The sequence below is a fragment of the Cibotium barometz genome, chromosome 2, assembly GCF_041138505.1.
Source record: "Cibotium barometz isolate CiBa-2024 chromosome 2, ASM4113850v1, whole genome shotgun sequence".
Lineage (NCBI taxonomy): Eukaryota > Viridiplantae > Streptophyta > Polypodiopsida > Cyatheales > Cibotiaceae > Cibotium > Cibotium barometz.
The window spans coordinates 70,342,221-70,414,309 of record NC_141047.1 but is presented as its reverse complement, the minus strand read 5'-3'; the positions used below and the strand labels follow the sequence as shown (position 1 = coordinate 70,414,309).

Genomic DNA, 72,089 nt, shown 5'->3' with positions numbered 1-72,089 from the left:
TTGAACTGCCAACAAGTAGAAGGAACGGGCGTTCTAGATTTGGCATGGGCATTCCTTGATGAGCGAATGGGAATTCCTTGATGAGCGAATGGGCATGCACTTCTCAGAGCTGCCTGGTAGAATGCAAATTCGCCTGGGATCTTCTTCAATCAATTTAAGCTGATTTAGGCACCTTCCTAGGGTTTTTTGATGTTTTTACTTTTACAAGGAGCTAGAGCTAGTCTCTAGCTCTAGCTAATGAATGGATGGTTTAAGCTAATGAATTGAGATTAATTAGATGATTAAACAAAAATGCAAACATGAAGAAAAGACAAAGAAAACACAAAATTGAAACTTGTATGAATCTCAAGGACGAAATTGGGACACTCGTTTGCTTCTCCCCACTCTCGGTGAAGATTCAAATGCTTTGATGTGCTCGATCAACAATCCAAACTCTAGGTAATCTCCGACAAAACACAAAACAAAAGAATGTTAATCAACCTACTACCGGTGGATTTGCACTCCAACCGAGCTAGATCAGAGACTCTAGCTAATGCACCAGGTGAAGGAACCTAAGCTAAATGCCATCCCTAACAGCAGTGCCAAAAATATTAATGGATAACATACTTCCTCATACACATGAGAGAAAGAAGAAGAGAAAGGTGCATGCAAGGGTTGAATCCAGTGAATGGCACTTAGCCAACCCTATGAGGGTTAACTCCCCGATGTGAGGCCACTAGGGCCTAACTTTACACTCTCCTTGTGTCACCCAAAGAGAGATCCAAGGCTAGGTAATAAGCAAGAGTGAAAGAGCTATGGAGAGCTCAATCTCTACCTCATGCCAATTGTATGAAAATGGTACATGGTAGTGCTATGAGAAGGTAGAAGAGAAGAGAATGGAGAGCACTACCATTCCTACTCACATACACAACAATCTAAGCAAGCAAGCCACAACACAAGCAAGTAAGCAACCATCAACTCAAATGAGAGAGAGAGAGAGAGAGAGAGAGAGAGAGAGAGAGAGAGAGAAGGCAAAACTCAATTGACAAAAATGGGATTGTCCCTTTTCATATTTCATCAAATGTCTTATATACATGAGCTCATATTTACAATGTCCGGCCGCCCAATTACAAGTGGGGGCCCAAAACTAGCCTCCATAGTTTTACTAGCTCTATGTACGTCAAATCCTCATGAGATTGGCATTACACATGCCATAAGCTTGGTCATCCCATGTATCATTTACAATTAGCGCATTGCGTAGTTACAAAAAAGATGAGTTACAAAAGGCGTAGTAGCCATGAGAAGGTTGTGTTAACTGGGGTGGTTAACTCCTATGGGTTCAAGTTTTCTTCTAGGGAGATGAAGGGATCATCCTCATTAATGAACCCAGAATCAAGAGTGCAAGACTGAGCAATCATTTCTAGTTCATAATCCTCCTTCAAGTTTAATATGCATTGTATATCATACAAAAGGACATACTCCACATTTCCAATCTTGAATGTTGGGAGCAGAGGGACAACATGATTGCAATTATCAATATCTAGGGCTTGAACATCCTCTAGTGACTTTCATGTCTATGCCCTTAAAGTAATAAGGTCCAGAGTAGCAACCTCCAACTTCTCCTTCTCAAAGTTGATGTCCTCCTTTACATCATGCTCCTCGGACTCTTGATCTTGACCCTTTTCTACATATGCCTCTCGTGCTTCTTTCACTTCCTCCAGATGTTCCTCCTCTTCTGACTGCTCTAAGGGCTCTTGAGCTACACCTTGAAGATAGCAAAGGTAGATTGCAAAAGATAGACTCTCCTCAAGAAGCCTACACTTTCTTTGGTGAATGGTGCACCTTGCCTTGGCAGTCTCTGGCAAGTGTTCATACCTTTTATTCTCACCGAGTTCTTGTATCCTTAATCAATTATTATATCCTTAATACGTATGTAAGCTTTCTCCTCAATACACATCCTCCCTTGCCCTGTCAAAACTTGAAACAATTTGAACTCCTCAGCTAAAAAGTCCTTGTGTTGATGAACTATTGACGTATAGTCCAGTTCCTTGTTAAAGACCTCATGGAATATGTGGAAGTCTTCATGGGCCTTGCTTCTTTATAGGAACTTAATGTCACATAATTTTTTTCATGGAAGAAACTCATCCCTGTCTTTGAGAAGGAAAACAACCAGCAAGGAACAAGACAATAGCTAAGACATGACAAGATTTATTTTCTTCTAATTTGGTGCCCTCAAGTGTCTTGAACAACCTAGGACAAAAAGGTCCCTTGTCCTTCACCTTTCCTTTTCCCTTGATCTTTTGTCTTTTTTCTACAACATTTTCAAATCTACCTAAGATACCATGCTTAAGAATTATAACAATGTAATTGCAAACAGAGAGAATCAGAGTTACTTGAAGTAGCTTTCTCCTTGAGGGCCTCACCAGCAAAACTCACAGACTTTTTGGCAGGTCTTCTGTCTCTCTAGGATCTGGCACAACAAACAAATTCATTGCCAAGACCAAGCTTATGCAAATTGACAAGGTTAATCTACAACCATAAAGAAACACTCAATTTCACAATGTAGCCTTAAAACACGATTTGAGGCCTTCAAAGTTTCCCAACCCACAATATCGCGTTCTAAGGCTTCAACTAGGAAAAAAGCCTCACAAAGCGATTTGGCCCCTTGCAAGTGCCTCAACACATAATATTGCGTTATTAGGCTAAAAATACACATTTGTGAAATCAAAGTTGTATACCTTTTCCCTGCTTCTCCATCCCAGGCTGTATTGCTTGTTGAGGCTTTGGCTGAAAGTCCTTTTGGCTTGTCTATGGTGCACACAGACCCTGGCTTCAAGTCCCTTCTGGCTAGATGATAGAGTGTGTGCTTGATGGGAATAGGTAGATGGTGGGGTGTAGGCTAAGGGTGACAGTAGCAAGAGGAAGGGAAGAGGGGAAAAAACACTAACAACACAAATGGACACTTTTCCCAAGAAAAATAGCTAAAAGGCATTTATATCCTCCACACGTGGCACCTTGATTTTCCCACCACAAATCGCACTGATTTCATCACTTCGTGCCTTTTCCTAGAAATCCCTTATATCATGCATGCATGTAGTTGCCTTTGTCACTTATTCCTTGTCCCCTAGCATCCCCCTGTGTAGACACAATAACACACTTGACACACACCACCAAGCTGCAGCAGCTACCTCCTAGCATGCCAAGAAGATCATGTGACTGTACATGTGGATCCACCCTCCACCCATCTCCCATAGTCAACTTTCCATAGTGTGCCATGTTGAAATTGTATGCTCATGTTAGAGATAAGGTGTGTGTGTGTAGCAAACCATCTCATGTTAGAGATAAGGTTTGTGTGTATCAAACCCTAGCCTCGAAACTATGAAGGGATCAACTCTCTCTCCATATTGTGTGAGAGGAGTGGGTGTTCTTATAAACCTTGGTTTTAACTAAAGTAATGCAATAAGCTTTTTGCTACATCGCTTTCTCTCTCCACCTTAGCCTTTACCTTGCTTTCGTTGCATTCATCCACTTCTCCTAACTAAAGTATCAGAGCCAGTTCGCATCAAAGGGGCTCCCCTCCTTCGAGCTCTCGTTTGCCTTCAACCTGCCCTTGGCCTCCACTGCTAAACGGACCTTTCAGCAGCCTGTGCGGATGTGCCTTTGTGTGTCAAGTGGGGCTAGCAAAGAGCCCTTGTCTGTGTGCACTGCACTATAGCTCAAGTCGCGTGTGTGTAAGTGGGGCTAGCAAAGAGCCCTTGTCTGTGAGCACTGCACTATAGCCCAAGTCTGTGTGCACTGTTTTGGAGTTGGCAGGCAGGCTTTCGCCCCCCCCTTGCACTGCTCATTGGGCGCCCCTTAGCATGGTCGCCTCCTCTTACTAAACGACGGCTTCATGGTTGGCCAAGCTCAACTAGCCCCTTTCAGCACTTACCAGTGTTTGTTCGAGCTCTGACGATGCCCTCTCTGCTACACGGTCATCATCTTGTATAGCCGGCAAGGCATTGCCAGGTCCCAAGTGACTCACACAGTAGCAGGCTATCCTTTTAACCATTAAGGGTAATGTTTTTCCAAGAAAATCATTAAAGACCTTTTTTCACATGCCAATGCCTTGATTGGATTTAAGGCCTTATTCACATGCAACTCTGTATTGTGCTTTGCCATAAGTAATTGATTTAAGGCCTTATTCACATGCAACTCTGTATTGTGCTTTGCCATAAGTAATTGTTTTGCAATTATTAAGCTTGTTCTTTTTTCCTCTCTTATGTTGGGACAACCGATTTTGTAAAGGAGCTAGACACTGCTCTTGCCATTCTATAAGGCAAGTAGTAAGACCTCTCCTACCTCCCCATCATCATCATGTCAAAAGATACATATATCATTGACAAGTTCAATGAAGAATGGTTTCACACTTGGCAAGTCCAAGTGCAGTATGCTCTCATGGGCAAGGGTTTGTGGCCTGTGCTGAAAGGCATGAAGGTGGTGGATTTTGATGATTCCGAAGTTGTGGAAGATGATGAATGAGATCAGTCCATTATAGCTCTAAATATGGAGAAAACGATTATCCATCATGTGGCCAACATGAAGATTGTGAAGGAACTGTGGGATGAGATGGGAAAGTTATATGGGGCAAAGGGCAAGCACTCTCGTATCTCTCTCAAGGTCAATTTTTTTTTCCCTTGAAATGAAGAGTGGAGAGCCTCATAAGCAACATGAAGAGCATAATGGGACAACTTCAAGCATTGATGTAAGAATCAAAGAGGAGGACACCGTGGTGGTTCTTCTCAAGGCGATGCCTGATGAGTTCTCCAACCTCGTCACCACCCTAAAGCACCTTCCCAATGCTACCTTCAAACGCATCGAGGTAGATCTCTTTGAAGAAGATCAATGAATATGGGTGAAGAATGGAGGACCTATATCGAATTCTCCTACTACATCAAATGAGGCTCTTGTCATGAAGCATAACCTTAAATGCTCTTATTGTAACAAAAAGGGGCATACGGCCGATCAATGTTTCAAATTCCCCATAAGCTCAAATGTAGTAAGTGTGGAGAGCAAGGGCACACTACTTCAAGGTGTCCACAACATGCTTCTAAATAAGAGGCGGGGAACTTTGTATCCAATAACTCTACTCTAATGATGGACCCCTATGCTAAAGGAGTGTTGTAATAAGCATACATTGTAACTCATAAGCCAATTCTTGTACAAGTCTATGTTATAAAGTCTTTCCCCCTTGTTTTTGGTGTATGAGTCTGTCCAATGCCTTACCATGTCCCATGGTTAGCATTGGGGACGGGGGGCGGAGGGGGGGGTGAAATTGTATGCTCATGTTAGAGATAAGGTGTGTGTGTGTGTGTGTGTGTAGCAAACCATCTGATGTTAGAGATAAGGTTTGTGTGTATCAAACCCTAGCCTAGAAGCTATAAAGGAATCAACTCTCTCTCTTAATATTGTGTGAAAGGAGTAAAGTGTTCTTGTAAACCTTGGTTTTAGCTAAAGCAATGCAATAAGCTTTTTGCTATATCGCTTTCTCTCTCCACCTTATCCTTATCTTGCTTCCATTGTGCTCATCCACTTTTCCTAGCATGCCAAAGCAAGCATCCTTTGTAGGTAAGCTCCTGTTGCACCATGGTGATGCCATGAGTTATGGTCTTTGACAAGGCTTGCATGAGGTTTGTGCATGTCAACATGGTCTTCCATGTATCTTTCCAAGATGTTTACATAGGGTTTCACAGTGTCTACAAGACCTTGCGAGGGTTGTAGCCTTAAAAAGTGATTTGGGCTGTTGAACATTCTCCAAATCCTGAAATTTCTAGTTTAAGCCTCACAAAGAGATTTGGCCACTTGGACTACCCTCCAACCCTCCATATTGCATTGTATGGCTACAAATTCTAAGTTTATCACTTTTGTTTTCCTAGAAGGAAAAAAGTACTTTTTGAGCAATGGCAAGGACAAAGCAGATTGCTAGGAAACAAGGATAGGGTCCCCATATTGCCAGAGTTTTCCTAGGGAGGACACTAGCAGCATCTACAACCAAACCTCCCCATCAACAAGCACCCACATCTAGGGCTCAACAAGCATCTATAGCAAGTGGTACTCCACAGGTTTCTACAGCCAAGGCTACCGGGTCAAGCAAGAGCAACCCATCCCAGGAAAGGAAAGTCCATGCATATCCTTCATCAAGAAAAGACAAGGAGGTTCACATAGAAGGTGACAATGTTGAGGGAAATTAGAAGGAACAGAAGGCCATTCGGTTTTCTGTTCCCAAAGCACCCTTCCAAAGAGTTGTGAAAGAGGGGTGTGATAACTGGTCATTGGGAAAGAGGTGGCGGAGGTCTGCTATATACACACTGCAGGAAGCTACTGATGAGGACTTCCTGATTGAGTTCTTTTAGGACACCATGCTAGTTTCTTCCCATGCACATAGGGTTATAGTCATGTTCAAAGACATGGAGACCTTGAAGAGGGTACGTTCGAGATACGACACGGTGCTTCATCTTGCTGAGTGGGTTGATGTGAAGATGAGAGACATTTTGATGGTACCACCAGCAAGGAAGCCAAAAGATGGGGGCATCAAGATCCAAGAAGTTACTCATGGCAGGGACATAAGGGCCAAGGCAGTCTTGAAGAGCTAGAAGGAGTCTTCATCCAAAGCTTTGTCACATGAGACTTCCCTTCAAGATATCAAGAACCTACAAAGATTAATAGATCTAGGATCTAACATTATAATTAAACTGCTAGATTGGCCTCCTCCACTTGTGTATGATTGTTGCTATGAATCATTGGACTGTTGTCTAGAATTCTGATTTCCTTGTCGGCCACCACCTTGGCCTCGACCACGGCCTCTACCTATGCCTCTACCTGAATTAGAGTAGAAGGCCTATTCTCCGATGTGTTCTTGCTTTGTGAAGAAGAATCCTCACCTAAAGCCTTTTCTTCTATGATCAGCATAGATATCAAGTCCTGAAAGTTGGGAATATTCTCCCTAACTCTGCAAAATGGAGGTCTTGAATGGCTTGTACTCTTTGTCAAGCCCATTCAGACAGACACTCACCAAATCATCATCCTCCACTAATACATTGATAGACCCAAGGGATTCAAAAATGCCCTTGATCTTTAAGGCATATTCATTGATGGACATGATTTTCTTTTCCACAGTATGCAACTCTTGCATTAACTGCAACTTCCTTGCCTTTGTGTTAGTGTGGAACATCTGAACCAGATTCTGTCATGCAATTGCTGGAGTGTTTGCATCCTATATGTGTCCTATCATAGTGTCTATGACACTAATTGAAAGCCAGTACATGACTTTTCTTGCACCCTAATTCCAATCCTTGAATGCCTTTATATCTGCAGGAGTGGCATTCTCCTTAGATAATGCTGGAGGCTCCTCATTGTCTCCTTCTACATAATCCCAAAATCCTTTACCCATTAGGAAATTGGTCATTCTGAAATTCCAGGCATGGAAGTTATTCTTATCCAGCTTCTCGCTCACAATGTGATTAATTTCGTCAAACATGTTTTCTTACAGCAATCAAATAACCTACAAGCAGACAACTTCTGTATGCAACCTGCAATACAACAATATCTCCTATAACTACTACAGTAGTGGTACTTCAGCACAGCGCCTGTGTGTCACCAAATGTGACCAGAGTACATGTACATACACCCAATATCAATAATACATGTACATACACCCAGAGTACATGTACATACACCCAGTATCAATAATACATGTGCAAACCCTGTCTCCACTTCCAAAATACACTTCTACACTGCAATAACCAAATTTCGAGCAAAAATAGTTCTCTAGCATAACTTCTAGAAAATTGTTGAAAATACCCTGCAGTGACGAAACGGGGGGCCCGTAACGCGCTTGAAATGTGAATCTGGCTGAAAAAACTTGGTGTTGTAAGATATAATACCTACCATGTAGCTCTTCTCCCGTGAAGACAGCTCCTGTAGCTCCCAAAGGTACTGAGGGGGTGTTGTACCTAAACCAATAAGGGGAAAGAGATGGTGCTCTTACCCGTGTAGTACCGCTTCCTTGCTTGTTCTTTCCTCTTGCTTGCCTCCTTAGACCTCACATGAACCAAGCTCTGATACCATAAAGAGAATGTGGGGGAGAGGGAGAGCTTCAAACCCTAGCAAACACACACACACACACACACACACACACACACGAGAGAGTAAGACACAAGAGAGAGATGGATAGCTGAATTTTCTTCTATCTTCTTCTTCTCTACTCAACCAACATAACATAAAGATAAGAGTACACACTATATGGGTTAGTACTCAACTACTACAACATACAAGGGTCGGTCCATAATGTGAACCCGACTAAATGAGCTAGCGCTATAACTATGCCAATCTCTAGTAATCCAAAATGGCTGTCACACAACCTGTCATCCCATTGGTCGCATATCACCCATAATCTCACCAACCATGCTAGTGGTGTAGATGCGAAAGCTATCACCCAGGCGGGTCATCAATGTCCGCCCGTAGCACTAGTTGAGCTCGATATCTCAACAATGCAAAGTACATGTTTGATACTTATTTTGACATTGTTAGACCAGAAGTGGTAATTCCAAAAGCCAATTCATTCACAGCAGTAATAATGTACAAAAATGAATATGAGATTAAAAAAACAACCGAGTCTTTGTTAATTTTTGTTACAGATTACAAAACAGAGCTACAATGATGAATTTGTGGAGAGATTTAGAGCTCGTACAATAACTTCTCTCCTTGATAATGCTCATAGAGCACCAAGAGAATAGAAGCCTATTGTAAAAATAGGAGAGGCCTCAGGAGAGCACTCCAAGGGGAAGGAAGAGAAGGCTATGGCATCTGAACAAAACATTTAGGAGGTTGCTACTAAAGAGGCGGTTGATGCATCACAAGATGAGCCCATGGAAGAGAAGCATGTTTGCAAAAGAGGAGCCCATGGAAGAGGAGCCTGATCTATAAAGAAAATCCCATGGAGGAGGAGCTTGTTATAGAAGAAAAGCCCATGGAAGAGGAGCCTGCTACAAAGGAGCCCATGGAAGAAGAGACTGTGCAAGAGGAGAAGCCTCTAAAGGATCATCCTATGCCACATGATTAGCTTGTCCCAGAGGATCAGCCCCTCCCATCACCTGGCACAAGAAGATACACAAGTTGATTGAGTTGCAAACACTTGTAATTTTATTTTTGATGATGCCCACCTATTATCTGAATTACTTTTGTAAAGATATGTTACTATACCTGTAACCATTGATCAGGGATGTCTTTGCATTGTATCTTAGTTTCCCTTCTTTGTAGTATCTTTTGTATTGTTATGTTAGCGACTTGTATGACAAACTCATTATTCAATAAGATAAAGTTGTTTGATTTACCTTTTTGTTGTTGAGAATAAATGAAAAGCTCCTTGATACATTACCCTTTGTCTCCATTAGAAGATCATGATGCAATTGTGTTAGTGTACAACAGTGCCTAAGTAATATAATAACCAACAACAATCCCTCCTCATAAACCTTTATATCAAGTGATTTATTTTCATCACCAAAAGAGTTCAAATCTTAATCCATTGGAATCAATTGATCTCCAATAAGCCTGGTGCATTTGTAATAGAAGGAGAATATAAAATTATGAGATGCACTCATATACTTAATGGATGTTGAGTTTGACACCACTTCACATTTGGACTTTGTTAGTAGTCTTTTTGTCCCAGCCATCATCTAGAAATTCAAGACTGTCTTTAGCACCATTGGCTTTGTAGGTGAGCACTGTTTTGTAGACCTTCACAAGATACTTGCTGAACAAGTCCACAAAACTGTTATGGCCATGCAAATATTTACTTTCACAATTCGTGTTGCAATTCCTGGCCGCACAAGGAACACTTTCCATAAGATCTAGATAGCGTTTTCCACAAGCTTGTTGATGGTTTCCAGTTGCCATTTTTGAGAATGTGCAATAGCAAAAGATGATAGAGTGTAAAAATTTGAAGAAGAAAGTGGAAGACGTTACACAAGTGGGAAAACTTGTTTGGGAGGGAACCTTTTTTTCTCCCTTTGATTTGTTCAAAGATGACGTAATTGCACTCACAATAAAATAATCATGTGTGCCAATCAAACAAGATCCCTTCATTGAATGTGCACGGTCATATCTTCAATAAAATATCATTTTAGTTTCTTCTTTTTGTGAATTACACTTTGTTTTCACAATTTCTCCAACATTCATTTTGACCAAAAGGCCCCAAAATGAGCTCCATTTTTTCCTAATGCCTCTTAACCACACCATTTTGTTGAGGTGTGTAAGGCATCATGCATTGATTTTTTATGCCTCTTTCATATATGCATAAAATGCCTTTCAATATGTACAAAGGGTGCCAACTTTACATGTCGCATTTTCAACCATATCTAAAGCATGTAAAAACCTCTAACTTTACCTTTAACGGATACACCCAGGTGTGCGAGGAGTAGTCATTAATAAAGTTCATAAAGTAGAGATATCCCCCTATCAATGGTGTCCTCATAGGACCACATACATATACATCACTATGTATAAGCTATAATTTCTTGACAACCCTTACTAATCCATATTTTAGGAATGATGGCCATTGTGTCTTGTCCAAAATACACCTCTCACATACACATTTGATAGGGGCCTCAAGCTATGGTAACTCTGACACCATCTCTTGCCTTTTAAGCCATAACAAGCTGCCAAAATTTGAGTGACCAATGCGGGCATGGCATAGGTCTATGCCATTCATAGCATGTGTGGCAATAACTAAACATGCATTATGTGCTAATCTCTCATACATGTCCAACCTATAAATCTCACAGACTACACTGATGTCTCCATCACTGTGGTCATGAATTGTACACCTATCACATTGACAAATATGACCACTAAACCACTCTAGTAATGGTAGAAACTTCTTTTTGATGCCACATATAAATAAGATATTTGAGACAGTGATTGTCCCACTATTTACAACAATGAAGACAACCTCTGTAACTCCTTTCATTGAATATGAGGAGTTCTTTGCACATGTGCATGTGCTTCCTTAAGACAGTGATTATCCTCCCACTATTTACAACAATGAAGACAACCTCTGTAACTCCTTTCATTGAATATGAGGAGTTCTTTGCACAAGTGCATGTGCCTCCTTGAGGAGCAGGAAGGACAACAAACCACGCCAAGAAGTATTGTGCTTACTAATGTTGAGACATCAAGCTCAACTACTGTTGGGTGGTATGCCACAGGATGACATCTCCTGATAGCTCCACACTTATGCCACTGACATGATTGGTGAGATTATGGATTATATGCCACCCATTGTTTTACATTCAGTGGGATAACCACTTTAGTGTACTAGAGTTATGGCATAGATATAGTGCCATCTCATGTAGTTGGGTTCACACTCTCGGCAACCTTGTATGTTATAGTAGCAGAGTATTTTCCCTTATAGTGCATAGACTTGTCTTATGCTATGGTTATAGAGAAGAGAAGAGAAGAGAAGAAAACTCAACCATCCATATCTCTTATGTGCTTGATTCTATTCTTCTGTTTGTGTGTGTTTTCTTGTAGAAGGTGAAGCTCAACGTCTCCATGTATTCTTCTCATGGTATTAGAGCATCAGTTTGTGTGAAGAACTCAATTTGTTATAAACTCAATGAGAATTTGGGCATACCAAAGTGATCTCGGAACAATGTGAGCATCTACAAAAGATAGTCCCTTATAATACATACATACATACATACATATATATATAGAAAAGTGTCATCAAAGACACTTAGCATAGAACCACAATCTAAGGATGTTGTTATCGACGGCTTCCTCCTTCTCTTCGAACCTCTCTTCGTCTTTCTTCCACGAAATTGAAGTTGGTGGCACGTTCTTGCTTCAAGGTTTGTACCTCTTGTTCCAAGGCTCATATCTGTGGCATTTCGGTACTTCTTGCGCTCTTGTTTCAAGGCATGTGTCACAAGCTTTGGTATATATGTATGTATGTATGTATATGTATGTATGTATGTATGTATGTATATATAATATATACATACATACATATGTACATACATACATACATACATACATACATACATACATACATACATATATATATATATATATATATATATTTGTACATATTTAATTACATAAAAAATTAATACTAGAGCATTATGTGTCATAAAAATTAGGTTGTCTTCTATCACTCACTTCCTAATGGGAGGACGAAAGTTTTGTGTATCATAAAGGATTAGCCAAGATTAGTATAACGCGATAAGCATTGGAGAAATCTCACCGACATCTCTAGTCGGGTTGTAGTAATTTGATGAAATATTAGTGAGAAAATGAAATTGTAAGGAAAAATGTGCCAAAATCATTACAACACGATACGTGTGGGAGAATTCCCAAGGAGCCCTCTCTTCATGTCATAGTGATTTGATGCAATATTTCAAAGGCAATGACAATTGTAAGAAAAATCACTACAAGAAGGACAGTAGGACAAATCACTATAATGCGATATGGGTGGGAGAGTTCTCACCAACTCCCCTCTTTGCACTTTAGTAATTTGATCAATTATTTGTAAGGAAAAAATTAATTTCTTAAAAATCTAAACGATGAAATCTTTGAAAAAGTAAAAAAAGAACGACAGTAGGACAAATCACTATAATGCGATATGCTTGAGAGAGTTTGCACCAAGACCTCTTCTGGCGTTGTAGTGCTTTCAAGAAATCTATGCAAGCAAATTACCATTGTGGGCAAAATCACTATAACGCGATATGGGTACGTTAGTTCTCACCGAGATCCCTCTTCGCGTTGTAGTGATTTGATGAAATATTTGGGAGAAATAAATTAAATTCTTAAAAATCTAAAAGCAGCAATCTTTGATGGAATATTTATAAAACAATTATACAACTTCGACCAAATTGAAACATGTAAATATTCAAAAACATACCGCAAAATTCACTCTAGGAGAGCAAGAAGAAGCAACCAACGAAGTTGACTGTAGGAGAGCAAGAAGCAGGGTGAAGATGATGACTGCGAGAAAAATTGCACGAGATGACTGCAAGAAAAATTGCATGAGAGCAAGAAGCAACGAATAATGAATGTTGGTCACATTTATCCATGGAAACTAATGGTCGGTACACGTGGCAGACATGCATGATGGCACACCACGTGCTCTACGCACATATGATGACACGTGTCAAAATTTGATTGATCATAATCATCATGAGTACAGCCCCACGTCCTCCTTGGCACGTGTGGACATGCTCTTTCGCACTTGTGTCATGCTTGTCCTCGGTAAATGTGGTACTCGTCCTCGGTAAATGTCAAGTGTCCTTGTCTTTTGCCGTCGTTTTGTTCTGCCTCCTTCAACTGTGTGTATTCCTGCGTCGTACCTCATCTACGCCATCTCTGTGATTTATCAAAGCAAGCATCCATCACTTCAACATTTTCCCTACGTAATTCTTTGGTAAGTTATTAAGCAATCACTCCTGGTCTTAAATGTTATATTCAATCATAACACGAAGAATGAATTATGATTTTTTTTGATGTAGCCATATCACATTATAGTGTTTTGGACATACTCTTTGTCCTATACATTGTTCTGTGTCGTGTATGTTATCTATTACTTATTTCCATGACCTACTTTGTGAAATGAAACGCTCTATGCAAGAAATCACTACAGCGCGTTGAGGGTATGACGATTAGGTCTGATATGCCTCTATCGCGATGTAGTGATTTGGACTTATTTTATCGTCATAGGTGTTGTTAGGTTATATTGGGTCAAACAAAAGACAATGTCTTAAATGTTATATTCAATCGTATATATCATGTTTTACCTACGTTCATTAGATATTGGGTCAAATGAAAGGCAATGTCTGACAAGTCACCCCATGACACGAAGAATGAATTACGATTTTTTCTGATGTAGCCATATCGCATTATAGTGTTTTGGACATACTTTCTTGTCCTATACATTGTTCTGTGTCGTGTATGTTATATATTACTTATTTCCATGACCTACTTTGTGAAATGAAACGCTCTGTGCAAGAAATCACTACAACGCGTCGAGGGTATGACGATTAGGTCTGATATGCCTCTATCGCGATGTAGTGATTTGGACCTATTTTATCGTCATAGGTGTTGTTAGGTTATATTGGGTCAAACGAAAGGCAATGTCTTAAATGTTATATTTAATCATATATATCATGTTTTACCTACGTTCATTAGATATGATTGATGTAACTATATGCTATCAAAAATACATTTATCTCCATTTATCTCTATGTGATGGTCGTTTGCACCACGAAAACTTGCTTCCTTGTAATGTCTTTACATTGAATGGTCCTTTCTTTTCTCCTTGGTACCTATTTCCAAAAATCAAAGTAATGTATATAAGTAATAATGATTATGGCATAGTTTTGGAATAAATACTTTTTCGAGGTTAGATTGAATAACATACCTTATGGCCATTGCACTTGAACACATAATCATCAGGCACTTGTAGGTCATCCTCATTTGCCAAGTCTGTTCTGACCTTATATTGAGTACTGTCACAAGAGCTCATGTTCAAACCATACCTCTAAATAACATCAATGGATTTTCAATGTCATCCTCCAAGTCCTGATCAATTGCTACAAGTTTTCCATTGACATAATGGCATCTCATATAATGAAAGGCCAAAATAAAATTCTGGGAGCCAATCATATATTTACAGACAATAGATTTCCTATGGATTTTGCAAGTAACCCCATTTAATTCTTTCACATCCCAATTTTGACCTAAGAGATCCAAACATTTCTCTGATTTACAGATTAACATTGACAATGTTTTTTTGACCTTCTCATAAAAGAAGTGGACAAAAACATGCAATGGCATAAAGACAACGATTTTCACCTGATGATTTGCTACATTTGGTCTTATACACCTTTGCACGTCTTGGTATATCTTTAATCTAAAGCACTCACTTGTTTCTGCTGTTGGTATGGGCCATTCTGGACTATCGAATGAAGGCAGTGGTAATGCTTTCAAAGATCCATAACCTGTAACACTATGAGGTGCCGTGTAAAATTCATTATAAAAGAAAACTCCTCTCTCTGCCAAAGACCTGCTGGATGTTTCTTTGTATAGCTGCTTACCAATAGATGCATGAAAAACATCGAAGATTCCCACAATACTATCTATAGGCTACCAGTCAACCAAGTTTGAAGGATATATATCTATACAAACGAATACAAGAGAAGCATAAGTATAGAAATGAAACACATTACATAAACATAATGTAAAAACATTTACTTACAGTTTGGCCTATGGAGTGGGATTCCATCAGATAAGCTGAATAAGGAAAAAATTTAGATTGAAAACCATTCATTAAATGAGTTGACAACACTCTATTTTTCATATATATTAAAGAAATGACATTATAAAGTGTGATCAAATGCATTTCGTATTTATATTCATATAAAGAATATATGAAAAACGTCTAATTATCAAAAGTTTCGTTACGGTGGCTCTCTTCCTATTGGTCAAAAGCCTTTCTCTCTCTAGAGAAAAAAGGGCCAAAGTTGAGTCCAAAATTCACCTAATGATTGGTACTATAATGCAGCCTGCCACTCCATGGTCTATCAACAGAACCATTGGATGAGGACTCTCCTGGTCGACTCAATGACTATGATTGCTAACTTGCATTCTGTGCAACCACATTTCCAATTACATCAGCCCCAATAGCATCTTTTTCAGCAACATACCAACTACTCATCTCATCAAATACAACATCCCTGCTTACCCTTAATTCACGTGCAGTAGGATTATAACATTTGTATCTTTTTTTCTCATGGAAATACCCAATAAACACTCATTTTTTAACCTTTGGATCCATCTTGGTACATAACTCATATGGTACATGCACATATGCAATACATCCAAAAACTTTCAAGTGAGACGAATCAGGTTTCCTGCCAGTAAACATCTCCTCTGGCGTTACATCATGTATGGTTAGTAGGAGTCCTATTCATGATATAAACTGTTGTAGACACAGCCTCATCCCAATAGCTATGCGACATATTCTTCTCTGCCACCATCAATGCTCGTGTTATCTTTGCAATGTGCCTATTTTTTTACTCAACAATCCCATTTGTTGTGGAGTGTATCTACATGTAAATTGTCTCTGAATGCCATTCTTTCGCAAGAATTCAGAGAACTCATTAGAGAAGTATTCTCCCCCTCCATTTGACCTTAGGCACTTCACATGCTTTCTTGTCTATTTTTCAGCCTCATAACTCTGAAATTTTAGAAATGAGTGAACACTCTTCTCCTTCATGAAATACACCCACACTCTCCGTATGTGGTCATCAATGAATGTTACATAGTACCTGCAGCCACCCATAGACATAGTCTTTGAAGGACCCCATACATCTAAATCCACAACATCTAGCACATTCCTGCTCACATTTCTATCATGTGGAAATACATGTTTTGTTTGCTTTTCAAATTGACATGCTTCACAAACTTTCTGCATACCTTAAACTTTAAACTTAAGTAGCCCTGTATCTGCAACAACTCCTGAAACATTTGCAAACATTGCAGCACTCATTTTTTCAGGTATATTTACATTCAATGTAAACATTATGCCCACTGTTGAGTTTTGCAACCAACCTACACTTATCTTTAAAGTCTTCTACAGGAACAGCCACCATCAAGGTTAAACCGGACCTGTAAACCTTGCTCAATCGTTTGGCCAACAGAAACTAGATTCTTTGTAATGTTCAGAACATGAAGTACATCTGCAAGGTACTTCACTTTACCATCCTGCATAGACAATGGCACATCTCTAACATGGACAATCGGATGAGCAATGTCATCCCCTGTTTTAACAAAACCTGGTCCTTCAAGACTCTTCATTTCCTTGAACCACTCACACCATGACTTGTCATGTGGTTCGAAGCACTTGAATCAACATACTATACGTCATCCTTACATGCTGCACATCATTTCCAGACACAGCATTAAGCACATGTTGCGTAACAAACAACCTCTCATTATCCTCATTATTTCTACTAGAGGATGCATAGTTGTTTTGTTGCACTTTTCCATTTTGCATGTCGCTCTGCTTCTTATAGTAGCAATCTTCTTGCACATGCCCAAGCCTACCACAGTAAAAATAGCCTCGTGTATCATTATGCTACCTTTGCCAATTACCACGACCTCTTTGGCTCCCCCTGCCTCTAAACTAGTGTCTTCCACCTGTATGTTGTTGTTGTGAATCCTGGGATTGTTGCTACTGCTGACCATAATTCTGATTACGTGTTCGGCCACCACAGCCTTGGCCACATCCACCATAGACTTTGATGAAATGAATGCTCGGTATGCATCAAAGGATGGAAATGTTGGGGCTAATTTGGACGATGGCATAGCTATTCATCAAGCCACCCAAAGCATAGGTACATTGACATGTTCATGATGTGTCATGAGAGTTAGTGTGAACACTAGTGACATGTCTAGTGGCTCCAATCAATATTTAGACATGTCCATTTACGCACTAGGTGTAAGGAAGATGAGGGCCACTCACAGTCCATAGAGTGATCAAATAGATATGAGGAGATCTTCAAGAGTGAGATATCCTTGATGCATTACATATGATGATCTTGGAGCCATGCACTATGCATACTTGACTTATACATGATGTTGAGCCTACTTGTGTAGAGGAGGACATGGGATATAAGTGTTGGTTCTAATAATACATGGGATCTTTGTACATTACCAGAGGACAAGAAAGAAGGTGAAACACAATTCAAATGGTACTATTAGCAAGTATAAGGCAAGACTAGTTGTTGCCAAAGGGTTTGCTTAATCAAATATGGAGAAAAACCTTTAGCCCCATTTCCAAGATGGTAACTGTAAGATGTGTGCTTGCATTAAGAGGTTGGATTGTTCACCAAATGGATGTGACGATATTATTTTTAATGGTGACTTAGAGGAAGAAGTGTATATCATGCAACAACCACTTGCTTTTATGAGAACCCACATCTAGATTATGTGAGAAACCGCAGTACCTAGATTATGTGTGCAGGCGTAAGAAAACCTTGTACGGCTTGAAACATGAACCATGAGCATGGATTAAAAAAGATAAGTAATTATCTTATCCCTATTAGTTTTGAGATTTCCAATGCAAATGATGTTGGAATTAGGGTTGCAGGAATGCACACACAACTTCAAGAAGATGAGGAAGCTTGAGCACAACACAGTAGTGTATTATGAGTGCCAAAAATGAAAGATTACAAGCCCTAGAAGATAATGGGCGTATATACAATGCACGGGGGAAAAAACCTCCTAGTGAGGGAAAAAGTGCCCCGGCGGTCCTAAGTGTGTTCACACACATCACTACTATAATATGGTAACAAATCCCCCCTGGAGTGATGCGGTGAACAAGAGCTAGCACTCATGTATAGGGAAGTGTCTAGCTATGTGGACGAATCCACAAAAGGGAGTAAGCCCAAAGCTTTGCGAAAAGCTTCGAACTTCTCACGAGGCAGAGCCTTTGTGAAAAGGTCTGCAAGGTTATCCTGTGTTGGCACATAAGCCAAACTGATCTCTCCTGCAGAGAGTCTCTCCCTGACATAATGGTAGTGCACCTCAATGTGCTTCGTACGAGCATGGAACACTGGGTTCCGCGCAACTGCCAATGCGCTCTGACTGTCAGTGAAGATGGTGGTGGCAGATGGCTGCCCAACACCCAAATCAGCCATAAGGCGTCTGAGCCACACACACTCAACCGTAGCTGTGAAAGCTGCCCTGTACTCAGCTTCACAACTAGAAGTGGCCACAGTAGGCTGCTTCTTGCTCAACCATGATATGCATGAGCTTCCAAGCATGAAGCAAAAACCACTCGTGGACACGCGTGTGTCATAACAACCAGCCCAGTCAGAATCTGAAAAAGCATGTAAATCTGGCGGCAATGATCCCCCCTTGGGATAAAACAACCCAAGATGCCGAGTACCACTCAAATAGCGAAAGATACGCTTCACTGCCTGCCAATGCTTAATGCCTGGGCTATGCATAAATCTGCTCACCTGTGAGACTGCAAACTGAATGTCTGGCCTCGTAATGCATACATAAATGAGGCAACCAACAGCTGTCTGATAGAGTGTGACATCAAAGTGATCTTCAGCATCATGAAGACTCAACTTCAAACCTGTCTCCATTGGAGTAGCAATAGGCTTGCAGTCTTCAAGGCCAAATCTCCGCAACAATGTTTCAATATACTTTGTCTGACACAAAGCAATACCTCCATCACACTGCTTAAATTGTATCCTCAAATAATGATGCAAATGCCCCAAATCTGACATCTCAAAAGAGGCATTCAAATCAGCCTTAAAATCAGCAATATGACTCTCATTTGGTCCTGTGAGCAGCATGTCATCGACATAGAGAGCAATGATTAGATGTACACCATCCACACGTTTAACATACAAAGTGCTTTCTGTTGGACTATTCTGAAACCCATGTGCAGTCAAATATGCATGTATTTTTTCATACCAAGCTCGTGGAGCTTGCTTTAAACCATATAAAGCCTTTTTTAACCTGCACACTTTGTTTTCCTGCCCTCTTTGAACAAAACCACGAGGCTGCGATACATACACCTCCTCATGCAAATCTCCATTTAAGAACGCAGTCTTTATGTCCAGCTGATGTACATTCCAACCATTATGAGCTGCTAATGCACAGATGCTACGAACAGTGGTCATACGACATGTGGGAGCAAAAGTCTCATCAAAATCAATGCCCTTCTCTTGAGCATAACCTTTTGCAACAAGCCTAGCCTTATGGCGATCCACTGTGCCATCAGGCTTACGCTTCAATTTGTATACCCACTTAGTGCCAATGTCATCCAATTTTCTGCGATGTTGCACAGGCACTAATGCATATGCCAGGCAACCAAAAACACGTAAATGTCCAACAGATGGCTTGCGGCTATGCCAAGCCTCATATGGAGTGACAACCTGTAATGCTTTGGTGGGACACGTGTTTAGTACATAAGTGGCACACATGACAGCCTCAAGCCAAAAACCATGTGGTAGACTTTGACTCTTAACCATACATCTTGCCATTTCCATGAGAGACCTGTTTTTTCTCTCAGCCACACCATTTTGCTGTGGTGTATACGGCACTGTACATTGGTGTTTTATCCCACGCTCAGCCAGAAATGCATTAAATTCTGAAGACATATACTCCCCCCCTCGATCTGAACGGAGGGTGCCCATCTTACTTTCTGACACATTTTCAGCCATAACCAAAAACTGTTTGAAGCGCAAAAACACTTCGGACTTTGCCTTCAAAGGATATACCCATGCATGCCTGGTAAAATCATCAATGAAAGTCATGAAGTAAAGGTAGTTTCCAAATGATGGAGTTTGCATGGGACCACAAACATCACTGTGAACAAGCTGCAATCTGCGTTCAGCTCTCACTGATCCATCTTTGGGAAAGGAAGCACGCTGCATTTTACCCAATATGCAGCCCTCACAAACATGCTTGACAGGTGCCTCAAGCTTAGGCAAAGAAGACACCATTTCAGATTTCTGCAGGCGCAGCAAACTTGCAAAATTCAGATGACCAAAACGTGCATGCCACAGTTTTGCATTTGAAATAGCCTGCGTATCCATAATAGCACATGCTGAATCCTCTACACATTTGCCATCCATATTGAGCTTATACAGCCCTCGACATAGTGAACCAGATGCTACAATGATGTCACCACAAGAGAGATCATGAACAGTACATCTGTCATCCACAAATTTTACAACCAAACCTGTTTTGGCAAATGCGGAGACTGACAACAGATTCTTTTTGATCCCTGGCACATACAATGCATCAAAAAGTGTAAAGGTGTTGCAATTTGCAACATTCAGCACAATCTGTCCAACTCCTTTAACGGGATAAGAGGAGTTATTGGCACAAGTGACAGTATTCCCTGTGGGAGCAGACTCAAGGAAAGTGAATAAACTGCGCTGCGAGGTGATATGCTTAGTGGCACCACTGTCAAAGTACCATACATCTGAATCTACTGCAGACATACATGTGTCATGCAAAGATGGGTCATAACTGCACTGCGCATTGAATGCCCATTCTGTATCTTGCACAACATTAGCAGATTCATTGTTAGAAGGAGAGGCATCTGCAACAGCCATACCAGCCTCTTTCTTCTTAGCCTCTTTCGCAGCCAGCTTAGGACAAGCTTTGATGACATGATCATTTCCCTTACAGTACTTGCAAAATGTCTTCTGTTTGTCACCCTTCTTCTCATCTTTGTCTTCCTTCTTTGGTTGCGTAGCATTTGCAGATTTCTGCTTACTAGAAGAAAAGCCAGCTTTACCTTTCCCGCTTCTCTGACTAGCAACGAAAGCTTGATCTGCGACACGCATAATATTCCTGTTTTGCCTTGACTAGTCTTCTTGCAGCAAAACAGAAACTAACTCCTCAAATGATAAGGCATTGGGATTGCCTTTCATCATCAAGCGAAGAGTGGAAGCAAAACCCTGATAAGAATCTGGTAGACCATTCAAAACAGTCTGCACAAGTGAACTGTCTGACAGGATTTCATCTGCAGAAATGAGCTGCTCTTTGAAATCCTTGATCTTTGTCAAAAAGCTATCCATAGAATCACCTTCGTTCATATGCTCACTCTCCAACTGTTTTCGGAGATAAGCAACACGAGCCTCATTTCTTGCCTGATACAATGTGGCAAGTACATCCCAAGCATCCTTAGAAGTCCTGCAGGAGCGAATATGTGGGATAATGGTACGTTTGACAGACAGCGCAATCAAGGCATGAGCCTGCGCATCTCTACCATCCCAACGAATCTGCTCTGCTGAAAGTGGTGGTTCTCGAACAGCTGCTACAGCACTTGTGCCTGCACCATCATCAACAGTACCTGTTTCTGATGTGTTTGCAGCATTCCCAGCCACAATAGGACGTGCATCAATACCCTGCACAATGTTCCATAACCCCTTTGCTACCAATACATGTCGCATCATATATGCCCACAATGGATAGTTGGTGCCATCCAACTTATCCTCAGCAGCCAACATGCGGAATACATCATTGTTGTCAGCCATGGCCAATGACTGTACTACTAGATGTAAATGCTGTCTGTAAGAGGTAAACCTGTATAAAATCGACCTGTGCTATGTAGCACAGCCCAAAACAGACGAATGGGCACCTGTCCTGCAGATTTTAATCTTGACAGAAAATCTGCACAGTAGGACGATTTTGCCTGCGCAGTACTTGGAATGCAAAAACGGAGGGCAAAATGACTTCAGATCAAAATTCTGAAACGAACGAGCCCTACGGGCTCGCCCACGGCATATACTAACCTGCAGACGCTCGTGAAACCTCGTTGCAATCGGAGGAGATGAAGCGGCAGGTGCCGGTGATGCTGCCCGGGAGGAGGAAGCCTGCTCTGATACCAATTGTTGGAATTAGGGTTGCAGGAATGCACACACAACTTCAAGAAGATGAGGAAGCTTGAGCACAACACAGTAGTGTATTATGAGTGCCAAAAATGAAAGATTACAAGCCCTAGAAGATAATGGGCGTATATACAATGCACGGGGGAAAAAACCTCCTAGTGAGGGAAAAAGTGCCCCGGCGGTCCTAAGTGTGTTCACACACATCACTACTATAATATGGTAACAAATGATTCCCTCTAGAGTTTAGGATCATTGTGATTTGATCTCATAGGTGATAGTAGCAATGAGGTTGCTCATGCGAAGAAGATTTTGAGATGAAGGATTTGGGAAAGTTGATACTTTCTTCCCATCGAGGTCTTAAGCACCAAGCTTGGCTTATACAGAGTTAGAATGGTTTTTGGACATGTTGTCCAACTATGGCGGCACAACATGATGCAAGACAATTAATACACCTTTAGAGTAAAATGTGAAGCTCAATATGTGAGCTTCTTTTAGGATCACCTTGATTTATCTCATAGGTGACAGACCAATGATGAGGTTGCTCATGTGAAGAAGATTTTGATGAGAAAATTTGAGATGAAGGATTTGGGCAAGTTGAGATACTTTCTTAGCATAGAGATCTTAAGGACCAAGCTTGGTATTTGGCTTATGCAGAGGTAGTATGGTTTTTGGACATGTTGTCCAACTATGGCATGGCACGATGCAATCCAATTGATACAACTTTAGAGCAAAATGTGAAGCTCAATATGTGAGCTTCTTTAGAATCACCTTAATTTTATCTCATAGGTGATAGGACAACGATGCGGTTGCTCATGTGAAGAAGATTTAGATGAGAAAATTTGAGATGAAGGATTAGGGCAAGTTGAGATACTTTCTTAGCATAGAGGTCTTAAGGACCAAGCTTGGTATTAGCTTATGTAGAGGTAGTATGGTTTTTGGACATGTTGTCCAACTATGGTATGACATGATGTAAGACCTTAGAGCAGAATGTGAAGCTCAAGATGTGAGCTTCTTGAATATCCTACCATGTATAGGAAGATGGTAGAAAGCTTGATTTACACGACCATAACAAGGTTTGACCTCAATTATGTAGTAGGTTTTGTGCTCATTTTGTGAGCCAATTTTTTACACAAGTACCATGCAAGCCTCACTTGGATGTAATGAAATTCATTATTAGATATGTAAAAGTCATCTTACATTATGGGAGGTTGGGAAGGAGGTAGATGTGCATGGATTTGCACATGTAGACTGGGTTAGCATTTCATAAGAAACGAGATCTACTAGTGGCTATGTGTTTAGCCTTAGGAGTGAAAAATTTTGTTGGAGTTCAAAGAAGCAACCCACCAAGTTTCTTTATCTAGCACCAAGACAGAGTACAGGGGTGCTACTATGACTATATATGAGGCATCTTAGCTTCATAAGATACTTGATGATTTAGATTAGCCCATGGGAGAGAATATAGTTCATTGTGACAATATGAGCAACATAAAGCTTGCCGGCAATCCATTTTCTTATATGAGGACAAAACATATAGAGGTGCATTACCATTATATTAGGGAGAAGGTTCTAATAGGTGAGATAGACTTGCTTTATGTTGGCATAGGTGAGTAGGTGGTTGAAATTTTCATAACATCGTTGGGTGTTGAAAAGTTCCGTCATTTCGAAAAGGAACTTAGAGCACATGAGATGGACTTGAGCTTGAGGGGGGGAGTGTTGGAATAGAAATCTTAAGTAGTAACACCAAATATATCATAAGGCTGAAATATAAGCTTCTTTTTAAAAGAAATTTATCCCTTACTCATTCCTTACAACACTCTAGACATGAACCTAGTGGAAACTAAAGTGCAACTCTATATTTTATTATAAAAGCATGGAATTATTTTATATTGCTAGCCTTTTAACAACATTGTATAGTAGTTGTTCTTACAAAGTGTTAACATCATTAAATTCCTATTCACATATACTAAAGAACATCAAGAATAAGCCTTGTTACACTATAGAGTGATGTAGAGAAACAAGGAAGAATGTCAAACTTTCAAAAGTAGCTCCCTTATAAGATCTAGAAGTGACTTTAATACACAAATTGAATTTGGTTTTATTTTGAAGTTGCAAATAGTTCTTGTAAGTTTCAAGTATTACCACATTCAGGAAGCATGGACGATCATTAAATATACATTTAGTTAGTTCTCTCTCAAGCTATGAGATCCATAAGTAATTCTCTCTTTTAAAAATAGTTCTAGAAGTAGTCAGTTCTCTCTTAAGTTACCAAAGTTAGAAGTACTTAGTTCTCTAGTTCCCTTATAAGAGTTAGAAGTGACTTTAATAAACAAATTGAATTTGGTATTATTTTGAAGTTGCAAATAGTTTCTTGTAAGTTTCAAGTATTATCACATTCAAGAAGCATGAATGATCATTAAATATACATTTAGTTAGTTCTCTCTTAAGTTACCAAATCTAGAATAAAATGTAATTAAGAAAGGATGTGATAATTTTCATTTAGCACATTTTTACCATCCTTCAGAGAGCTTGTTCTTGTTCTTTACGCATGCAAACCATGAGGTGTGAGTTTTGTAATCTACATGATGCAAATGAATATAAAGTGGATCTACATCTTAATGACCTCACGTGACTCTCTCTCTCTCTCTCTCTCTCTCTCTCTCTCTCTCTCTCTCTCTCTCCCCCCCCCCCCCCCCCTTTAGATGTGTTTAAGCTTGCACCACAGATGCACACTCACACTAGTAGCATAGATGTATGACTTTAAGGGACTTCATCATTTATCATGTTGGAGCCCACTCCAAAGGTGATTCTTCAATGAAACTTTTTGAGTGGCAATGTTTTTGTACCCAACTTAGAAAAGCTTCAAGACTTCAAAATTTAGATGGTGGTGGTGGTGTTGATGATTATGAGAGAGAAGTAGAAGACTTCGTAGTGAAGGTTGTGTAAATGATGCAAGTGGGTGGCCCCAACAATCAAGAAAGAGAATGGATATAAAGGCAAGGGGGCAAAATAAAATGATATATTCCAAAGATGATGTGACCTGTTTATAATGTAAAGGTCTTTATGCGATTGTGTAAAGTTGGAATTTTGATTTAAGAGTCGATCCTTGAATAACAAAGCCAAAGGATAGACCCACACATAATCTATATGTCTCAATTGTGTGGCATTTCATATGTAACATGTTACAATGGTGTAGGGTTAAGGGCATAAAAGCGACACACATTACTTAAGGTGGTGTGATTCTAGTGTCAAGGGCTTAAAAGGGAAACATTTTTATATGGGACTTATCGATATGTAGATGGTTGTTGTTTCATTATGCATATGGTCCCTTGCACTGTACTTTTTCAAGGGAACGTATTAATTAACTAGGATTTGCGATACATTTTTCACTATGCTTTCTAATATTTGGAACCTTAATCTTGAAACTTATGTTAGAAATTTTCATTTATTAAAGAACGAAATCACATGAATTTTTAGTGGATGCATAAGAAAGTGTCTCATCATGGCTTATCTTTGTCTCTCTGGCGGCTAGCAATCCTCCTCTATCTCTTAGTGAGCACGAATCTCTATGCACTTGTGTCTGCATGTGTGCGTTTATTGGAGACGTGCTAGACATGATACTGGTTTGAAAACATTATTCGAAAGTAGGAGAGGCACACTGTGAAAGGACATTAGATCTTTGAAGCCTACATGAAGAAAATCGTCTCTCTCTCTCTCTCTCTCTCTCTCTCTCTCTCTCTCTCTTTCTCTCATGCTCATAGATGTTATTTCTGGCATTTGCAAACAAGAGGATAGGTTGTGGAGGATAAGGACCATCGGAGGAGGGAGGGGGTCCTAAGGGTGGTATGGAGGAGGAGGAGGAGGGTGACAGTTTAGTTGGTATGGGAGAGATGGTCCATAAGCTACCTTAGGGCATTAGTTTGTACGTTCCGAGTTAAATTTGCCATCATCCATTACTTAATAAGGTACCTTAGGGCATTAAGTTTATGCATGTTTGAAAGTTCCGGGTGAAATTTTCCATCATCCATTACATAAGGTACCTTAGGGCATCAGGGTGAAATTTGCCATGAGTTAGGAAGTTCCATCACAAGGGTTTTGAAGGGCTAAATCGACAAACGTTGGGTTCACGTCATATTATCACATTAGTCACGAGGTTAGAGTACCGACTAGTACTAAGACCACCATGGCATGCCGCAGTGCACGCAGCACAACATTATGAGAAATGAAAGGACATAGGAGCTCAATGATAAGAAGGACGTGAGCGTCCACGTGCGCGCAGTTCACAACGAAACCAATGCGCACGTTACCTCTTGGAGGCGGGGGCATGGAACATTGTGTTTGATCAAAATATGATATGATGATGAACAGAGAGGGAGCGATTATAACCACGAGGATACAATACCCTGTAGATACGCGAGGGGGCGTGGAGTATTCATGACGGGATGCGGGGCGTGCCAGGCTGGTAAAGCGCCGTGCCACATGGAAGGCAGGAACGCGTATACGAATACGGTGTCAGGCGAGTACATACGGTGGAGGGAGCGCTCGTGCGGGTTGCGGGCGGAGATAAGGTTGCGCCCATGTGGGGTCCATTTACACCGGGTGTGACAATCTATACTCTGGGAGCGGTGATAATTCGGCCAACTGAACAGTAAGAAGCTTTTCTTCTCTCTCTTAAAAAAAAAAAAAATCCATTGAAGAGAGGTGGTGGGGTTCTCTCTTTGCAGAGCCATAGCCTCTCTAGCTTTGACTCTTTCACCCAGCCTCATCCTTTGCACTAATCTCGCTTAATTTTTAATTTTAATCCCTTTAATTTGACGCTCTACTTTGCCTGCTTGCACTCTCTGACCCCTCGTGTCGTGCCCCGCATAGCCAAATAACGTGGGTCGTGTGCTCCGTTACAAAATAGCAAATAACACCACTGTCACCTGGAGCCACAATGTGTGCATAAATAAGCTAGTCGTCGTCGTCATCAAACCTGCCCTGTGTCTTTTGTATTCAAGTAAATATTATTCAGCTCTAGCCAGCTTGCCGGCCTGTTAGAAAAAGCTACTGCACTTTTAGGCCAATTTGCCTGGCCCCGATCCTTACACTTCTCAAGGACACACACACACACACACACACACACACAAACACACAAAAAAAAAAACCGCCCACTGCTTCTGCCCTCCGCAAGGCCCCCTCCAAGTTCGAACTGATCAACATCTCTCTGTCTCTCTCTCTCTCTCTCTCTCTCTCTCTCTCCTTGGCCAAAACGATTCCTATCTCCACCTTTCTCTACATAAATCTCAGCATCTTGACCTTCAGCTCCCCTTCTTCTGCAACTTGCTTTGCGTGTGGTGGATGACCATACTTTCAACACCAGCATGTGGACGTCTACATGGGCCTCGCCCTCAGGCAGGCTCATCCAACTGTATGATTTGTTTAGGTGATGCGTTTCTTATGCATATTTCTACGTATATTGCCTGTAAAAGCTTGGTGCATATCTCGATAGTGGCTTGGGGTCAGCCACCTCTTCTTCCGTGCCTGTACTTCAAATTGGCTTGCCCTTTCGTTCCTGTCCCTTGCTACTGCTCATCTCCCCATGCCTGGTTCATCCTGAATGCGGATCTCACACCTGCACCGAATTGCAGCTATCATCTCGCTGGCACTGTAGGATGGACTCAGAAGACCATGGCCAGCCCAAATCGAAAAGAGAAGGAAGCCCAGCGAAGAATGTGCCCTTGCAGCTTGTGCAGTATAATCAGGGTGAAACAAGGAGTACCAGTGCCATTGGTTATGCACTTCAGCAACATCAGCAACACCATCATCTCTTTGGAGGAGCTACCATAGCCCAAGCTATGGCTGCCATGGCTGGAGCTGGTGCAGGCTCCCAAGTAGATGCATCCCTAGCTATGTCTGTTGCAACCAGTATAGGGCAAACGCATATACCTGAAGGGCAGCCTATCAGTGGTTTGGGGGCTCTATCATCACAACTTGGTGCATCAAGACCACACCCGCAGTCACAAGAGCTTGCCACCTCAGGACCTTCATCAGAAGCAGGCCCTCTTTCGTCTAAGAAGCCTCCTGCCAAGCGATCTTCTTCGAAAGACCGACACACCAAAGTCGATGGGCGAGGAAGGCGAATCCGGATGCCAGCTGCATGCGCGGCCCGCATTTTTCAGCTGACCCGCGAGCTGGGGCATAAATCAGATGGGGAGACAGTTGAGTGGCTCCTCCACCATGCTGAACCAGCTGTCGTTGCAGCAACAGGCACAGGTACCATTCCTGCATCTTTCCAAACCTCAGGAGGTTCAATGCGTTCCACATCATCTAGCATATCTGCATCCTTACATAAGCAGCCCCCTTTCCACGGTGCCCTCGGATTGTCAGCATTGGGCCAAAGGGATAACGTGGAGTCACTCAATGCTGCAAGACTTGAGCAAGCAAGAAGGGCTGAATGGGACCGCTCGGTTGATGACCAAGATAACAGACACATGGTGCTGTGCATAGGCCAGAGTGCACTGGGACATCAGAGAGGAGACATAGCACTAGGGCATGATGTCATGCCAGGTTTTCACCACCACGACAGCCTCATCAGGGAGCCGTCAGATGTCGGTGACAGAATGGGAGGTGCCGATTCCATGGATTCCAGTGGCAGTATGAGGAAAAGGTATAGAGGATCATCTCTAAGCCATCTCAAAGATGAACAACCGGAAATCACAAGGCCTTTGCTCTCTGTCATGAGACCTTCCTCTCTTGGAGAAGGACCCTCTCTAAGCGCATCTTCAAACCTGATGCCAATGTGGGCAGTGGCACCTCCGCCTGGTATGACGAGCAACAGTGCTTTGCCAGGAGCTTTCTGGATGCTTCCCATGACTGGAAGTTCTTCAAATTCTGGGGTTGTGGCAGCTGGGCATTCACAGGAACAGATATGGACCTTCCCATCTGCGGGTCCCAGTGCAGGGATGTACAGGATGGCTGCTGCCCCAGCAGGTGCCTCAATGCATTTCGGGTCAAGTGGAGGGGCAACACAGGCATTGGCAACAGGAGGATCTGGTGGGGCTACTTCTCCAACTTCCACTATGATGCCCTTGACTTCATCTATGCTTCCAGCAACTGCAGTGACATTCATGCATAGATTTGGAGGGATGGGCATTGATCTACAGGGAGGCCAATATGGGCATATGCCAGTTGGATCAATGTTGCTTCAGCAAGGCTCACAACAATTACCTGCTGGGGCTGGATTGGGCCTGGGAGCTGGAGACCATCACCTAGGTATGCTTGCTGCTTTCAATGCGGCCTATTCTAACAGGTCAATGCAGCAAGATCAGCAATCTCTGGGCTCGGGTCATCAGCAGGGTGAGAGTGGAGAGGATCCAGCCAGTTCTCAATAACAGTGGCTTTGTTTTGATGGAGAAAGACTTCACCTAACAGTGGGTTTACCGTGTACAAGCGGCAGTCACTGTGGCTATTGGTTTTTGCCTTCAAAGAGTGCGCCCTTGGGTGACTTCTCGGTCGTGCCAGAGTGTGTTTTCTCGTTTGTTGATTATTTGTAATGATAGTATGACAGGTACAGAAGCACGTCATTAGAAGTAAGAGGAGGTAGTGAGGCTATGGCAGTCACTGTATGCAGAGATGGGCCTTTCAACGGACTTTTTAATGGCGCACTTTTATCTTTCTCATCTATGGGATTGTGAAAGATACAATAAGGTTTGCTGCATATCATCATGGGTTCAACAGTGTGAGACGTATTTGTACAACCACCCCCAAGCAGTATCATGCATGACAAGGTGATCCATGGGCTGGCCAAGCGTAACCATTTCTGGTGAAGGACTGTTTCTCTTGTTATTTGGATATCTCCTTTGTTGGTATCGGGTTTTAGGCTTTTATCATTTCTTGACCCAAAGGGTACAATATTACCCCAAAATGTATAGGTATGTGTCTCATGAGTAGAGAGAAGGGGAGAGAGAGAGAAGGCTCAGAATTCATTTGTCAAGCTCTTATTCTTGTTGCGTTTTTGAGTGCAAAACAGAGGCAGAATTTCTGCCAGTCTTTTGGTCATGCATTTTGTTAGCCCTCATCTATGCTTAAGCGTACACATTATTAGTCCCTAGCGGGGGAGGGGGGCTCAGTCTGCTGACTTGAGCTTTTTCTTTAAAAATTGTGGGTACTTAAAATTGAAACATATATATGATGCGCTGTGGGCGCTTTGGAGAATCGATTGTATATGGTTATTAAAAGTGCTTATACGTAACATCAGCATGCTGTAGCTCTAGGCCTGCACCAGCGTTCTCAACTTTACAGGCAGACTCACGACTCACGAGTCATGATTTCTCCTAAAACTTTGAAGCAGCCGGGTCCCAGGTGTCGGCAGAGAATGTGTTCTTTTGAGCCAAAAAGCTTCATGAGCGTTATATTAGTTTAAATTTTCAGTAGCACTCGAAGGAGTCAGAGTCGAAAGGCGGGGGGGCGGGGGAGGGGACTGTTGGGAATCGGGATTAAGGCCAATAAAGCGGTTTTCTGGGGGACAGGGGTTAGTTACAAGTTTTGCGAAGTGCGAGGACGATGCCAGACCGCACGGCTGTCATTAGCATAGGCTCAAATCTTGAAGGTACCCTTCATGGGAGAGAGTCCCTCTCTAAGAAGATTAACGTGAACGGTGAATGACAAATTTTGGAAATCCCTAGAAAATAAAAAACACAAGGTTTCTACTTGATTGGGGATATAAAGTTCGTTGATAGGTAAGGAAAAAAATAAAATTTTGGTATTGAAAAAGGTGTAAGAGATATCTCGATTTTATTTAATATATTTGCATTTTTTGATACTAGGAGACATATATATATGTACATACATTATGCATAGATACTTACATACATACATATAACGATGTATAACTCAAAGTCTTAAGACTTACTTAAGGTTCCACTTGGCACTAGCTATTCATCTAATCACCAGTGTGGTAGTGTGCACTAGTGTTCAATACCAAGGCCCCAAATGGCCACTTTGATTAGTAGTATTTGCATGATCATGTTCAAAAAATAAAAGTGATAGTAATACGGCAGTCAAAGAATTTAAGTTCATGAAAGGAAAGAGGACAAAGGGCCACTATCTATCCCTATGTCTTCTTGGTGAGGACCATGGTCAACATCTAATATAAGCAAGCTTAATGAAAACAACCATAACTTGCTTTGGTCGTGGCGAACCTAACCTACACGGTAAAATGAAACCCTAACTTACTATGGCCATGGCAGACCTTCTCAGCTATCTGTTCTCTTGCACATATTAGTATTTCAAATTTCTGTTGAACGTTTGATTTTAAATATTAAAAAATTTTAAAGGCATAGTTTTCTTTTTCTTTTTTCTTTTAGTGGAAATAGAGAGTAGCTTTAATATTATTAAAAATAATACAAGAGTAAGAGATAGAAGGAGGGGGCGATCTACTAAAACTTCAAGATCATGATATATACAATGTTACTGTGTAGAAGCAAAAGATAGGCGTGGAGTGGAATAGTTTTTCTAAAGTTTTTTTAAAAAAAACTTAATATGTGGGAAGGAAATTTGAAACTTAAAAAATTGTGGGAAAATTTGAAATCTTCCTTGTAAAAGATTTTTGTATTTTTGGTGAGGACCATGGTCAACATCTAATATAAGCATGCTTAATGAAAACAACCATAACTTGCTTTGGTCGTGGCGAACCCTAACCTACACGGTAAAATGAAACCCTAACTTACTATGGCCATGGTAGACCTTCTCAGCTATCTGTTCTCTTGCACATATTAGTATTTCAAATTTCTGTTGAATGATTGATTTTAAATATTAAAAAATTTTAAAGGCATAGTTTTCTTTTTCTTTTTTCTTTTAGTGGAAATAGAGAGTAGCTTTAATATTATTAAAAATAATACAAGAGTAAGAGATAGAAGGAGGGGGCGATCAACTAAAACTTCAAGATCATGATATATACAATGTTACTGTGTAGAAGCAAAAGATAGGCGTGGAGTGGAATAGTTTTTCTAAAGTTTTTTTTAAAAAAACTTAATATGTGGGAAGGAAATTTGAAACTTAAAAAATTGTGGGAAAATTTGAAATCTTCCTTGTAAAAGGTTTTTGTATTTGATGTAAAAAATGTTTCTTGTGACATTGCCTCTAACACTGAACTTGGGCCTTGAAGCTAGCTTGTAGCAATTGTTCCCTTCCCTGAAGTGGATAGTGGAGGAGGGGAGGGGAGGGGTGATTCGAACTTGCAACCCAATTCCCATGGATAGTGGAGGAGGGGAGGGGAGGGGTGATTCGAACTTGCAACCCAATTCCCATGGATAGTGGAGGAGGGGAGGAGAGGGGTGATTCGAACTTGCAACCCAATTCCCATGGATGTTAATTGTAATGTATTTGTGCACCTATTGAAACTTTTTAAAAAACATCTAAAATTTGATTTTGTCTTCAAGAAAACTTATAGGGTAGGGACATGGCGATGGGGATTCAGGACGAAAAGTTGTGGAGATAGAAAAAGTTTGGGAGCAAAGGATGAGGTCTTGCTAGATTCGTCATAATGCTCATACAAATCACTTATACAGCTCGCAATATATGTTGCAATATCCATCTCAATATACACCGCAAATTGTGGACCGTTTTTGTAGCATATATTGTGAGGACTATTCTAGCATATATTGTGAGGACTATTGTAGCTCTATGCAACTTTTGAAATTGCTACAAAAATTGCACACAGTAAAAGGTCATTGAATCTAGTTTAAAATAATATGACACATGTCCCTAAGAGAGTGCCCCTTTGTAAGAGAAAGCCCTTGAGAGAACATTTATATTTCATATCGGTTTTCATTTTTGCTAACAAAGAAATTGTAAAGAACTCCTTTACTAAATGACATCACTAAGTGTTTCTTGTGCAAAAGTTGAGAACTTTGGAAGACAAAATGTCATCAAGATGTCACATTAATCTATGGGATGAACATATTTTGCATCTTGTGCCAGATCGAGGAGGCTCATAATGTTTATCTCAAGCTCTATACCAATAGATAGACTCAGAGTAGATGCAGTAGAAGCTAGCCTCATTTGAGTTTCATCATACAGTCCATCCTCAAAAACATATTCTAAATCTTGGTTATCCACTTCTAATGTAGGTTGTTGAATACCCTCCAAAGCTTCATCTTCATTATTAACATTGACATGGTCCACGTTAAGGTCCTCGCCATTTGTGGCATCTTCACCACACTCTCCTCTATGTCCTCCGCTTCTCATCTTCTAATTCTTGGAATATCCATTTACTCCTCATAGTAACATTCATACCACCACTTTGAACATTAGCGTGGGCCCGATAGAAAACAACCTAATTTTTATGACATATAATGCTCTTGTATTAATTTTTTATGTAATTAAATATGTACAAATATATATATATATATGTATGTATGTATGTATGTATGTATGTATGTATGTATGTATGTATGTATATATATATTATATATACATACATACATACATACATACATACATATACATACATACATACATATATACCAAAGCTTGTGACACATGCCTTGAAACAAGAGCACAAGAAGTACCGAAATGCCACAGATATGAGCCTTGGAACAAGAGGTACAAAGCTTGAAGCAAGAACGTGCCACCAACCTCAATTTCGTGGAAGGAAGACGAAGAGAGGTTCGAAGAGAAGGAGGAAGCCGTCGATAACAGCATCCTTAGATTGTGGTTCTATGCTAAGTGTCTTTGATGGCACTTTTCTATGTATGTATGTATGTATGTATGTATGTATGTATTATAAGGGACTATCTTTTGTAGATGCTCACATTGTTCCGAGATCACCTTGGTATGCCCAAATTCTCATTGAGTTTATTACAAATTGAGTTCTTCACACAAACTGATGCTCTAATACCATGAGAAGAATACATGGAGACGTTGAGCTTCACCTTCTGCAAGAAAACACACACAAACAAAAGAATAGAATCAAGCACATAAGAGATATGGATGGTTGAGTTTTCTTCTATTCTCTTATCTTCTCTATAACCATAGCATAAGACAAGTCTATGCACTATAAGGAAAAATACTCTCCTACTATAACATACAAAGGTTGTCGAGAGTGTGAACCCAACTACATGAGATGGCACTATATCTATGCCATAACTCTAGTACACCAAAGTGGTTATCCCACTGAATGTAAAACAATGGTTGGTATATAATCCATAATCTCACCAATCATGTCAGTGGCATAAGTGTGGAGCTATCAGGAGATGTCATCCTGTGGCATACCACCCATATCCACACTAGCTGAGCTTGATGTCTCAACATTAGTAAGCACAATACTTCTTGGCGTGGTTTGTTGTCCTTCCTGCTCCTCAAGGAAGCACATGCACATGTGCAAAGAACTCCTCATATTCAATGAAAGGAGTTACAGAGGTTGTCTTCATTGTTGTAAATAGTAGGATAATCACTGTCTCAAGGAAGCACATGCACATGTGCAAAGAACTCCTCATATTCAATGAAAGGAGTTACAGAGGTTGTCTTCATTGTTGTAAATAGTGGAATAATCACTGTCTCAGATATCTTTTTTATATGTGGCATCAAAAAGAAAATTCTACCATTACTAGAGTGGCTTTAGTGGTCATATTTGTCAATGATAGGTGTACAATTCATGACCACAGTGATGGAGACATCAGTGTAGTATGTGAGATTTATAGGTTGGACATGTATGAGAGATTAGCACATAATGCATGTTTAGTTATTGCCACACATGCTATGAATGACATAGACCTATGCCGTGCCCGCATTGGTCACTTAAATTTTGGCAGCTTGTTATGGCTTAAAAGGCAAGAGAGCCATCATTCCTAAAATATGGATTAGTAAGGGTTGTCAAGAAATTATAGCTTATACATAGTGATGTATATGTATGTGGTCCTATGAGGACACCATTGATAGGGGGATATCTCTACTTTATGAACTTTATTAATGACTACTCCTCGCACACCTAGGTGTATCCATTAAAGGTAAAGTTAGAGGTTTTTACATGCTTTAGATAATTTGTGTTTCTATGGTTGAAAATGCTTCGTACATATCGAAAGGCATTTTATGCATATACGAAAGAGGCATAAAAAATCAATGCATGATGCCTTACACACCTCAACAAAATGGTGTGGTTAAGAGGCATTAGGAAAAAATGGAGCTCATTTTGGGGCCTTTTGGTCAAAATGAAAAATCCCTCTCCACCTACAATTAGAGAAGGGCCAACATAATGTTGGAGAAATTGTGAAAACAAAGTGTGATTCACAAAAAGAAGAAACTAAAATGATATTTTATTGAAGATATGACCGTGCACATTCAATGAAGGGATCTTGTTTGATTGGCACACATGATTATTTTATTGTGAGTGCAATTACGTCATCTTTGAACAAATCAAAGAGAGAAAAAAAGGTTCCCTCCCAAACAAGTTTTCCCACTTGTGTAACGTCTTCCACTTGCTTCTTCAAATTTTTACGCTCTATCATCTTTTGCTATTGCACATTCTCAGAAATGGCAAGTGGAAACCATCAACAAGCTTGTGGAAAACGCTGTCTAGATCTTATGGAAAGCGTTCCTTGTGTGGCCAGGAATTGCAACACGAATTGTGAAAGTAAATATTTGCATGGCCATAATAGTTTTGTGGACCTGTTCAGCAAGTATCTTGTGAAGGTCTACAAAACAATGCTCACCTACAAAGGAAATGGTGCTAAAGACAGTCTTGAATTTCTAGATGATGGCTGGGACAAAAAGACTACTAACAAAGTCCAAATGTGAAGTGGTGTCAAACTCAACATCCATTAAGTATATGAGTGCATCTCATAATTTTTTATTCTCCTTCTATTACAAATGCACCAGGCTTATTGGAGATCAATTGGTTCCAATGGATTAAGATTTGAACTCTTTTGGTGATGAAAATAAATCACTTGATATAAAGGTTTATGAGGAGGAATTGTTGTTGGTTATTATATTGCTTAGGCACTGTTGTACACTAACACAATTGCATCATGATCTTCTAATGGAGACAAAGAATAATGTATCAAGGAGCTTTTCATTTATTCTCAACAACTAAAAGGTAAATCAAACAACTTTATCTTATTGAATAATGAGTTTGTCATACAAGTCGCTAACATAACAATACAAAAGATACTACAAAGAAGGGAAACTAAGATACAATGCAAAGACATCCCCGATCAATGATTACAGGTATAGTAACATATCTTTACAAAAGTAATTCAGATGACAGGTGGGTCATCATCAAAAATAAAATTACAAGTGTTTGCAACTCAATCAACTTGTGTATCTTCTTGTGCCAGGTGATGGGAGGGGCTGATCCTCTGGGACAAGCTAATCCTGTGGCACAGGATGATCCTTTAGAGGCTTCTCCTCTTGCACAGTCTCTTCTTCCATGGGCTCCTTTGTAGCAAGCTCCTCTTCCATGGGCTTTTCTTCTATAACAAGCTCCTCCTCCATGGGATTTTCTTTACAAATCAGGCTCCTCTTCCATGGGCTCCTCTTCTGCAAACATGCTTCTCTTCCATGGGCTCATCTTGTGATGCATCAGCCACCTCTTTAGTAGCAACCTCCTAAATGTTTTGTTCAGATGCCATAGCCTTCTCTTCCTTCCCCTTGGAGTGCTCTCCTAAGGCCTCTCCTATTTTTACAATAGGCTTCGATTCTCTTGGTGCTCTATGAGCATGATCAAGGAGAAAAGTTATTGTATGAGCTCTAAATCTCTCCACAAATTCATCATTGTAGCTTTGTTTTGTAATCTGTAACAAAAATTAATAAAGACTCGGTTGTTTTTTTAATCTCATATTCATTTCTGTACATTGTTACTGTGAATGAATTGGCTTTTGGAATTACCACTTCTGGTCTAATAATGTCAAAATAAGTATCAAACATGTACTTTGCATTGTTGAGATATCGAGCTCAACTAGTGCTACGGGCGGACATTGATGACCCGCCTGGGTGATAGCTTCCGCATCTACACCACTAGCATGGTTGGTGAGATTATGGGTGATATGCGACCAATGGGATGACAGGTTGTGTGACAACCATTTTGGATTACTAGAGATTGGCATAGTTATGGCGTCAGCTCATTTAGTCGGGTTCACATTATGGACCGACCCTTGTATGTTTGTAGTAGTTGAGTACTAACCCATATAGTGTGTACTCTTATCTTTATGTTATGTTGGTTGAGTAGAGAAGAAGAAGATGGAAAAAAATTCAGCTATCCATCTCTCTCTTGTGTCTTACTCTCTCTTGTGTGTGTGTGTGTGTGTTTGCTAGGGTTTGAAGCTCTCCCTCTCCCCCACATTCTGTTTATGGTATCAGATCTTGGTTCATGTGAGGTCTAAGGAGGCAAGCAAGAGGAAAGAACAAGCAAGGAAGGAAGCGGTACTACACGGGTAAGAGCACCATCTCTTTCCCCTTATTGGTTTAGGTACAACACCCCCTCACTACCTCTAGGAGCTACAGGAGCTGTCTTCACGGGAGCGAAGCTACAGGGCAGGTATTATATCTTACAACACCAAGTTTTTCAGCCAGATTCACATTTCAAGCACGTTACGGGCCCCCCGTTTCGTCACTAGGGTATTTTCAACACTTTTCTAGAAGTTCTGGTAGAGAACTGTTTTTGCTTGAAATTTGGTTATTGCAGTGTAGAAGTGCATTTTGGAAGTGGAGACAGGGTTTGCACATGTATTATTGATACTGGGTGTATGTACATGTACTCTGGGTGTATGTACATGTATTATTGATACTGGGTGTATGTACATGTACTCTGGTCACATTTGGTGACACACAGGCATTGTGCTGAAGTACCGCTACTGTAGTAGTTATAGGAGATACTGCTGTATTATAGGTTGCATACAGAAGTTATCTGTTTGTAGGTGGTTGCTGCAGGAAAACATGTTTGACGAAATTAATCAGATTGTGAGCGAGAAGCTGGATAAGAATAACTTCCATGCCTGGAATTTCAGAATGACCAATTTCCTAATGGGTAAAGAATTTTGGGATTATGTAGAAGGAGATAATGAGGAGCCTCCAGCATTATCTAAGGAGACAATGAGGAGCCTCCAGCATTATCTAAGGAGAATGCCACTCCTGCAGATATAAAGGCATTCAAGGATTGGAATTAGGGTGCAAGAAAAGTCATGTGCTGGCTTTTAATTAGTGTCATAAACACTATGATAGGACACATATAGGATGCAAACACTCCAGCAATTGCATGACAGAATCTGGTTCAGATGTTCCAGACTAACAAGTTGCAGTTAACGTAAGAGTTGCATACTGTGGAAAAGAAAAGCATGTCCATCAATGAATATGCCTTAAAGATCAAGGGCATTTTTGAATCCCTTGGGTCTATCAATGTATTAGTGGAGGATGATGATTTGGTGAGTGTCTGTCTGAATGGGCTTGACAAAGAGTACAAGCCATTCAAGACCTCCATTGCAGAGTTAGGGAGAATATTCTCAACTTTCAGGACTTGATATCTATGTTGATCATAGAAGAAAAGGCTTTAGGTGAGGATTCTTCTTCACAAAGCAAGAACACATCGGAGAACAGGCCTTCTACTCTAATTCAGGTAGAGGCAGAGGCAGAGGTAGAGGCCATGGTCGACGAGGCCAAGGTGGTGGCTGACAAGGAAATCAGAATTCTAGACAACAGTCCAATGATTCATAGCAACAATCATACACAAGTGGAGGAGGCCAATCTAACAGTTTAATTATAATGTTAGATCCTAGATCTATCAATCTTTGTAGGTTCTTGATATCTTGAAGGGAAGTCTCATGTGACAAAGCTTTGGATGAAGACTCCTTCTAGCTCTTCAAGAGTGCCTTGGCCCTTATGTCCCAACCATGAGTAACTTCTTGGATCTTGATGCCCCCATCTTTTGGCTTCCTTGCTGGTGGTACCATCAAAATATCTCTCATCTTCACATCAACCCACTCAGCAAGATGAAGCACCTTGTCGTATCTCGAACGTACCCTCTTCAAGGTCTCCATGTCTTTGAACATGACTATAACCCTATGTGCATGGGAAGAAACTAGCATGGTGTCCTGAAAGAACTCAATCAGGAAGTCCTCATCAGTAGCTTCCTGCAGTGTGTATATAGCAGACCTCTGCCACCTCTTATCACACCCCTCTTTCACAACTCTTTGTTCACAACTCTTTGGAAGGGTGCTTTGGGAATAGAAAACCGAATGGCTTCTGTTCCTTCTAATTTCCCTCAACATTGTCACCTTCTATGTGAACCTCCTTGTCTTTTCCTGATGAAGGATATGCATGGATTTTCCTTTCCTGGGATGGGTTGCTCTTGCTTGACTGGTAGCCTTGGCTGTAGAAACCTGTGGAGTACCACTTGCTGTAGATGCTTATTGAGCCCTAGATGTGGGTGCTTGTTGATGGAGAGGTTTGGTTGTAGATGCTGCTAGTGTCCTCCCTAGGAAGACTTTGGCGATAGGGGGACCCTATCCTTGTTTCCTAGCAGTCTACTTTGTCCTTACCATTGCTCAAAAAGTATTTTTTTCCTTCTAGGAAAACAAAAGTGATAAACTTAGAATTTGTAGCCATACAACGTAATATGGAGGGTTGGAGGGTAGTCCAAGTGATAAACTTAGAATTTGTAGCCATACAACGTAATATGGAGGGTTGGAGGGTAGTCCAAGTGGCCAAATCTCTTTGTGAGACTTAAACTAGAAATTTCAGGATTTGGAGAATGTTCAACAGCCCAAATCACTTTTTAAGGCTACAACCCTCGCAAGGTCTTGCAGACATTGTGAAACCCTATGTAAACATCTTGGAAAGATACATGGAAGACCATGTTGACATGCACAAACCTGATGCAAGCCTTGTCAAAGACCATAACTCATGGCATCACCATGGTGCAAAACAGGAGCTTACCTGCAAAGGATGCTTGCTTTGGCATGCTAGGAAAAGTGGATGAGCACAACGGAAGCAAGATAAGGATAAGGTGGAGAGAGAAAGCGATATAGCAAAAAGCTTATTGCATTGCTTTAGCTAAAACCAAGGTTTACAAGAACACCTTACTCCTTTCACACAATATTAAGACAATATTAAGAGAGAGAGTTGATTCCTTTATAGCTTCTAGGCTAGGGTTTGATACACACAAACCTTATCTCTAACATCAGATGGTTTGCTACACAAACACACACACACCTTACCTCTAACATGAGCATACAATTTCACCCCCCCTCCGCCCCCCATCCCCCCTCAATGCTAACCATGGGACATGGTAAGGCATTGGACATACTCATACACCAAAAACAAGGGGGAAAGACTTTATAACATAGGCTTGTACAAGAATTGGCTTGTGAGTTACAGTGTGTGCTTATAACAACACTCCTTTATCATAGGGGTCCATCATTAGGAGTAGAGGTATTGGATACAAAGTTCCCTGCCTCTTATTTAGAAGCATGTTGTGGACACCTTGAAGTAGTGTGCCCTTGCTCTCCACACTTACTACATTTGAGCTTATGGGGATTTTGAAACATTGATCGGCCGTATGCCCCTTTTCGTTACAATAAGAGCATTTAAGGTTATGCTTCATGACAAGAGCCTCATTTGATGTAGTAGGAGAATTCGATGTAGGTCCTCCATTCTTCACCCGTATTCATTGATCTTCTTCAAAGAGATCTGCCTCGATGCGTTTGAAGGTAGGGTTGGGAAGGTGCTTTAGGGTGGTGATGACGAGGTTGGAGAACTCATCAAGCATTGCCTTGAGAAGAACCGCCACAGTGTCCTCCTCTTTGATTCTTGCGTCAATGCTTGAAAGTTGTCCCATTATGCTCTTCCTGTTGCTTATGAGGCCTCTCCAAGGGACTCTCCACTCTTCATTTCAAGGAAAAAAAAAATTGACCTTGAGAGAGATACGAGAGTGCTTGCCCTTTGCTCCATACAACTTTCCCATCTCATCCCACATTTCCTTCACAGTCTTCATGTTGGCCACATGATGGATAATCGTTTTCTCCATATTTAGAGCTATAATGGACTGATCTCATTCATCATCTTCCACAACTTCGGAACACCACCTTCATGCCTTTCAGCACAGGCCACAAACCCTTGCCCATGAGTGCATACCGCACTTGGACTTGCCAAGTGTGAAACCATTCTTCATTGAACTTGTCAATGACATATGTATCTTTTGACATGATGATGATGGGGAGGTAGGAGAGGTCTTACTACTTGCCTTATAGAATGGCAAGAGCAGTGTCTAGCTCCTTTACAAATCGGTTGTCCCAACATAAGAGAGGAAAAAAGAACAAGCTTAATAATTGTAAAACAATTACTTATGGCAAAGCACAATACAGAGTTGCATGTGAATAAGGCCTTAAATCCAATCAAGGCATTGGCATGTGAAAAAAGGGCTTTAATTATTTTCTTTGAAAAAAATTACCCTTAATGGTTAAAAGGATAGCCTGCTACTGTGTGAGTCACTTGGGACCTGGCAATGCCTTGCCGGCTATACAAGATGATGACCGTATAGCAGAGAGGGCATCGTCAGAGCTCGAACAAACATTGGTAAGTGCTGAAAGGGGCTAGTTGAGCTTGGCCAACCATGAAGCCGTCGTTTAGTAAGAGGAGGCGACCATGCTAAGGGGCGCCCAATGAGCAGTGCAAGGGGGGGCGAAAGCCTGCCTGCCAACTCCAAAACAGTGCACACAGACTTGGGCTATAGTGCAGTGCACACAAACAAGGGCTCTTTGCTAGCCCTACTTGACACACACGCGACTTGAGCTATAGTGCAGTGCACACAGACAAGGGCTCTTTGCTAGCCCCACTTGACACACAAAGGCACATCCGCACAGGCTGCTGAAAGGTCCGTTTAGCAGTGGAGGCCAAGGGCAGGTTGAAGGCAAACGAGAGCTCGAAGGAGGGGAGCCCCTTTGATGCGAACTGGCTCTGATACCATGTTAGGAGAAGTGGATGAGTGCAACGAAAGCAAGGTAAAGGATAATGTGGAGAGAGAAAGCGATGTAGCAAAAAGCTTATTGCATTACTTTAGTTAAAACCAAGGTTTATAAGAACACCTACTCCTCTCACACAATATGGAGAGAGAGTTGATCCCTTCATAGTTTCCAGGCTAGGGTTTGATACACACAAACCTTATCTCTAACATGAGATGGTTTGCTACACACACACACACCTTATCTCTAACATGAGCATACAATTTCAACATGGCACACTATGGAAAGTTGACTATGGGAGATGGGTGGAGGGTGGATCCACATGTACAGTCACATGATCTTCTTGGCATGCTAGGAGGCAGCTGCAACTTGGTGGTGTGTGTCAAGTGTGTTATTGTGTCTACACAGGGGGATGCTAGGGGACAAGGAATAAGTGACAAAGGCAACTACATGCATGCATGATATAAGGGATTTCTAGGAAAAGGCACGAAGTGATGAAATCAGTGTGATTTGTGGCGGGAAAATCAAGGTGCCACGTGTGGAGGATATAAATGCCTTTTAGCTATTTTTCTTGGGAAAAGTGTCCATTTGTGTTGTTAGTGTTTTTTCCCCTCTTCCCTTCCTCTTGCTACTGTCACCCTTAGCCTGCACCCCACCATCTACCTACTCCCATCAAGCACACACTCTATCGTCCAGCCAAAAGGGACTTGAAGCCAAGGTCTGTGTGCACCATAGCCAAGCCAAAAGGACTTTCAGCCAAAGCCTCAACAAGCAATACAGCCTGGGATGGAGAAGCAGGGAAAAGGTATACAACTTTGATCACAAATGTGTATTTTTAGCCTAATAACGCGATATTGTGTGTTGAGGCACTTTCAAGGGGCCAAATTGCTTTGTGAGGCTTTTTTCCTAGTTGTAGCCTTAGAACGCGATATTGTGGGTTGGGAAACTTCGAAGGCTTCAAATCGTGTTTTAAGGCTACATTGTGAAATTGATTGTTTCTTTATGGTTGTAGATTAACCTTGTCAAATTGCATAAGCTTGGTCTTGGCAATGAATTTGTTTGTTGTGCCAGATCCTAGAGAGACAGAAGACCTGCCAAAAAGTCTGTGAGTTTTGCTGGTGAGGCCCTCAAGGAGAAAGCTACTTCAAGTAAGCTTTGATTCTCTCTGTTTGCAATTGCATTGTTATAATTCTTAGGCATGGTATCTTAGATAGATTTGAAAATGTTGTAGAAAAAAGACAAAAGATCAAAGGAAAAGGAAAGGTGAAGGACCTTGAACAACCTAGGACAAATGATGGCACCAAATTAGAAGAAAATAAATCTTGTCATGTCTTAGTTATTGTCTTGTTCCTTGCTGGTTGTTTTCCTTCTCAAAGATAGGGATGAGTTTCCTCCATGAAAAAAATTATGTGACATTAAGTTCCTATAAAGAAGCAAGGCCCATGAAGACTTCCACATATTCCATGAGGTCTTTAACAAGGAACTAGACTATACATCAATAGTTCATCAACACAAGGACTTTTTAGCTGAGGAGTTCAAATTGTTTCAAGTTTTGACAGGGCAAGGGAGGATATGTATTGAGGAGAAAGCTTACATATGTATTAAAGGGATATAATAATTGATTAAGTATACAAGAACTCAGTGAGAATAAAAGGTATGAACACTTGCGAGAGACTGCCAAGGCAAGGTGCACCATTCACCAAAGAAAGTGTAGGCTTCTTGAGGAGAGTCTATCTTTTGCAATCTACCTTTGGTGTCTTCAAGGTGTAGCTCAAGAGCCCTTAGAGCAGTCAGAAGAGGAGGAACATCTAGAGGAAGTGAAAGAAGCAAGAGAGGCATATGTAGAAAAGGGTCAAGATCAAGAGTCCGAGAAGCATGATTTAAAGGAGGACATCAACTTTGAGAAGGAGGAGAAGTTGGAGGTTGCTACTCTGGAGCTTACTACTTTAAGGGCATAGACATTAAAGTCACCAGAGGATGTTCAAGCCCTAGATATTGATAATTGCAATCATGTTGTCCCTCTACTCCCAACATTCAAGATTGGAAATGTGGAGTATGTCCTTCTATATGATATACAATGCATATTAAACTTGAAGGAGGATTATGAACTAGAAATGATTGCTCAGTCTTGCACTCTTGATTTTGGGTTCATTGATGAGGACGATCCCTTCATCCCCCTAGAAGAAAACTTGAACCCACAGGAGTCATTGGCACTGTGTTAACCACCCTAGTTAACACGACCTTCTCATGGCTACTATGCCTTTTGTAACTCATCTTTTTGTAACAACGCAATGCGCTAATTGTAAATGATACATGGGATGACCAAGCTTATGGCATGTGTAACGCCAGTCATAAGGATTTGATGTACATAGAGCTAGTAAAACTACGGAGGCTAGTTTTGGGCCCCCACTTGTAATTGGGCGGCCGTACATTGTAAATATGAGCTCATGTATATAAGACATCTGATGAAATATGAAAAGGGACAATCCCATTTTTGTCAATTGAGTTTTGCCCTCTCTCTCTCTCTCTCTCTCTCTCTCTCTCTCTCACACACACACACACACACACACACACACACATTTGAGTTGATGGTTGCTTACTTGCTTGTGTTGTGGCTTGCTTGCTTAGATTGTTGGTGTATGTGAGTAGGAATGGTAGTGCTCTCTCTTCTCTTCTCTTCTACCTTCTCATAGCACTACCATGTCCCATTTTCATACAATTGGCATGAGGTAGAGATTGAGCTCTCCATAGCTCTTTCACTCTTGCTTATTACCTAGCCTTGGATCTCTCTTTGGGTGACACAAGGAGAGTGTAAAGTTAGGCCCTAGTGGCCTCACATCGGGGAGTTAACCCTCATAGAGTGTAAAGTTAGGCCCTAGTGGCCTCACATCGGGGAGTTAACCCTCATAGGGTTGGCTAAGTGCCATTCACTGGATTCAACCCTTGGTGTGTATGAGGAAGTATGTTATCCATTAACATTTTTGGCACCGCTGTCAGGGATGGCATTTAGCTTTTGGCACCGCTGTCCTTCACTTGGTTCATTAGCTAGAGTCTTTGATCTAGCCCATTGGAGTGCAAATCCACCGGTAGGTTGATTAACATTCTTTTGTTTTGTGTTTTGTCAGAGATTACCTAGAGTTTGGATTGTTGATCGAGCACATCGAAGCATTTGAATCTTCACCGAGAGCGGGGAGAAGCGAGTGCCCCAATTTCACCCTTGAGATTCAAACAAGTTTCAATTTTGTGTTTTCTATGTCTTTTCTTCATGTTTGCATTTTGTTTAATAATCTAATTAATCTTAGTTCATTAGCTTAAACCATGCATTGTAGGCATCAATAACTAGCTAGAGACTAGCTCTAGCTCCTTGCAAAAGCAAAAACATAAAAAAACCCTAGGAAGGTGCTTGAATCAGCTCTTGATTGAAGAAGATCCCAGGCGAAATTGCATTCTACCAGGTAGCTCTGAGAAGCGCATGCCCATTCGCTCACCAGGGAATGCCCATGCCAAATCTGGAATGCCCGTTCCTTCTACCTGGCAGTTCAATCTGGCAAGATCTACTACTTAAACTTAGCAGAAGCATTACAATTAGATTAAATGAATTTAATTGGAAATTATGTGCATTGAAGTGCATTCAATCTAAAGGAATATTGTACTGTCAGAGGATATCCAAGGTGGTTGTCAGACCTGCAGCCATTAAGGCTAGTCAATTTTTAAAAATTCCCTATCTCTGACAGTGCCACGCCCGCTCTCTCCCAAGCGAACGTTCATTCGAAACTCTGCCACGCTCGTTCAATTCTACCCTAGAGCGAACACCCATTCTAGAGCACATTTTCACTTGCCTTGACCGCATCTTCTCTTTTCCTTGAACTACCAAGCAAACTTCTATTCCCTTCCTCTTTGAAGTGTATGCCAATTCTGTCTCTTCTCCGAAGCCAACACCCGTGGCTTCACATTGCCCTGCCCATTCTAATCTACACTGAATCTCGCACGATCATTCCTTCTCTTTTAGGAGAAAACGCCCGTTCAGTTTACCACACCATTTTGTACATCCATTCCTTCTCCCAGATAAGGGAATGTCTGTTCCATCTCGTCATCCTTGAAGCGCACATCCATGCTGAACTAGTAGCAAGACATACATTCCTTCTCCCCTTGAGAAGCGAATGCCCATTCAAACTACATCTTGAAAGCATACGCTCGTTCATTCCCAAACGCACGGATGTTCCCTTTTTTTTAATCCTTTCTCTTTCTTAGAGGGGTTCTACACAACATTCCCATAGTTCCATGCACCTACGCTTGGGTAGGTTGGTGCAAAATAGCCCCCTCTTCGATGAAGTAATTTCTCTAGACGCCCCTTTGCAAGTCAGATCGGACCCATTGGTGAATATTGTGTGGAGTCAAACGGTACTTGTCTTTGACAACAGTACCCGCGTGAAAGTGAGGACCTCCCCAGTAGTGGACGAGGGACTCCAGACCCTAAGGGGCAAGAGAGCCCGAACCACAGTGTATGGACAGACCATCTATCTAGGAACCAACTCCTATCTCTCCAACTAATTCTTAGCAAAGCCTTCCATCAAGGCCCTCGCAATTTTATCCTCAAAAACACACAGTCTCAGTCATAGTGTTACAGGTTATGGATCTTTGAAAGCATTACCACTGCCTTCATTCGATAGTCCAAAATGGCCCATACCAACAGCAGAAACAAGTGAGTGCTTTAGATTAAAGATATACCAAGACGTGCAAAGGTGTATAAGACCAAATGTAGCAAATCAGCAGGTGAAAATCGTTGTCTTTATGCCATTGCATGTTTTTGTCGACTTCTTTTATGACGAGGAGGTCAAAAAAACATTGTCAATGTTAATTTGTAAATCAAAGAAATGTTTGGATCTCTTAGGTCAAAATTGGGATGTGAAAGAATTAAATGGGGTTACTTGCAAAATCCATAGGAAATCTATTGTCTGTAAATATATGATTGGCTCCCAGAATTTTATTTTGGCCTTTCATTATATGAGATGGCATTATGTCAATGGAAAACTTGTAGCAATTGATCAGGACTTGGAGGATGACATTGAAAATCCATTGATGTTATTAGAGGTATGGTTTGAACATGAGCTCTTGTGACAGTACTCAATATAAGGTCAGAACAGACTTGGCAAATGAGGATGACCTACAAGTGCTTGATGATTATGTGTTCAAGTGCAATGGCCATAAGGTATGTTATTCAATCTAACCTCGAAAAAGTATTCATTCCAAAACTATGCCATAATCATTATTACTTATATACATTACTTTGATTTTTGAAAATAGGTACCAAGGAGAAAAGAAAGGACCATTCAATGTAAAGACATTACAAGGAAGCAAGTTTTCGTGGTGCAAACGACCATCACATAGAGATAAATGGAGATAAATGTATTTTTGACAGCATATAGTTACATCAATCATATCTAATGAACGTAGGTAAAACATGATATATATGATTAAATATAACATTTAAGACATTGCCTTTCGTTTAATCCAATATAACCTAACAACACCTATGACGATAAAATAGGTCCAAATCACTACATTGCGATAGAGGCATATCAGACCTAATCGTCATACCCTCAACGCATTGTAGTGATTTCTTGCACAGAGCGTTTCATTTCACAAAGTAGGTCATGGAAATAAGTAATATATAACATACATGACACAGAACAATGTATAGGACAAGAAAGTATGTCCAAAACACTATAATGCGATATGGCTACATCAAAAAAAATCATAATTCATTCTTCACGTCGTGGTGACTTGTCAGACATTGCCTTTCGTTTGACCCAATATCTAATGAACATAGGTAAAACATGATATATATGATTGAATATAACATTTAAGACATTGCCTTTTGTTTGACCCAATATAACCTAACAACACCTATGACGATAAAATAAGTCCAAATCACTACATCGCGATAGAGGCATATCAGACCTAATCGTCATACCCTCAACGCGTTGTAGTGATTTCTTGCACAGAGCATTTCATTTCACAAAGTAGGTCATGGAAATAAGTAATAGATAACATACACGACACAGAACAATGTATAGGACAAGAAAGTATGTCCAAAACACTATAATGTGATATGGCTACATCAGAAAAAATCGTAATTCATTCTTCGCGTTATGATTGAATATAACATTTAAGACCAGGAGTGATTGCTTGATAACTTACCAAAGACTAGAGTGAATTTTGCGATATGTTTTTGAATATTTACATGTTTCAATTTGGTCAAAGTTGTATAATTGTTTTATAAATATTCCATCAAAGATTACTGCTTTTAGATTTTTAAGAATTTAATTTATTTCTCCCAAATATTTCATCAAATCACTACAACGCGAAGAGGGATCTCGGTGAGAACGAACGTACCCATATCGCATTGTAGTGATTTTGCCCACAATGGTAATTTGCTTGCATAGATTTCTTGAAAGCACTACAACGCCAGAAGAGGTCTTGGTGCAAACTCTCTCAAGCATATCGTGTTATAGTGATTTGTCCTACTGTCGTTCTTTTTTTACTTTTTCAAAGATTTCATCGTTTAGATTTTTAAGAAATTAATTTTTTCCTTATAAATAATTGATCAAATTACTACAGCGCGAAGAGGGGAGTTGGTGACTCTCCCACCCATATCGCGTTATAGTGATTTGTCCTACTGTCCTTCTTGTAGTGATTTTTCTTACAATCGTCATTGCCTTTGAAATATTGCATCAAATCACTATAACATGAAGAGAGGGCTCCTTGGGAATTCTCCCACATGTATCGTGTTGTAATGATTTTGGCACATTTTTCCTTGCAATTTCATTTTCTCACTAATATTTCATCAAATTTCTACAACCCCGACTAGAGATGTCAGTGAGATTTCTCCAATGCTTATCGTGTTATACTAATCTTGGCTAATCCTTTATGATACACAGAACTTTCGTCCTCCTGACATATTTTCTAGCTTGTAGATGGAACCTTTCGGGATTGAGGTTGAGTCTGATGGTGGCCTTAAGAAACCCCAAATGAAAAGTTGTTCGACTTCCTGTATAAAGTTCGACAGCATCATCGCCATCCTGAAATCTCAGGCATGTTTAATTTCAGTTTCTCCATCGAAGACATGATCGTTTCTGCTCGTTCGTATCTTGAGGAGAAAGGGCAGCAATTTCAGCAGACCACTTTGAGTGGTACAGTCATGTTTGACGGCGTCCAGTACGTGCACGTGAATGATATCGTGGCTTCAACAACCCTGAGACAAAAGTTGAACAAGGATGTTTTAAAGGTGCCAAATGATAAGAAGAAGACACACAGTAAGTGTCCCATTCACAATCACAAGTGTCGTCTCGTTGCTTACCACTATGGATTTATCTGCTACCTGCATGTGCTGCTTGAGGAGTGCTGCTTGAGGATGAAGAAGTTGCAGATGAAAAAATTGAGGAGAAGCCAGAGGAACCTCCAAGAGCAGAAGATGAAGTTCAAGAGATTGTGGAGGAGATAAACTTGGCTGCAGAGAGGGACTTAAGTGAGCAGCTGGATATTGATGCGCTTAGAAGAGAAGACACCTTAGTTGTTTACAGGTGACGGCAGCCCTCTATGATAGAGGAAGCAAGGGACATTCCAACGCCACTACTCCCCACATTTCCTATTTGTAACAAAGAATATTTGTTAATTACAGATATTCAAGCCCTCTTTGACATAAGGCAAGACTACTGTTGTCTGGCCATCATTGCACAGAATCTTGAGGAAGATGAAGATTTTGTGGATCCAGATTTGGATAAGTATCTCTTATTGGATTCAAATGTCAAGGACAATGAGTTCCATTCTGCTGCCGCCGCCGACACATTATCCATGTACAAGGATGCAAAAAGCTATGAATCCAACCTTCCCACTGAAGGGGAATTTCAGGCTATTCAGCAAAGACTTAATATTTCACACATGGAAAAGGGAAGGGGCATCCTCATCGGACGGTCCAAGACACTAACTCAACAATCAATATATGGACAAATGATTTACTTGTTAATGACAAAAATTAGAAGGTGTGTTTACTTGTTAATTACTTTTTATCGTGCTGAGTAGCTTATTCCATTTGTTGTGTTGGCTCATCGACAATATTGTTTTGCAGCTGGTTGTGTTTGAGGAGGATGAGTTTCTCGGTCGCGGAGTAGGCGAATGCGTGGGAGGACTCGGAATGGACTCAACGCACTGGGAGAGTACATAAACCAATTGAAGTTTCCACAATTCATTATATTCCACAAGAAATTCTCAAAAGACAATGCAAAATTTCCTTTGTTTGCAATCAAGACATTATCCAGATACCTTGGGGCATATCCTGTCAGGTGGATGTTATCGCATTTACTTCTTGCACACAGACAGTAAGCGATTACGAGAATGGTTACCTTCATTCACAGCATACTTATCTTACAGATGGATAAAAGATTAAGTTAACAACATCACAGATTGAAGACAAGTATGGAAAAATTACACAAAACATTGCAACAGATTTCATTGATTGAAGAATTCCATTTATTCGTACATACAGTTACATCCATATATAGGAATAGTACCTGTGATCCGAATAGATACATCTACTAATGACATCCCTTGGAATCCCTACTGACTATTGCTCATAATAGTTTATCTAGTGCGGTTACAAGAATGCGGTTGCGGTGTGCGGTAAATGCCGCAACACTTAGCACGCACGGTGGACTTGCGCGAACCCAAAAAAAATGGTAAAAAAATTTACCCTTGATAGAAGTCAAATGCCTTATCCATCCAACCACATCTACATCCCTCTTAAGCTTCATCATCTAAATCCAAAGTTTCCACTTGTTCTGCTGCATCCTCCGCAACAACTGCTGCATCATCCTCTGCAGCAACTGCAGCATGCTCTCCCGTAGACTGTGGAACTCTGGCTCTATGTAATTCATCAATTTCTCGCACCAGATCCGTGTATCTTTCTGTTACTAACTAGCCGTGTTGCAGGCCACTGTGTGCGAGGAATCCATTGTTGCACAAATTCATTCCGATCGGCCCTTCGTTCTTCAGGTGTAGGTTCCCTGAGAATGACCCTTTCAGCAAGAGGGGCTTGAAGCTGAGCAAAAGGTACATGTCGCTCATAATGCCGGCTAAGATAGGAATCAGCTTCAGTCCAATACGGTGGTTGAGGGGGTAATTCTAGGGAAAATGAATGTCCCATCTGCTCTAGCCAGAAACAGCCTTTAGGATCCATAGGTGAAGGTGCTTGCATAATAGCCACCACTTTGTCTGGATCGACCGCAATGCCATCCTGGGAAATGATGTGACCTAGCAATTTGCCACTTCCCACTGCAAAAACACACTTAAGCGGATTAAGACTGAAGGACACCTCCCCCAGCAGCGCTGAAAACAGAGCCGCAAGTGCCCTAAATGCAGCACACACAGACACTCAAATCATCCAAAAAATGCGCATGAAATCAGTGACAAAGGGCCCAAAGATTTCATACATGTCGAGCTGGAAGGTGGAAGGTGCATTGCGCAATCCGAACCACATGACTGTGCACACAAACACCCCCCATGCGGTGATGAATGCGGTTTTGGCTTGATCCTCTAGTGCCATCCAAATTTGATTGTAGCCCATTGAATCCATCAAGAAACAAGTACATTTCATGCCCTGCTACATCATCCAGAATGGAATCCATGTAGGGCAAGGGAAAAGGGTCCGGGGACTGTGGCCGCATTAAGCTTTCTGTAATCCACACAGATGCGTAATTTCTTGTTCTTCTTCGGGACAATGACAATAGTAGAAATCTAGTCCGGGTTTTCAATAGGTGCTACGAATCCCACCCTCAAGCGGTCCAGCTCTTCCTTGACCTGCTTGGCTACATGCGGGTTTATGCGATAATGTTGCTGCCTGGAGGGTATCGCATTCGGCTTCAAATAAATGCGGTGTTGGTAAAACTTCGGGTCCAAACCTTTCATATTAGCATAATCCCAGGCAAACACATCTCGGAATTCCCGCAGAAGTTCCACCAGATCAGTTTTAAATGCGGGTTTCAGTAAGGTACTAATTTTCATCGGCTTAGTCTCCTTGTCATCACCTAAGAAAATGGTCTCCAAGACATCTTCTTTGACATGGGTAATGCGGCTCATTTGCGCCTCAAAAGCGCGCTCATTTGCGCGCACCTCAAAAGCGCACTCCTTTTCCAGAATGTCTTTCATGTTATCTTCAGGTGCATACTCCTCAGTACTCAGCAATTTTTCCCCAAAGAGGTTCCCTTTGTCCATGGTGACTTAACACACCGTAGGCGCAGGCCTGAGGTATTCTACATCAATACATGCCGCCCATTATAGCCACCTCCAACAAAGTTAAGTAGAGATGTCGTATTCCTAAATGGGGGTGTGGAGTTTGTAAAAGTGTCTTTTGGATATAACCTCCCATCAATCCATAAATCTATATTTTTCTTCCCTTGTATCCTCAACATTTCTTTAGAAGTAGTACACAAAGTATTAGGTTTATTTCTCTTACTTAGAGGTTCATATTCATGTTCAAGCTCGATGTGCAGGTTGTAAATGTCTCTTTTCTATGTATTCCTCCTTGCTCTTGATCCCTCTGCCATCCTCTTGATTCTCTATGTGTTCCTCCTTGCTCTTGATAAGTAGAAAAATCTGAATGGAAAGAGAAAAGTGCCAAAATAGTAAAAAGAAGTAAAGAGTCCAAATAATTTGCAAGAAAAATCTTGATTTTAAAGGTACCAATACCTACAAACTTTGATATGTAATAACTTTGAAATTTGAGGTAAAGTTTCTTGTAGGGAGGGAAGTCGAAAACCTTCAAAATTTGAGGTGAAATTTCTTGCAAGGAGAGAACTCGAACTATTTTTGGATGATCCTTGGTTCAAATTTCAAGAAATATTCTATTTCAACTTGTACATAGAGATTTTGAGATATAACCATTAAACTTGGAGAATTGACCAATTCATTTTCACGTAGTACATATAGTACATGAACAGATTGAAGACTTCGAGAACTGGCAATATTCTATCATTTTTATGTACATTTAAGAATAGAAATATATCTTCTATATCTCAATAATATGCCAAGAGAAAATACGCCAAAATCAATTTCACCTTATTTTTTAGGCTTTTTGGATTCTCTCTCTCTAAGCTTAGTTGGCACTTCTTCGAGGACCCAAAGTTGAGTCCAAAATTTCCCTAATGCCTAAAAATGTAGTTGGTATATAACATAAAGGCAAAGAGAAAGTGGTTGAGCCTTTTGGTATGCTTGATATTTATGAAGGGCATTCTCTTGTTGATGTGGAGATTCTAGTGGCTCGGAGATGAGCCTTGATGAGGAGCTTGGGATTCCCGTAATGAGGACACCTGGTGTGAAGAAGGCTATGGAAGCCATGAATGCAAAGTTATGAAGATATGGAAGAGTTAAAAATCCCATATGCAGAGGTTGACTTATGATGGTTATGTGTGGCACATCACTATGCATATATGGCAAAAGTTGTGCAGGTTGTAGAACCCACATGTTTTGATGAGGCTATTGGAAATGTGTGTTGGGAGAAAGCTATGGATGAGGAGATAGATGCATTGTACGGAAATGAGACTTGGGATTTGGTGCCATTGCCTGAAGACAAGAAAGCTATTGGTTTTAAGTGGGTCTATAAGGTGAAACATAACAGTGATGGTAGCATAAGTAGGTACAAGGCTAGATTGGTAGAGCCAAAGGATATGTGCAGACACATGGGATTGATTATGAGGAGACCTTTTTCCCAGTTGCAAAGATGTTGGTTTTTACATCAGATGGATGTAAAAAATGTGTTCTTTGTTATGGACTCCCACACCTCCAAGAGGGAACTCCTTGTCATGTAACATGTGCGTTGTTAATAGGTGGCAACGCCACACCTTTTGCTCTTGTTTGTAGTGTGTACTAGTCTCTGCATCCTTTTCTGTAAGTGGATCGTGTAGAAGTGACTTTAGGCCTTCCACAGTTTCCTGGATGAAGCGTTGAGAATCCATGTTTTTGAAGGATTCGAGCTGCTGGCTGGGCTGCAATAGTTGCTTCGTATCATCCAACCTTCTCGTTTTTCTTGGACTCGAAGGATCTGGCGACCGTTGTCTCTTACTAAACTCTGGGGGAGCCTCCAGTTCTTATGTTGGGAGTGGTACTTCTTCGACTACTTGTCCCTACACAGCTTGGTCCTTCTGTGCTTGTTGCTCAGCTACCTCTGTTGGTGTATCTGTTAGGCGTGAATCCTTGAGAGGAGAGAGGTCTTTGAAGATGAGTTGTGCGGGGTTTGCTAGAGAGGGGTGAGCTGTTGTTGTTATTCACAGTGGGGCTAAGTAGCTTTTCTTGCAGGGCCTCTTGGTATGTTCGGATTTCAGTTGCCACTGCCTCTTCCAGTTGTCGTGATTGTGTTGTGACATCTACAAGTATCCCTCTCATCTTTTTCTTTGTTTTCTTTCGTCGGTCCCTTTTTATTGTCTTGATGAGCTCTTGTGTTTCCATTAACACTACCTGCCCCTCTTCTATCCTTCCAATAGCTTCTTTAGGTTGGTTAGGGATGACAGCTAGCTGCATGTTCTCCTCTGGTTCAGGCTCTTTTAAAGGCTTCTTTGCCACAAAGTTAAGTACTACCTAAGTTAGGAGGTAAGGATTGCTGATCTTTGATTGATGTGCTTTTAGGCAATTCTCCATCTCCTTATGCATATAAAAGGCCCAGTCCTCCTCCTTCTCCTTATAAGCTTTAGCTATCCCGTTCAAGCCCACCCTGTTGTACCTGTCAACCGGCTTTATTTGCATCATAAGTGATATTTCTCTGCATGCTTTTTTGGTGGCTTCATCATCTCTGATGTTTTCGTATTCTACTCCATTTGAGTTGTAAGAATTTCTCTTTAGGATTTCGTTGATTGGCATTGTATCAATGTTGTGCCTATGGGCTTTCACTGCAGCTAAGAGTTGTAAAGATTCTCTGATTAAATCTTATGTGATGAGTAGCTCTTCTATGGTGCCATCCACCTTTGTAATCCTTCCTCTCTTTGTCTTCTTATCGTATGTTTTTAGGTACTCAGCGTAGAGGTCGGTGTCAACTATGCGGGGCAATACCTCTACCATTTTGCTGAGGCCAACTTTGTCGAGCTTAGCTTTGACTTCAGCATCCTCTAATAGATGGAGGCACTCTAGGCTGTGGCATTGGAGAGTCACCTTCCCATGGTGTGTGGTGACTTCCTTTTTGATGAGGGTTCCCTGGAATGACTGGGCATAAGGGCCCAAGAAGTTGGTCTTTAATTTGCTTGCACTTTGTAGTCGGTGAGGTGACTGGTTGGGGACCCCGTAGCATTGCTTGCTTGCGTTGTTGATGGTTGCTCACGTGCTTCGGATTCTGAAACTGACATCTGTACCATCATATATAGTCAGTCGAATGACTGGTGGGAAGTTACTTTTTTTTTTGTTAGTAATTTAGTGTTAGTATGTTAATCTGTGAGTGTATAGTATGTTAGTGATGAGTTACTAGGCATGAAAATGATGTGAATTTACAATACGTGAATGGTCAAGATGTGAGCCATCATGACGTGAATGAGCAGAGACATGAGACACCAAGACGTGAAAAACCATGACATGAATTATCATAACATGAATGATGAAGACGTGAAAGAGCAGTCGTGAAAGTCTAAGACATGAATTGTCATGACGTGAATGATGAAGACGTGAAAGAGAAGACATGAAAGTCCAAGATGTGAGTGAGTAGACGTGAAGGATTAAGACGTGAAGGACCAAGACGTGAAACATATGATGTGAATTGTCATGATGTGAAAAATGAAGACGTGAAAGAGTAGACGTGAATGAGAAAACGTGAATTATTAAACGTCAAGGACCAAGACGTGAAACATATGATGTGAATTGTCATGATGTGAAAGATGAAGACTTGAAAGAGCAGACGTGAAAGTCCAAGATGCGAGTGAGCAGATGTGAATTATCAGATGTGAAGGACCAAGATGTGAAACATATGACGTGAAAGTCCAAGACGTGAATAGGACGTGAATTGTCATGACGTGAAAAATGAAGATGTGAAAGAGCAGAAGTGAAAGTCCAAGACGTGAGAGAGCAGACGTGAGACTGCAGGGACATGAATATGCAGTCGTGGTTTATGGAGTTTTTTATTTTATTTGAAACACGTCAAGTATTGAATGCATTCAATGGATTTATATGTAACATAAAAATGGCAGGCATTCAATCATTCAATTAATTTATTCTAACGTAAATAAATATTTTAGACTTTACACAATCAATTAACATCATCATAGACAAAAGATAGAAAAAAGGAAAGCAAAGAAAAAGAAAAAAGCAAATAGGTCAAGCTCCCACCTCAACGGGCCTATGTTGGCGGTTGAAGGAGGTTGAAAGCAAGCGCGCGATGCACGAAAGTCGATCGAAGATGAAGAAGACACGAATTCACATGGTGCAAAGTAACGAAATGAAGACGAAAATTTGATTTTATAGCGTAGCCGTCGGACAGGGCGGCTACGTTTAATGAAGGAGCCACATGTCATTTTATAATTGATTGCGCAGTTCTTACCATTTCATGGCATGAAACTCTTCGCACTCTTTCACGGCGTGAAACACCAAACAATGGTTCACGACGTGAACAACTGTAGGGTGGTTCACGGTGTGAACCATTTTTCTACAATTTCACGTGGAGTTCATAAGATCGAATTTTTCTCTTTCGTGCTCAAACACTCACACATGCATATGATGATGTATTGCTTACCTTTTTCTTTTAACTTTACCATGAAAACCAAGGGTTCACCTTGGCACTTTTGGGCATTTGCTGATGTAGACTTTTTAATTCTATTTGGGAGCTTATTGTTCCTTCCACCCAGCTAAATATTTTTGTTGTGTATGGCTTCCATTTGGAACACCTTTGCCTCTACCTTCACCTGTCTTGTTCCATTTTGTATTCAGAGTAGGTATGGTTGTTGCCTTGGTCATTTTCAACTCAGTTGGCTGAATTTTCTTTATCCTCCACACAAGAGCAGGTGTGGTGTTGGCTCTATCGGGAAGTTGATGCTGCAAGCCCTCACATTTCTTTGTATATTGATTTGAACCTGTTGTGGTTTTGGCCATGGGCTTTGGTTTGGGTACCCATATTGTTGTATTGCCTTGATAGTAGCCTTGTGCTCGATCCTTTTAGACCCATTGCTGACGACAGTCGTCACATGAGGCCTTTGCAAGTGCTTGGAGTTCTGCCACTTAGTAGTTGCTGGCAATGGCCGACTTTTGAATTGTGTTTGTCCCTAAATACATTCATTACTCATTGTATCCTTCCTCTCTTTTTGATGCTTGAGTTGATTCTTGAGAACCCATTTATGTGTGCCCTTGTCTGTTGGGTATTGTGTAGGTAAATTCAACACAATGGGTGCAGATTCTGTTTTTCGAGGTATTGCCTTTGCAATGATTAGTTTCCCTTGATTTGCTGAGTTCCATAATGGTATGGACATGACCTTCTCACCAATTCTCAGCGATGGTGTTCTTTCTTCCCATTGGATACTTGTTTTGTTGGCACAGATCCAGGATCATCCTAGGATCATCTCTTCTTCCATTGTACCTCCAGGCATCACAAACACCTTTTCGACCAAGGAATTATTACTGATGAAAATATTAACATTTAAATATCCCTCAGCCTTTGTGGTTGTTAGGTGCACACTACGAACTTGTGCATCTGTGGGTTCAAAATGTGAATAAGACCGCATTATAGATGTCCATGGTATGATGTCGGAACAGAAGTTTATAGGCATAAAATCGGATGTGTCTCACTTGAAAGTATTTGCGTCATTCATATGTGGATGGTGACTCTAGTGGCTCTGAGCAGAGCCTTAATGAGGAGCTTGGCATTCTATCTATGGTTACTCCTAGTGTAAAGAGAACCAGGGCTATTTTGAGGACACCTAGTAGTGATCCAGGTGTACGTAGGTCTATGGAGGTTAGGTACCCTATTTTGATAGGTTGTGATATAAGATATACAGCCCATCATTATACTTACATGGTTAAAGAAATACAAGAGCTGGAGCCCACTTGTTTTGAGTAGGCACTTGGAAATAAAAAATGGGAAGATGCTAAGAATGAGGAGATGGCAGCATTAGATGCAAATGCAGCATGGGAGTTAGTGCCTTTGCCTAAGAAAAAGAAGTCAACTGGATGTAAGTGGGTGTATAAGGTCAAGCATAACATAGATGGTTCAGTGAGCAGGTATAAGAGAGGCAAGATTGGTTGCCAAGGGCTATGCACAAAACTATGGCATTGACTATGAGGAGACATTCAACCCGGTTGCGAGAATGGCACCCGTGAGAGCTGTCATTACTATGGCTGTAGCAAAGGTTTAGTCTTTATAATAAATGGATGTAAAGAATGCCTTCTTGCATGTGGTGAATTACAAGAAGAAGTATACATGATAGCCACCAGTTTATGAGAGTGATGCACACCCAGATTTTATGTGCAGGTTACGCAAAGTTCTATATAGCTTGAAGCAGGCACCCAGAGCATGGTGAAATAAGATTCGAGAGTATCTTGTTACCATCGTATTTCAGATATCCAATGTAGATTTTTCACTTTATGTGAAAAAGATAGAGGGATCATGCTATTAGTCATTTATATGGATGACTTTATTATTCACACTGGTGATAGTGATGCTAACATACATGAAGTCAAGAGGCTTTTGAAGCAAAATTTTGAGATGATGGATTTTTTGGGCATAGAGGTAGTGAGATCACCTCATGGTATTTTGTTTTTACAGAGGTAATATGGCTTGGACATGTTGTCCAAGTATGGTATGATAAGATGTAAACCTATTTTAGTGCCATTGGAGTAGAATGCAACACCGCATTCCACACATACAGGTGAGCTTTTAGAAGACATCACTATGTACATGCACATAGTGGGTAGCCTCATCTATACGACCGTTTCTAGGTGAGAATTGAGCTATGCTATTAGACTTGTGAGTCAATTTATGTAATACCTAGGAAGCCACACTTAAACGTGGCTAAAAGGATTCTCAGGCACATAAAGTCCATAGTTAATTATGGACTTTTCTATGAGGTTGGTACAAAGATACAACTACATGGGTACACAAATGTTGATAGAGGGATCATGCTATTAGTCATTTATATGGATGACTTGATTATTCACACTGGTGATAGTGATGCTAACATACATGAAGTCAAGAGGCTTTTGAAGCAAAATTTTGAGATGATGGATTTTTTGGCAAAATTTTGAGATGATGGATTTTTTGGGCATAGAGGTAGTGAGATTACCTCATGGTATTTTGTTTTTACAGAGGTAATATGGCTTGGACATGTTGTCCAAGTATGGTGTGATAAGATGTAAACCTATTTTAGTGCCATTGGAGTAGAATGCAACACCGCATTCCACACATACAGGTGAGCTTTTAGAAGACATCACTATGTACATGCACATAGTGGGTAGCCTGATCTATATGACCGTTTCTAGGTGAGAATTGAGCTATGCTATTAGACTTGTGAGTCAATTTATGTAATACCTAGGAAGCCACACTTAAACGTGGCTAAAAGGATTCTCAAGCACATAAAGTCCATAGTTAATTATGGACTTTTCTATGAGGTTGGTACAAAGATACAACTACATGGGTACACAAATGTTGATTGGGCTAGTAGTGTCACCGATATAGGAGGTCTACCAATGGCTTTATGTTTTTTTAGGAGTGTTATGAGTTGGAACAGTAAGAAATAGCCAAGGATTTCTTTATCGAGTACAGAGGCAAAGTACAAGGGTGTTGCTATGGCAGCTTAGTTTTAGAAGCTACATGGTGATATGGGTGAGCTCGTGAGATAGGACACTTATCATTTATTATGACAATAGGAGTAGCATATAGCTAGCCAGTAACCCAGTATACCATGCTAGAACAAAGCACCTTGAGATGCACTATCACTTTGTGAGGGAGAAGGTTCTAGATCAGGTGATGTAGATCTAGTATATGTCAGCACAGAGTCTCGTGGCTAAAATTTTCACAAGGCATTGGGAACACAAAAGCTCCATAGGTTTAGGAGCTTACTTGGAGTGTAGTGTGTGGAGTTGAGCTTGAGGGGGAGTGTTCAAATATCAAGCTTAACTAGTGCTATATGGACATTGATGACCTGCATGGGTAATAGCTTCCGCACTTATGCCACTAGCATGGGTGGAGAGATTATGGTTGATATGTTACTAGTGTATGATAGGTTGTGTGACAACCACTTGGAGTACTAAATTTATGGCATAGTTATAGCGTCAACTCATTTAGTCAAGTTCACACTATGGACCGACCATTGTATGTTTTTGTAGTAGAGTACTTTCCCTTATATTATGTACTCTTATCTTTTTAGTTGTATGGTTGTAGAGAAGAGAAGAAGATAGAAGAAAATTCAGCCAATTCATCTCTCTCTTATGTATGTGTGTTTGCTTGTTTGCAAAAGGAACTCAAGCTCTCTCTCCCCCCCACATTCTCTTTAATATTCAAGGTTTTTGAAGCAAAATATACGGAGGAATACAGACGGCATTTTCATATCGTCGAAGAGAACTTCAAGAAAAAGCATATACACTTCCTTGCTGGTCTTCTTTCTCATGGACCTAGTCCTAAAGCATGCCAATAATGATATGTTCATGTGGAAAAGAATGTTTGGCCTTCTTACCAAGCTAGCATACTTCACATACTTTATGCATACCATTAATCTTAAACTTTGGCAAACCTTCAAAAGTATTTTAGGCTTGCGTAGACTTCAGCCCGCTGTCTATTCACATGACCAATACACTTATGCCATATGTCAATATCTACAATGACACATGTTCCATGTGCAAACATCAAGCATGTTCACATCTAAAGTTAACATCCTACCATTTCTATTACCCTTTGGAACATCAAGTATATCTACCAAATACTTCATTTTTCCATCCTGTATAGACAATAGCACTTTACCAACATGCACAATGGGATGTACAGTATCATCACCTGTTTCTACGTAACCTACTTTTTCCATTTTCTACATGTATCTAAACCACTCATCATGACTAGTCATATGGTTAGAGGCACCTGAATCCACATACCATATATCTTGAGATCCTAACACATCTCTTGTTGTAGAACTAAGCATGTGCTATCATCACAAATAGCTACTCACTTCTGCTCACCACCCTATTTAGTAAATGATGCATAGTTGCCCTTGCTACAACTTTTCACTTTTAATGTCATTTTGCTTTTCATAGCAGTCCTTTGCCATGTGCCCTGGTTTGCCACAATATTAGCAACCTATGTTGTTTGCACTCTGATTTCTTTGCCAACCACCTCAGCCTCTTTGGCACCCCCTCTCCTCCCCCTATCTCTAGACTGGCCTCTTTCACCTTTGAATGATTGCTACTCTACTACTAATCATTGGATTGTTGTTTTTCAGAATTTTGGTTTCCTTGTCGGCCACCACCTTGGGCCCAACCATGACCTCTACCTCTGCGTGTACACCTGAATTAGAGTAGAAGGCCTGTTTTGATTTGTTCTTGCTTTGTGAAGAAGACTTCTCACCTAGAAACGTTTCTTCTATGATCAGCATAGACACTAAGTCCCAAAAGTTAGGAATATTCTCTCTGACTGCAATGGAGGTCTTGAATGGCTTGTAGTCTTTTCCAAGCTCCACTATTACAGGCGGGTTGATTTTTGACATTTTTTCCAATGGTTTTGAACATATAAAAAAATCCCCAAAAGTATCGATATGCACATTGAAAAAAGTATCGATATGCACATTGAAAAAAGCATCGATATAGAAGCGTCGATATACATGTCAATATACACGCCACGATAATCGTCGATATACAAGTCGAAAGCAAAACTATTTTTCGACCACTATTTCAACGCTTATTAGGATGTCGATTTTGACGGTGATAATGACAACTATTGTGACTTCTATTTTGACGCTGACACGACACATTTACGAGGAGTATTTTGATGCTTATTGCAATGGTTATATCGACGTGTGTATCAGTGTATGCAAGTTTATTTATTTTTTTAATAATGGTACACCTAGGTGCAATCCTGCACTAGGTGTACCTGTATATCAGTGTTACAAATTACATCCATGTTCTCTACTGTGTAAGGTCACGAAATAGAAATTTTTTATTAAGTAACAAAAGTTACATAGCTCATAATGGAGTCAACAAAAAGAACACAAAAAGAGAAATAGATCTTACAAAAAGAAGTACGCTACTGAGGCCGGACTCTTGTACATATCTCCTAATCATCAACGTTGTCTGTAGGGTTTGGCACTGGTCCCTGTGCAAAAGAGTATGCAATGGGAAAAATCTTAGAAATTACAAGTGAGAAAAAACTAATTGATGGGTGGAGAATATAGATGTTTACCATATTCACCACATCCGTCCATTTCACGTTGTGGCCCTCTCACTCAAGTTGCTCGAGGAGGGCATATGTCTCATGTAATAAGGCGTACCTTTCCTCCGCATCACTCACAGCACGCTCGACCACTGGTAACTGTGGAAGCATGAAGCATGAGTACTTATTTAAAAAAATGAAATTCCCATTATGCCCAAAAAAAGTGAGTGATATGTGTATTAGCACTTACAAAGTAGGTGTGGAAAGCATCCCAGCCACTGCTTCCATGATGGGAGCTCCCTATGCTCTCCATTCTCTTCACTGTGGCCTCCTCCTGCTACTTATACCTTTGGGGATTTACACGGTGCTTTCTACACTTCTCTTCCCAAATCTCTTGTGAGAAATTCCAAGGCTTTTGTCCCCCCTTGACTTTACCTTGCATGTGATGTCACCCGGCAGTGCTTCATCACATTCACTATGTGGTATTTTATCCATCTAGGATGGACCTCTTCACTACTTGGTGCTACATAAACTCACTTTTGATTTGATTCACGACTCCTCCCTTATTGGCATTATCAAGTTTATGCCATGTAACCCGGCAGTGCTTCATCACATTCACTATGTGGTATTTTATCCATCTAGGATGGACCTCTTCACTACTTGGTGCTACATAAACTCACTTTTGATTTGATTCACGACTCCTCCCTTATTGGCATTATCAAGTTTATGCCATGTAGTCATACAATCGTGATCAAAGACTACATGGCATAACTTATGGATTTGAGACTTCATCTCATTGGCAATGAGACTTCATCTCATTGCCAACATCATCTAAGACCACATTTCCATCCACAACTTGATAGCCAAAACGAACCGGATTGAGGGTAGAGGGATTTGTGTCGAAGCGACGAGATGATTCCCCTCACAACAACTAGCAATAGGTGGGTGCTCGTAGCACTAAGGGGAAGAAGCGTCCATGGATCCACCACGGCAACAACTTGTTGAACGATCTCGTCTATACAAAGACTGGAAGTAGTCGAGCGAGTTGTGGGCGGGATTTGTGTGACGTGTCAGTGTCCAAGGACGTCGCATGTGTAGTGGTGCACTGTGATGGCTGTGTAGAAGTGCCAGTGCCTCCCCCAAAGTATGCTTATGTCATAGCCCTTTGCTTGGGGCTCATCTATGACATGAAATGGTAAAATTGGTATGGGGACATTGTTTGTGGTGTAGGCAAGGTGGAGATATTGGGGGCTATATGTTGGTGCATTGCCGGGTGTACGATCCATGGTCTACACCAACAAACAAAAAATCATATTAGCTATTTTTGAAGCTCTATGAATCAAAAGCATTAAGCTCTAGCAGGGTGGACAGTGCCACTTTCGGATGATAGCTTTTGAGGACTTTCCACACGCTCCCCACTATTAAAGCCAAAGGCAACTTCACTTTTACAAGAAAAGGATAGTGAGAAGATCGAGGGCTCCCCCTCCACTATAACCACCCACTCTAAGCACTCCTAACTTGACTTAAACAACATTGTGGATGGCCTATAATAATGCCCCATATCTCTATGCATAAGCGTAAATCCTAAACCTAGCATGAGATTGCAATAAACATGAGGTTGCATGAATAAGAGAGCTTACCTCGATAATGTCAAGCCAAAGGAGAGGACAACAACACAAGAATTCTCTAACAAACAAATGCTTAAATCTTAAACAAAAAAGGCAACATGTGATATTAGAAAATTGTTGAGACCATCTACAATACTGCTTAGACAAGCAGGGTGGACAGTGCCACTTTAGAATGATAGCTTTTGAGGACTTTCCACATGTTCCCCAATATTAAAGCCAAAGGAAAAATCTCTTTTACAAGAGAAGGATAGTGAGAAGATCGAGGGCTCCCCCTCCACTATAACCACCTACTCACGGATAACCACTCCTAACTTAACTTAAACAGCATTCTAGATGGCCTACAATAATGCCCTATATCTCTATGCATAAGCCTTAACCCCTAAACCCTAAACCCGGCATGAGGTTTCAATAAACATGAGGTTACATGAATAAGAGAGCTTACCTCGACAATGTCAAGCTGAAGGTAATGACAACAATGCAAGACCTATAAAACATAACATGAGAAAAGGTGATTAGTTACACATTTAAAGTTCTAAGCATGCATAGCCTATGCATAAGGCCTTATGTATAAGCCTTTGCATAAGGCTTATGCATAAGCCTATTGCATAAGGGCTCATGCATAAAACCTAAACCCTAAACCTAATGCATAAGGGCTTATCCATAAACCCTAAACCCTAAACCTAATGCATAAGGTCTCATACATAAACCCAAACCCTAAACCCTAAGCCTATGCATAAACCCTAAACCCTAAGCCTATGCATAAACCCTAAACCCTAAGCCTAATGCATAAGGTCTTATCCATAAACCTATTGCATAAGGGCTTATGCATGAGCCTATATGAAGAAAGGCTATGCATGAGCCTAAACCCTAAGCCTATTGCATAAACCCTAAACAATGAGGGCTTATGCAAGAAGTCTAAGGTGAAGGGCTAATGCATAAGGCTAACACAAGAAGCCTATGCATAAGGACTAATGCAAGAATCCTATGCATAAGGACTAATGCAAGAAGTCTAAGGTGAAGGGCTAATGCATAAGGCTAACACAAGAAGCCTATGCATAAGGACTAATGCAAGAAGCCTATGCATAAGGGCTAATGCACAAGGGCTTATCGATAAGCCTAAACCCTAAGCCTATTGCATAAAGCCTAAAAAATAAGGGCTTATGCAAGAAGCCTAAGGTGAAGGGCTAATGAATAAGGCTAATGCAAGAAGCCTATGCATATGGGCTAATGCAAGAAGCCTATGCATAAGGGCTAATTTATAAGCCTAAACCCTAGCCTATTGCATAAACCCTAAACAAAAAGGGCTTATGCAAAAAGCCTAAGGTGAAGGGCTAATTCATAAGGCTAACGCAAGAAGCCTATGCATAAGGGCTAAACAAGAAGCCTATGCATAAGGGCTTATCCATAAGCCTATGCATAAGCCTAAACCCTAAGCCTATTGTATAAACCATAAACAATAAGGGTTTATCCAAGAAGCCTAAGGTGAAGGGCTAATGCATAAGGCTAACACAAGAAGCTTATGCATAAGAGCTAATGCAAGAAGCCTATGGATAAGGGCTAATGCATAAGGGCTTATCCATAAGCCTAAACCCTAAGCATATTTCATAAACCCTAAAAAATAAGGGCTTATGCAAGAAGCCCAAGGTGAAGTGCTAATGCATAAGGATAACACAAGAAGCCTATGCAACATAAGGGCCAATGCAAGAACCCTATACATAAGGGCTTATGCACTAGGCCTATATGAATAAAGGCTATGCATAAGTCTATTGCATAAGCCTAAGCCCTAAACCATAAGGACTTGTACAAGAAGCCTAAGGTGAAGGGCTTATCCTCCATAAGGGCTAATGCATAAGGCTAATGCAAGAAGCCTATGCAAGCTCTATGCATAAGCTTCATGTAAGCTTGCAATAAGCCTATACATAGAGCTTGCAACCTTGAATAATATTCATGCAAGCTTGCAAGAAGCATATGCAAGATCTATACATGCTCTATGCATAAGCTTCATGCAAGCTTGCAAGAAGTCTATGCATAGAGCTTGCAAGAAGCCTATGCAAGCTATATGAATGAGCTTCTTGCATAAACTCTATACAAGGAAAGAAGCCTATATAGAATGGTTTATCTACCCACCTCCCCATCTCAGGGCCTCTTGTATACAAGTAAAAAAAGGAAAAAAATAACAAAAGCAAAAAGGGTTTACAGTCCATACTTGGAAGTGAAGAGATTGTGTAAAGATAGGCAAACCTACAAATACACACAGCATAAGAAAAACAAGAAGTAAGTAAAACCATTAATAGAGCTTCAAAAGACATACAAAAAATTTTGAAATAAGAAAGGGATGGGGGAAGGGAGAAGACACAAATAGGAGGTGCATATTAGAGACACACATTCCCTAGAAATAAAACAAGAAAGGGATGAGGGAAGGGAGAGAAGAGAACCTTCAATTTTTTGAAGAGGGCAAACAATTACTAGTTTTCAAAAATGCTAATAGTGAGGCACCATGGTTCTGTTAAAAATCCCCAACATCAAAATAGTTGTCAAAATCACCGTCGATATAACAATCGAAATATGCGTCAATGTTAAGGAGACCCTACTCTAACATGTTGTGGCTGGGAAGTTTACTATTCTCACACTGAGCTCAAGCATGGCTCAAGAGCTCCACCATAGACGCTTGTCACCACCGTCCTCCAACACTCATTTTCACACTGAGATGGTTGCTCTGATCCAACGGGTGATGCAAGCCCTCTCATGAAGACCATGTGGGATCTCCACGGGAGAGGATCACATTAGTTAGTCTAATCACGAGAGAGAGAGAGAGAGAGAGAGAGAGAGAGAGAGAGAGAGGAAGCAAGATGAAACAAATGATTAGCACTAATCACTCCCTAACCCTAACCCTACGCACACCGCACATGCTAGATTAGAGTTGCAAAAAGAGAGAGGGAGAGAGAGAACACTCCACTTCTATTGCACAAATGGGAGAATGAGTTACAAACAAGAGAAATTGGCTTTTATAGTTCCAAGCCTTTTCCTACTAGGCCGCAGGGGAGTAAGTGACCTGGGGCGCCCAAATCATAGTTACAAGGCTTTTCTCTATGGTTTGGCCAACTGTCCAAGAGATCCTCCTATCTATCCTTTAAATCTCAATACTTGGAAGCATCTTTAGGGCATTTCCCTCATTAAATGATGGGATTTACAGTACAGCACGGGCATCCTTTACAAAAGTGTGCGGACATAGTTGTCATAGGAATGTGTACCAATATGTGGTTAACGTACTCCCCTTCCTAAAGTCGATCACGTCCTCGTCATTGATGAAGGGTTGTTGAGGCACGCGGGGAAATGTTGCACTTGGTTGGCTCTCCGGTCTCTCCATATAAATGAGAGGGGGTGGGGGAGTTAGTGAGATGGGAAGAAGTTAGTGAAGTACTTGCGATTGAGTATCCAGCTAGTCTTATAAGCTCTTATGAGTTTTATTTTTTGTATGTGCCCAGTAGTACTCTTTATTTTGTTTTTGGTGTTTGTCTTTTTTTTGGGCCTTTACGGGCAGGACATCCTCATTAGAGGAGTCATAGTACTTGAATGAGGACAGTAGCATGGAATACTTAATGACCAGTATCCATGTGGTAGGTGGTATGATTAAAGAGGAGTTAATAAAACAATGGGGTTAGTAAGCAAGTGGCAAGGGGGGAATTCCAAAGGGACAAGGAGGAAGAAAACACACATGGAAACTTCTTGTGCTCTGAGATGCTGTATGTCAATGGGCGATGTTCATGAAGCTCTAGCATCTTTGTCAAGACACCGTGATTGGTATCTTGGTTCCTTAGAATGTTGAGTCATCAGGTTTGTTGCGGTGTTCTCTCTTTTTCTTTTTATGATTTGTCTTCTGCTGTCATTGGAGCTCTGGGATTCTATGTTGATAAGAGTGGTAGTCGATGTCAAGGATCCATACATGTGGAGCCAAAGAAGACATTTAAGGGTAGGATTGATTATGCATGAAGCATAGTTATTCGGGTGAAGCAGGTGTGATTAAGAAGATCTAGGTGATGGGTCATACCATGGACCAAGCTTGCACCCAACCACTCCAAGATAAAGCTCACAACTCTAGCCACATGGGCCAAGTGGTGAATTGCTGCGGGTATGTCTTGGGAGCTGAATGATGGAATTGCCATCATGGAAGCCTTGGGATTCTAAGAGACATTTGGGCACCCAACGCTACCGAGTGCTGAAGGTCCATGGTTGGCGAGGCTTCCAGCTTTTTTGTCAACAAGGCTTTGAGCTATGAGGTGGTTGTCGACGCAGAGGAGAGGCTTTTGATTGTGGCTTTGGGAAGCACAGGTGTGTGTTACCTTTGAAGCTGTAAGATTTCTCCTCAACCCTGAATAATGTATAAGCTTTTACCTCAATCCCTGTAATCATCCTCTATTTCAAAATGCAAGAAAAATATTATTTTCCCTTGTTTTGGCCCAGAAAGAGAAAATGTTCTAGAGATAGGTAATTCAGAATTGAGATATTTTTGGATATAAAATTTATCCTAACCTCTAAGATGAATTCCCCTGAAACAAAAGTTCAAAATAAAGTTTTCAATGTGCATTAGGAATTAATTGAATATGTGTATCCAAATAAGGTTCCATAGGGCCAATAGGATAAATTCAAGTGTTGGGATGAGATAAATACAAAGAATAAAAGAAAATACCCTAAAAATGAGTAAATGCTCACATAAGATGAAGAGTTGACTGAGTACAAGGCTTATTAGTTAAAAATTAAGGTATATTAGTTAAAAAAATGAGATATTTAGATGAAATGATGCATTTTTAGCACCTCAGTAAGGTAGGAAACCCACTTGAGGTAGGTGCCTTTTTCTTCATCATTGTTTTGTTTTTTTAATTCAATTTAATCAAGATATTTCATCTCTCCTCTGTTTGGGTTTTTTAATTCAATTTAATCAAGATATTTCATCTCTCCTCTCTCCTGAAGCAAACTGGATCAAAAAGGGAGCCAAACTGATCCAAATCTTATCCAAATTGGATCAAACTGAAGCTGGAAGGCTCTAGAACCCAGTTGGGCTTGGTTAGTGGCCTCCATCACCTATAAATAGACCCTCATTCCTTTGTATTTTCATATTGGAGCATTACCATGCCAGTATTTTCTCTAAATTAGCTTATTTGTATTATCTCTCTAATTTTCCTCTTCTCTTGAGAGCTTTGGAGCTTCTCTCACCTCCAACCTCTCTTGGAGATTACTCTCTCTCTCTCTTGGTGGCCAAGGACTTGCTTGGGGGCTTCACTTCTAGCCAAAAACAAGCCCAAATCAAAGGTAAACCTATTTTAATGGTTTTTTTTCAATTCTCTCAATAATTTTCTTCTTCTCAACCCCTCTAAAGCTTGAGAAGGTTTCTAAGCAATGGTTTTTCTTCAAATCAAGCTTTCCCAAAGATTCATAATGTTTATTTAGATTAATGTTAATTTTTATGCTTAATCTTAATGTTTTTCTTTAAGAAAATCTCTGTCTTGAAAAGATTAGTCATTCCTATGGCTAAATCCTTGGTAGAAGGATGATTCTTATTCATAATCTCTTTATCTTAAGCCAAACTCTATGATTGACAAGTTAGAGAAAGAGATTAGTTATTTTCATGATTTTTAATCTAAGAAAAGAAAGATTAATTCTTTTAATCTTGTTTATGGTATGGAAAAATCATATAAATTCATCCTAAATTGAAAGGAGGTTATGCTAAAATTTTCAAAAATGAGGAATGATTATTTTAGTCTAATCTAGAGAATTAATCATAATTATGCTTATAATTGGATTATAATTATGCTATGTATGCATAAATCTAATTATAGTTTAAAAGAGAAGTTTCTATCATATTTTCATTACAAGTTTTCAATTCAATTTAGAAAATTAAACATTTTCAGTAATTGCAACAACGAAGCTCTGGCAAAATTTTCCAGAAAAGAGATAATTCTTATTTTTATGTATAATTTTAAATAATGCAAAAAGAGGAATTCCTATCATATTCTAGATTTAGATATTTTATGCTAAAAGAATGATTTTTATCATATTAATGGAAAATGTTTTTTTTGTATTTATGCATAATTATTTAATTAAGAGAAAAGAGATTTTTTTGATATATTTATTTTCATGCATAAAAGTTTAGATGCAAAAAGAGGAATTCCCATGATATTTGAGATATGAACATTTAAATGTTAAAATAGTAATTTTTGGTATATTCCAAAATATGGATATTTTTATTTATTTAAAAAGAGGACTTTTCATTGTATTTAAGTAGAAAAATATCTAAATTAATTTTGATGTTAAAAGAGGAGTTTTCACCATAATTTCACATAGGAAATTATGGTATCCTAATGTTGAAGAAAAAATTGATGAAAAGAATATTTTAAGATATTTCTATGCAGATTAATCAGTAAAATGATGCATATTCATATTGGATTATTTGTAAAAAGAGTTATTTTTATAAAATCTCATTATTCTCAAATAAAACTATTTTTAAATCTATCGTGGTCAAAAAGAATGAATTTTTATAAAATTGAATTTTCCCTTACAGTTGGAAGTGATCGTTAATTTATCTGAAGAAAATCCTTAGGAATCAAAGTTAGAAGTAAACCGAACAAATTTTGGTTAGACCACACGACCACGAGAATGGCGGGCCAGTAAATAACTTGCCCATCTCTTGAATCTGAATCAAGCAAAATCTCGTGACTAATTCCAAATCTTCAATATGAAGAATAGACGACCGACTGATTTAGGGAAGTTTTCCTAGACCGATATCATCGAGAAATGAACTGGAAATTCATTGAAATTGATGGGTGGATTACCCTGATAAAAGATTCATGATTTTCATTAAGAAAGTCAAGTTTTCAAGAAAAAGGGTTCTTTTGTGGGATCAAGCTCAAAACGAGAAAATTCTTACTTGCATAATAGAAACTCTGCTTTTGAAAAGGACTATTTTACACCAGAATGCTGGAGGAAGCATTTGGCTTATGTTTAACTAAGGAAAAATTCGTTGTTGCAACAGCTGGCAGGGAGTCGTCAAAGGACATCGCTCGCAGGCAAAGCCTACCGAGGTCTTGACCAACCTCGGTATGGTTAAAATGGTGCGCTTCTGGTACGATGGGCGAAGACCGACGAAGCGGTCCCTGAGTGAAGTGCTAGGATACCTAAGTAGGATCCTAGAGGGTTCTGACTAGCTGATACACGAGCTCGCGGTTGCTAGGACACCCATGTATATGTCGAGGAAGATATGGACAGACTGGAAAGGAATTATCTATGTGAACTGGAATTCAAGATTGGATCTCGTTGGTTTCATTAAAAGATTGCTTTAAAGTCAATCGAATGTGTGAAAAAGGCAATTTCATATTGGGTGTGTAAGTGGTGTGACTACTTTGAATTTTGCTTGAAGCGGCGGCTGGGGGCCTGGGAACTCTTTTCCTTGGTACCCGAGAGACAAAACATAACCAAATTTTTATATAAAAGAATCCCACCAATACAGTGGTTGGGTGGTTGGCTAACCCATGGGCCGGTTGGGGTTAGGCTGGATCGGTGGATTCATGCGATACATTCAGATACGTCAAGTTACGCTGGTTAGAATAAGTCCCTAGAAGATTCTTGTTATGTGGGAAAGAATCAACGGCTGTGCCTTGCCTAATGGAAAAAAAGCAATGATTCTATGAACCAAGTGTAAGTCTCTTCCTTGATCTGGCCATGTGACCTACAGGTT

The 72,089-nt window shown here is 40.5% G+C and overlaps 1 protein-coding gene across 1 annotated transcript; it reads left to right on the top strand.

The window, feature by feature from the left end:
- The first annotated feature begins 26,781 nt into the window (after nucleotides 1-26,781).
- LOC147641418 (uncharacterized) lies at nucleotides 26,782-30,629 on the top strand. The gene has a single exon (XM_086821212.1). The coding sequence runs from the start codon at nucleotides 28,088-28,090 to the stop codon at nucleotides 29,804-29,806; it is 1,719 nt and encodes a 572-aa protein (XP_086677338.1). The 5' UTR covers nucleotides 26,782-28,087; the 3' UTR covers nucleotides 29,807-30,629.
- Nucleotides 30,630-72,089: the final 41,460 nt, after the last annotated feature.

What these genes read in the sequence shown, in the direction of transcription:
- LOC147641418 (XM_086821212.1), top strand. Translation starts at nt 28,088, where the DNA reads ATGGACTCAGAAGACCATGGCCAGCCCAAATCGAAAAGAGAAGGAAGC.